At 36.7% G+C, this 71,128-nt stretch overlaps 6 protein-coding genes and 1 long non-coding RNA gene across 12 annotated transcripts; 5 read left to right on the forward strand and 2 right to left on the reverse strand.

Moving 5' to 3' along the window:
• Positions 1 to 8,585: 8,585 nt before the first annotated feature.
• Positions 8,586 to 10,061, reverse strand: LOC107627701 (uncharacterized). Its single transcript, XM_088493684.1, has 2 exons — positions 9,171 to 10,061; positions 8,586 to 9,050 (listed from the first exon to the last, which is right to left on the reverse strand). The coding sequence occupies exons 1-2, from the start codon at positions 10,059 to 10,061 to the stop codon at positions 8,586 to 8,588; spliced, it is 1,356 nt and encodes a 451-aa protein (XP_088349810.1).
• A 3,433-nt stretch (positions 10,062 to 13,494) lies between these two features.
• AAE17 (acyl-activating enzyme 17) lies at positions 13,495 to 21,487 on the forward strand. Of its 6 annotated transcripts, XM_088483401.1 has the most exons (16): positions 13,584 to 13,609; positions 13,696 to 14,032; positions 14,137 to 14,575; positions 14,801 to 14,930; positions 15,027 to 15,295; positions 15,839 to 16,043; positions 18,034 to 18,074; positions 18,166 to 18,291; positions 18,510 to 18,583; positions 18,859 to 19,079; positions 19,560 to 19,654; positions 19,758 to 19,974; positions 20,236 to 20,361; positions 20,440 to 20,538; positions 20,898 to 21,110; positions 21,216 to 21,487. In XM_088483401.1, the coding sequence occupies exons 5-16, from the start codon at positions 15,054 to 15,056 to the stop codon at positions 21,324 to 21,326; spliced, it is 1,770 nt and encodes a 589-aa protein (XP_088339527.1). In that variant the 5' UTR covers positions 13,584 to 13,609; positions 13,696 to 14,032; positions 14,137 to 14,575; positions 14,801 to 14,930; positions 15,027 to 15,053; the 3' UTR covers positions 21,327 to 21,487. The 6 variants fall into 6 exon arrangements, with proteins under 6 accessions (XP_016180186.1, XP_088339506.1, XP_016180187.1 ...); XM_016324700.3 differs by lacking the exon at positions 14,137 to 14,575 and having other exon boundaries at positions 13,495 to 13,609; XM_021114238.2 differs by having other exon boundaries at positions 13,584 to 14,032; positions 14,137 to 14,552.
• LOC148581779 (uncharacterized) lies at positions 16,967 to 17,523 on the forward strand. The gene is made up of 3 exons (XR_015880739.1): positions 16,967 to 17,099; positions 17,199 to 17,277; positions 17,385 to 17,523. It is a non-coding gene; the product is annotated as an uncharacterized LOC148581779 (long non-coding RNA).
• A 4,159-nt stretch (positions 21,488 to 25,646) lies between the features above and the next one.
• LOC110271615 (uncharacterized) lies at positions 25,647 to 28,029 on the reverse strand. The gene is made up of 5 exons (XM_088493685.1): positions 27,988 to 28,029; positions 26,653 to 26,886; positions 26,356 to 26,445; positions 26,165 to 26,263; positions 25,647 to 26,072 (listed from the first exon to the last, which is right to left on the reverse strand). The coding sequence occupies exons 1-5, from the start codon at positions 28,027 to 28,029 to the stop codon at positions 25,647 to 25,649; spliced, it is 891 nt and encodes a 296-aa protein (XP_088349811.1).
• A 12,408-nt stretch (positions 28,030 to 40,437) lies between these two features.
• On the forward strand, positions 40,438 to 41,569 carry LOC148581780 (uric acid degradation bifunctional protein TTL-like). The gene is made up of 4 exons (XM_088493687.1): positions 40,438 to 40,662; positions 40,778 to 40,879; positions 40,974 to 41,100; positions 41,247 to 41,569. Exons 1-4 carry the CDS (start codon positions 40,438 to 40,440, stop codon positions 41,567 to 41,569), a joined length of 777 nt encoding a protein of 258 aa, XP_088349813.1.
• Positions 41,570 to 54,914: 13,345 nt separating this feature from the next.
• On the forward strand, positions 54,915 to 58,473 carry LOC107623320 (uncharacterized). Its single transcript, XM_016325528.3, has 3 exons — positions 54,915 to 55,488; positions 56,767 to 57,025; positions 57,546 to 58,473. Exons 1-3 carry the CDS (start codon positions 55,165 to 55,167, stop codon positions 57,911 to 57,913), a joined length of 951 nt encoding a protein of 316 aa, XP_016181014.1. The 5' UTR covers positions 54,915 to 55,164; the 3' UTR covers positions 57,914 to 58,473.
• A 153-nt stretch (positions 58,474 to 58,626) lies between these two features.
• On the forward strand, positions 58,627 to 60,204 carry LOC107621149 (HXXXD-type acyl-transferase family protein). The gene has a single exon (XM_016323186.3). The coding sequence runs from the start codon at positions 58,751 to 58,753 to the stop codon at positions 60,173 to 60,175; it is 1,425 nt and encodes a 474-aa protein (XP_016178672.1). The 5' UTR covers positions 58,627 to 58,750; the 3' UTR covers positions 60,176 to 60,204.
• The last annotated feature ends 10,924 nt before the right edge of the window (positions 60,205 to 71,128 follow it).

Below are 71,128 nucleotides of genomic sequence, written 5' to 3' on the forward strand. Positions count from 1 at the left end.
CCACTCTCCACCACCTCTCCATCTCCTTCTCACCCTCCACCACTTGTTTCTGCAAGTCTCTATGCCACTATACTATTCCCTTCGATCTCATCTCTTCTTCCTCCACTTTCACTGCCACAGCACCTGCTGCCACTCCCATTCCCTCCAACGATGTTTTCTACCTCTTATTTCTTGATCTTGCATCACTTACGATTGCTCCCTCACCTTCTCACTAATTTCACTCCTAAACTATCTTCAATCTGCCCTAAAAATTCCGTTTGCTTCTCATTCTTAACTTCTTCAATAATGGCTTCAACCTCTCGAAAGGTAACAAAATAATTATAACAATCCAAACAAAACCTTATACTTACTCACTCTCTTTACTTACTCATGTGCTATTTAAAATTGAAATTGCTAGGTCTTAGTTTCGATTGCCAATGGCACCGAGCTTATGGAGGCTGTCATCACCGTCGACGTGCTATGGCACTTCGATACCGATATCACTGTTGCATCCATCGAAAATCAGCTCATCATTCAGCCTCTCCACGATGTTAAGATTGTAGCTAATGCTATCGTCTCCGATGTTGCTGACACCACCTTCGACCTCGTCACTCTACCAATAACTCTCTCTCTCTCTCTATTGAATTGGGAATTATTATGAGCTGTGATTGTCATATTTAGTGATCAAATTGGTGGATTAATTGTATTATTGGTGAATATATTTCGTACTATGTATCATTGTAACTAAAAATTTCTTTTTTAGTATGTGTGTGTGTATTTTGTGTGCAGGGAGGTGTTCCCAATCTACGGCGGTGGAAGTGGAGGAAGAGGGGAGGAGATTGGAGGGGATAGTGCATTGGCAGAGGGACTTGCAACAGGAGGTAGTGGAGGGTGGGAAGGAGAGAGAAAGGGAAAGAAGAGGGAGAAGGAACGGAGGGTGGGAAGAAGAGGAGTAAAAGACAAATAGGTCTCTGACCTTTTAAAACAAGGACATTTTCGTCCCTCAAGATTGGAAAATACATTTCAATCCCTCACGTTTTAAAATGGCTGACAATTATACCCCTCCGTCCATTTTGGGCAAAAAACGGCAACGGAGCCAGCTGACATGGAGGGGTAGAGAATGACGTGTCCGTTACACTTGTTGAAGTGGATTGAGACAAATTATTAGTGGACAAATTCGTCCCTTAAGGGCAAAACGACGTCGTTCTTCCGATGAATTCAATATTTCGACACTCTTCTTCTCCGCCGCGTTCAACTGCCGCCATTATCACCCTTCTTAAGGCCTGTAAGACCATTTATCACCTCTACCAAGTCCACGCCTCCATCATCCAATGAGATCTAGAGCAAGATCACCTCATCATCTCCCGCTTCATTTTCCTTTCCGCCTCCTTTGCCGCCAATGCTTCATATTACACCTCCGTCTTTGACTGCGTCCTTGGCCCTTCCCCTTTTCTCTGGAACTCCCTCATCGGAGCCCACACTAAAGGAAGTTACTCTTTCGATGCCCTCTCTGCTTTTATTCACATGAAGGAACATGGGTCTCTTCCCAATAGGTACACTTACTCTTCTATGATTAAGTTATGTTCAAACATGTGCAGATCCTGCAAAGGAAAATAGCTCCATGACTCGGCGTTGAGGTGTGGGGGTTGAAGGTAATATGTTTGTTGGAACCTGTTTGGTTGATATGTATGGGAAATGTGGAAAGATTGGTGACGCTCGCAAGGTGTTTGATGGAATGTCTGAGAAGAATGTAGTTTCATAGACGGCTATGGTGGTTGGCTATGTGAAGGTTGGGGATATGGTTGAGGCAAAGAGGCTGTTTGATGAAATGCCTTAGAGGAATGTGGCATCATAGAATGCGATGATATGGAATTTTGTGAAGGTGGGGGATTTGGGCAATGCTAGGGTAGTACTTGATGCTATGCCGGAAAAGAGTGTTGCTTCTTTTACGATCATGATTGATGGCTATGCAAAGGCTGGTGACATGGCTACCTCAAGGTTCTTGTTCGACCAAGCTCCGAAAAAGGATATTGGTTAGCTTGATGTTGGCTTCTTCTCAGTTGGTTGCCTTATATGTATGTGCCATGTTCGGATATACCACTACAACCAGACCAAGAAGGTGATGGCAAATTAACAATTTATGTATTTAGTGGTCCCAGTTTAGTGTGTTTGTGTGTATATTTCAAGGTCAATTTCAAGCATCTGGATGATGCTTTTGATATATCGAATGATCTCCAACATTTGTGCTCCCAGAAAATAGTGACTTAATTCTTGGAATGCAAATTTTTATGGTATTGCACAGGTGATACATACACGTATAAGGTTGCTGCTTCTCTCGAAAAAACCTTGCAGGTATTACTGTATGTGTTAGGATTAGAATTAGTTTAAAACTCTCAAATTTAGGCCTTCATTTTCGTGCTAGTGTTTATATATATAGTCTTACATAAATATGGTTAGGGAAGAAGTATTCTGTTCCTGTATTGCAAGGATTTGAGCATGTGTATGGTGACATTGTGAGTGGGGTCATAGATGTTAATGAATTAGAGTTCTTGGTTAAGCATATGGAAGGTATGGTGAGGAAGATAGATAGGTATGTTAGTAACACTAAGAATTTGTATAGTGAAATGGAGGTTTTGAATCAATAGAAGCAAGCTATGAACAAGTTTCAGAATAATCAAAATGAGGAGAGTAGGAGGGTCTTTGAGCAGAAACTCGCATGGCAGAGGCAAGATGTTAGGCATCAAGGACTAATTTGTCCATTAAAAATTTGTTCTCCATCTACATCAGCAACTAAAACAGACACCTAACACTCTACCCTTCCAGGTCAGCATGTTCCGTTGCCATTTTGAAGCCCAACTCGACGGAGGGATCTAATTGTCACGCGTTTTAAAACGTGAGGGATCGAAATGTATTTTCCAATCTTGAAGGATGAAAATGTCCTCGTTTTAAAAGTTCAAGGACCTATTTGTCTTTTACTCGAAGAAGAGGGAGAGAGGGATGAAAAAGAGGATGATGATGATGATGTGGGGTGAGTGATGATGCTACGTGGCAGTAGAGGTGCCATGTCAGCAGTTCAGTTGTTGACTCAAGCTGGAAATAGACTAAGGGATTAGTATGTTGTCCGGAGTTCAATCTGAAAGTTCAAATTAGTGCAATTGAAATTTCAATGGCCAAATTAGTGCACAGACCGAATTTGAAAGACCACCTTAAAAATTTAATTCCTACTCGATCGTCTAATATTTTAGTTCTACTCTTTTACCGAAAAAAAATTTGTTGTAAAGAGTAGAATTGAGTAAAAGATAAAAAAAAAATTAAAATAAATATTATATATAATAAATTTTTATTAGAAAATTTTTTTATTAATAAAAAATAATTTTTATATTTTATCAAAATTTCACTCTTTATCTTAGCATTATATTTTATCAAGGATACTAGATACACATACAAAGTTCATTCTTTTATTAGATGAGAATATCTTATATCATGAATGCTATAGTGGTTATTACGTAATTATAAACTTATGATAGTTATACGAGATAATATTTAAAAAATATAATTAAAATTATCTTTTTTAATATGTGAAATTTTTTAATTTAAAAATAAAAGTAAAAAGTGTTAGAAAATAATAAATTGTGATTTTAATTTTAATAATTTTTTTAAATATTGTCAAAATTATAAAGTTATTATAGATTTTCTATTTTTTTATATAAAAAATATAAACATGTTATAGATAAATTATAATTATATTTTAATATTTTATAAATATTTAAATACAAACTAATATTTTTAATTATATAAAATATTTAATATAAATTTTTACTAATATTTTATAATATACTATTTTTGAATTTATTTTAAAATATAGACTAAAAATAAAATAAAAGACATTGACACATAATCATATTTACGTATTTAAAAATATTTTTATTTTTTATTAAAATAAAAGTTAGATACAAAAAATATATCAAACAAGTGTAAAAGAAATTCATATTCAAATCTTTTGTATGATATTTGGATAGAATTTAATTTTTTCCTCGTCCTTTATTATTTTAGTTTTTTTTAGAGGGGTAGGGCTTGTAATTGAGGTTCTTTAAATAAGTCTATATATATAAAGATATGTGAATATATATATACTTTTGTGATTAAGTGATTTAAAATAAAGTCTCCTCTTATTTTCTTAATTAAAGTTTCAGTTCATATTCGCGAAAACTCAATAGTAAATAAAGATAGTATATAATAAAAGGGTTTAGAGGTAAGTAACGCATAAACTTTTGGTACAATCATGAAGTGCTAAAAGTTAGGGTGTTACAATAATTATTATAAAATTTTACTTTTAAATATTTTTCATTCTTTTTTCTATTTTTAATCATTTGTATAGAAATACCATCATAAAATATCAACAGGTACAAAATTATGGAAAAATGTTAGAGGATCATCAGAATTTATTATTTAGTCATTAATTAGTTATCAGTATTTAAAAGTGTGGACTAAAGTATGTTGTTGAATTACTAAACTAAAGGAATTAGGTTGATAATTAAAAATAATTGTTAAAAAAAATAAATTTTGATGGTCTTCTAACATTTCTTATTACCAAATTTAAAAATAAAAAATCTAATTTTTCTAAATCTGTTTAAAGAAAAAATTAGTAAAATTTTATCTCTAAATTTTTTAAAAAGTAATTATCCAAATCTGTCCTTGAGATTTTAAAGTTGGACATTTTAGTCTCTTAAATTTTAAAATATACAAAATAGTCACCAACGTTTGTTTTTAGGGTAAAAAACCCTAATAAGCCAAGCCAAAAATAGTGTAACGTAAATACGCCAAACTGAAAATCGTTTCAGCAATAAGTCAGAAGCTATTTTTATGTAATTCGAACCAGGGTGGTTCGAATTAGGAGGAGAGTAGCTTTGAATGTAATTCGAACCAATGTGGTTCGAACTACTAACCCAAGTAATTCGAACTGACCTAGTTCGAACTATAGCCAATTGTGCAACGTATGTAATTCGAACCAGGCTGGTTCGAATTACCCTTGGCGTGCTCCTTCATAAATCGAACCATGCTGGTTCGAATTAGGGGTGATTCGGCTATATAAGGAGTTCGAATCACCCTCATTCGAACTATTATTCCTTCCCCCTATCCCACCAAATCTCAGAGAAAACGACCCAGATTCTCTCCGAGGAAGACCTGAACGGAATACTCTGCTGATGGGGGACGATCCGGCACGGTTATATCGCTTGGACGGAGTCGCTCATATAGCCGGGGTCATCAACGACGAGGTTAGTACGGAAATATTTTTTATTCTAGCGGTATTTGTGACTTAGTGGTTTTGCATGTGGGTTAGATGGTGGTATATGTTAGTGGTTTATGTAGGTGGTTTATGTGAGGGGATTATGTTGGTGGTTTATGTTAGTGGTTTAAGTTAGCGGTTTAAGTTAGTGGTTTATGTTAGTGGTTTAGGTTGGTGGTTTAGGGTAGTGGTTTATGTTAGTGGTTTAAGTTAGTGGTTTCTGTTAGTGGTTTATGTTGGTAGTTTATGTTACCGGTTTTTGTGAGTGGTTTATGCAAGCGGTTTATGTGAGTGGTTTAGGGTAGGTGGTTTTCGTTAGTGGTTTTATGTTGGTGATTTGTTTGACTTGTTTGATTGTAGTTGTTTTACGCTAGATGTTTTATGTAAACCAGTTTAGTTAAGATTTTTCTTGTTAGTGGATCTCGTTAAGCCGGTTTATGTTAACGGTTTAGTTGTGCGGTATATGGGTTTGTTTTCCAGTTGCTTATCTTTCATGTAATGTTATGCGGTTTTATTTAGCAGAATGGTTTGTTGATGATTTATCGTGTTGCTTACGGTTGTGGTTGGTTTTTAAGCTGGTTTTAACTATGCGGTTCATTACTACTCGCAGCCCCAGCGATGCATTAGGAGCATGCGGCGGCAGCAGGGCATGCGACTTGATGACAGATACGTTCCGTACTTACAGATGGCAGGTCTATACCATCTTGCAAGGTTGAACGACCGATGGTTCCGGCTAGACGAGGCCCTTGTCAGTGCATTCGTGGAGCGATGGCGTCCCGAGACGCACACGTTTCATATGCCGTTCGGAGAGTGCACTATCACACTCCAGGACGTGGCATACCAGCTGGGTTTGCCAGTGGACGGGCGTTACGTGAGCGGGTGCCTGTCAGAGTTCCATATATACATCGAGGGTGGCCGTCCAGCCTGGGTCTGGTTCCAGGAGTTGTTCGGAGTTATACTTCCTCCTAGTCAGGTTCAGAAGTACGCCGTGAACTGCAGCTGGTTTCAGGAGACTTTTGGCGAGTGCCCGGAGGATGCAAATGAGGAGACTGTGCGCCGATATGCCCGTGCGTACATCATGATGTTGTTGGGCACGCAGCTGTTTGCGGACAAGTCCGGGAACCGGATTCACATCAGATGGCTTCCGTACGTAGCGAGGCTGGAGGAGCTGGGTACCTACAGCTGGGGTTCTGCAGCACTGGCTTGGTTGTACCGTTGCATGTGCCGAGTGGCGAACAGACATGTCGTCAAGTTAGCGGGCCCGCTTCAGCTACTTCAGTCTTGGATCTTTTGGCGCTTTCCTCGGTTTAGGCCTGCAGGATATGAGACGTTCAGCTGGTCGTTGGCCTCGAGGTACTAGAAACGGCCTTCTCTATTTCAATTTTACACACATCACTGCATTTCATTAATAGTCTATTGCATACTCTAAACACATATTTCAGTTGATGTAACACATGTGTATGTTGCAGATGGTTAGGTTACAACCCTTCCGGGAGCGAGAAGGGTCCTAGAGTGGCGATGTGGAGGCTCAGGATAGACCGGTTACAGGACAGGGAGGTGAGTATGCAAGTTAACAAGTGTCCTTTTATAAGCAAGCTTTTCTATTTGGTTCCAACAGTTGCCCTGACAAGAATGGCTTCCATGTGTTGTGCAGTTTATATGGATGCCGTACAGTAGCCCCGACGTACTTCAGGTTTTGCATCCGGAGGTTTTGGAGCCTCGGCATATGGCGTTGTGGCGCTCTGTGACTGCGCTGATCTACTTTGCTGTCATAGAGTGGCATCAGATAGATCGTGTTCTTCCGCAGTTTGGAGGGGTACAGCCCCCTCCGCTTCCAGCCCTGAACATCGACTTTCTGATGTCCAAGGACGGGAGATGTGGCGATCGGTGGTTCCCGTCTTATTTGCAGAAGTGGCATCTCTACTGGGACTATCGTCAGGAGAGTGTGCTGAGGTTCGACGTTGTTGCCGACCCCGAACCGTCACATGAGTTCCTTGAGTGGTGGAGTCAGCATGGGAAGAGGTTCTTGTCTCCGGACACACAGCTGGGGGATCCGAGAGCAGTTCCGGTTCCAGTTGAGGCATCACAGCGAGGTCCGGGGCGAGTTCCTGACATGGATCGTCCTGAGGACGTGCCGGACAGGCGTAGGGTTGAGAGGAGGATGGGTGTGGGGACACGGCGGAGCCAGCGTGAGTTTAGGTGGCCTGATCATGGTATGGACGATGATCACGACGCCGGTCCCGTTAGAGGCGGACGACGAGCCCAGGGAGGTAGGGCGAGGGGGCATGCTGACCGTGGGGACGACGACGATGATCAGCATGGGCACGTTGGCGGGGGTGGTTCAGGGGCTGTTGCAGCTGCGGGTACTAGTACACATGATGGCGGTCATGGGGGTGAGTGGTATGGTACAGGGATGGGTGACGGGGCTGACACGGGTGACGCTGGACTTGGATCGGGCCCTCTTGGACATTACTTCGTTGGTGTGCCAGCCGATGACCAGCCTGAGCAGGGGGTACACCTTGGGTTATCCCGGGATCACAGTGGTCAGACTTTATTGGGTCAGAGACGCTTGTTGGGGACTTCAGGAGTCCACGCTTCCTAGAGGAGATCACCGCCATCATGCAGGGCGACGTCACTCCCCGCAGTGGTGGTCAGACCTCTGGCACACAGGCCCCGTTAGATGTTGATCTGAACGAGCCTCCATCGTCATCCGGTGGTCAGCAGTTCTGTCTCGGAGGTACCCCTCCATCCGCCTTCACCGCTGCATCACAGTCTGTCGCAGGGGTGGCTGCGGCACCCCTGCATGTTGCGCCACTTGCACAGCCTGCCCCGCAGGAGGATGGGGATGACATCGAGGATGAGGAGCCGTTTATCCGCCGAGGTCAGAGGGCATGGGTAGCCCGTCGCTGTGGTACTGGATCGCATCTGTTTAGATGATGCACGTTTCATGTATTTTGTTCCCTATGGTTCAATCATGTATGATAATGATATGTACTTTCCTTGTTATGTTGTAGTCTATTTACCTATGTTATTTGTTATTTGTGTTGTGGGACATTGACTATTTATAATCATCGAATCATGAAACAGTTTAGTGTTTACCTTTGCATATTAAAATTTGCATCGACGGAACTTGTAGCAGTATTCATAATGAAAGACAACATATTCATTACTACTCGCAACAATCCAAGTACAATGTATAAAGATCAAACAGTTACATACGTGCTCAAACATTGCATCTAACAGGAAAACTAAAATGTAAATAATACTAACACTAACAACATGCCCACTAATGGCGTCCTGCCTGAGACGATCCTCCAACCTATGGGCAACAACGTCGTGTGTGTCCGGGTTGGCGACATAGGTCGCACCTCTTTGGCCGATTCGGATCTGCCTCGTCCATATTCGTCCGTATCCTTGTGGATCTAGGACGACCCTCTCTCGCACGCCTCCTGTCAGGGTCCGGAATCACCGTGGGCCCGTCGTAAGGTGGCCAGAAGCCCTCCGGGATCGGAGGTGTGAATCCCATCTGATACACACTGAACACCGAGCTAATCTGATAGACGCTGTGAACGTAAGAGGTCCAGGTGAGCCGTGAGTAGGCACAGCATGCAAGTGCATGCTGACACGGGAAATGAAGCGCCTGGAAGTACCCGCAGTCACATGTCCGCGATGCAAGCGATACTCTGTAGGTACCCAAGGAGAAAGAACCAGTCGGAGTGGTCTCTGCTACGGTGAACTTGGAGTTATCCCGGTCATACAACGTCACCGTGAAGCACCTGGCCGTCTTCAAGTTGGCCTCAATACACTTCACCAAATGCTGACTGAATTGTTGTCCGGTTCCCATCTGCGCCTCAGCCTCTCTCCCCTTGCGAACAAAGAGTTCCGCAAGCCTACAATATGTTGCCTTCACCAGGGATGATACAGGGAGATTTCTGACCCCCTTGAGGATTGAATTCACACACTCGGAGATGTTCGTCGTCATGTGACCGAATCTCCGACCCTCATCACGATGCTGAGTCCACAAGGAGTAGTCAATCCGGTTCGCCCAGTCACACATCGCCGGGTCTTCAGACCGAAGAATATCAAACCAGTAATCAAATTCAACCTCGGTCTTCGCATACGCCGCATTGACTAGTAGCCTCCTAGCGTCTTTGCCCTTGAAGGTAAGGGCAAAATTAGCCGCTACGTGTCGTATGCAGAATGCACGGTACGCAGATGGCGGTAACCAACCTTCGTCAAGGGCCTCAAGCGCAGCCTTGATGCCGTTGTGCCTGTCCGATATAACCAGCAGACCGGGCTGCGGGGTCACGTGCTCTCGAAGGTGCGAGAGAAAGAATGTCCAGGACTCTGCATTCTCACCTTCCACTAGGGCGAATGCGACTGGTAGAATGTTGGAGTTCCCGTCCTGTGCAATCGCGATGAGCAACGTTCCCCCATACTTCCCATACAGATGTGTGCCGTCAATGCTGACTAGCGGCTTGCAATGACGGAATGCCTCGATGCACGGAGGGAAAGTCCAGAAAAGTCTGTGGAAATACGCTTGAGACTCGTCCACCTGTCCTCCAACTCGAACCGGGCTCGTCCTGAGGACCGCAACACTTCCAGGCATCGTCAGCTGGACACCCAACACCCACCTAGGGATGTCGTTGTATGACTCATCCCAGTCACCGTAGATGAGGGCAATAGCCTTCTGCTTTGCCATCCATACCCTCCTGTAAGTCGGCCTAAAACCAAAGTGTGCTGCCGTGGCGTTTAGGAGCACCTTTATGCTCACGGATGCGTCAGCCCTAACCATTGGCATAATGAACGCCGAAATCACATAATAATCCAAACTCCTGTGGTCGCTCGAGATGGATGTGGCCAGGCAAGTGTGAGGTCCGTTGTACCGTTTGACCTCCCAAAGCCCCTTGCGCTTCCGGAGACTCAGTCGAATCAACCATGTGCACCCATTCCCAAACTCGGAACACTTGCCCACATACCTGCGGTGATCGGACTCCAGCACCTTGTACTGTACCCCTCGCCGGATGCTGTAACTCTTCACACTTAACAGGGCCTCGTCTTTATCCTGGAATTGCTGACCAACCTGGAACTCTGTCAGACCAGCAGTCCCTTCCGCATCTCTAGCTCCGAATCCAACAGCGTGCCCTAAAACCCCCTCATGCCTCATGGCGTCCAAGTCCAATGAGGAAAAATGTGGTGGATACTGCTGTGTGCCAGAGCTAGAACCACCGCCCGCCAATGCAGGACCAGTCGCTCCAACCTCGTCGCCGCTGTCATCCTCAATCGTATCCGGCTCGACGTCGTCCTCATCTGCATCACCCAAGACTCCGTCTCCGACGCCAACCGGTGGAACGCCCTCTAAAGCGTTCGGCAGAATATCAAAGGATCCTACCTCGTCGCCTACGCCGTCATTCAGATCAACAGCAAAAGACGGGGAGGCGACAAGTTGGACCGCTGGCTCGTACACTGGGACGGAGGAAGAAGCCACGGCAGCCCTGGAACTGGAGCCAGCTGCCGTGGCTACATTGGTGGTATTCCGGTTGGAACCCCCTGAGCTGGATACCACATCAATCAGCTTTGCGTGCAATTCTGGTGTCCTCACCTCCGGAAACTGCCTCCGACAAAGAAACATGACTTGCAGGTCCTCATCACTACCAATCGTGAGACAATCATACTTCACCGTATCGTGCAGGATCGTGACTGGAATGCGATAGAAAAACTTCTTAACCCGCTTCGCACCTTCCAGGCCAAGTTTCATCAGCACAGATCTAACAAGGTCATCATAGCTTGTCATTGGATTCACGACAATACAGAGAGGATCCTTATCTGTGAACTTCACTCCGGAACGAGTTTTCCTCTTAATGGATCCTCTGTGGTGAACCAGAACAACAAAACTCTCCTCACTAGCCATCTTACTGGTCTAATGAGACCAACTCACGCTTAGAACGGTTATATAGAGGTCTCTCTCCCACTAATTCGAACCGGCCCGGTTCGAATTATGGTTTGTGTAATTCGAACCAGCACGGTTCGAATTACTCAGGCCGGATCTCTCTCTATAATTCGAACCTCCCTGGTTCGAACTATGTGCAGCCAAGGTTCGAACCAACCTGGTTCGATTTATGAAGAAAATTTTGGTGGGAGTTCGAACCAGATTGGTTCGAATTACATTCAAAGCAACTCTCCTCCTAATTCGAACCACCCTGGTTCGAATTACTAAGGTTTGTAGTTCGAACCACCCTGGTTCAAATTACATAAAAATAGCTTCTGGCTTATTGCTGAAACGATTTTCAGTTTGGCGTATTTACGTTACACATTTCCAACGTTGGCTTATTAGGGTTTTTTACCCTTGTTTTTATTAGACAATATAGTCTTCTTCTGTTAGTCACTAACAGTGACTGCTAACGTAGAACGTTGACTCACATACGTCACTGTTAAATATCTATGTATGCAATTTAGACAAATTAGCCTTTATGGTAAAGTATTAAATAGTCCCTGAATAGTTTAAAAATTTTTAAAATGGTCTCTAAAAAATTTTAAAAATTTTAAAACAGTCCCTTCAAATTGTTTATATATAATTATTTTAAATTAATAAATTTTAATTTCTAGTTTTTTATATTTATTTTAAATTTCATTATTTATATATACAAAAACTTGCTATGTATTTTCAAACCCCAAATTATAAATTAATTTTAAAAAGACACTATTTTTTAAAAAAATTAAAATAAATAAATTTATATTTATTTTTTACCATCCAAGATAATAATTTAATTTAATTTGTAGGTATCATATTCTATGATCATTTTTTAATTATTTGAAGAGATAAGAGAACTCTAATTTAACCTAAATTTTTTCACATAAACAATTGAAAATATTTGTACAAGTGTTTATAAAGGTGACACTTGCATGCAATGCAAACCAAGTCATCTAAAAAAAAGTCAAATGTATTGGCAAATAAAGTGTTTTAGTTATGTCTTTTTAGAAAATTTTGAGATTCACTAATTGTAATGTTGTACAAAATAGAATTACAGTTAAATATATTTGTGCTACTACAGTTAATAATTATGCTAAAAAAAAATATATTTTTTTACTTATGAATATTTTTTAATATTTATTTGGTATCAATATTTTAGAAATTTAGATATATAAATAATGATTTTTATAATACAAAGATCTCTTAAATTTAGTAGATATTATTATGATTTATGCATCATATTGATATAAGGTAACATGGTATTATAAGTTAATGATTAAATAATGTTATTTTTTATGATATTTTAGTGTTAAAATAAAATCTTTTAATATATATTTTATTATTTTTTATATTATTTATTTATTAATTATTTTTAATAATATTTTATTATTCTAATTAATAAAAATATTATAACACGTTGGTTTTTAAAAAAAATAAAAATATTCGAAATGACTATTTTAAAATTTTTTAAAAACTATTTTGAGAATTTTAAATTTTTCGAGACTGCTTTATATAAATTTTAAAAAAATTAAAAAATTAATTATTTTTCAAAATAATTTTTTTACTTTATTTTTAAACTTTTTTTTTTTTTGAAAACTGGAGTAAGTTCCCCCACGCCATAAACGAAGTTGCAAATTTTGTTGAAGTTTGGTTAGTGTTAGTTTGGGCGCCATTATTTTGATAAAATAAGATCTTTTTTTAATGAAACTTCGTTTGGTAAATTTCTTATTTTTTAGCGGTAAATTTCTAGTAATAAAAGTAAAAGTATTAGAAAAATCAAAAAAATATCTTTTTTGAGAAGCTGTAATTTACATCTTTTTTTAAAAGATATTTTTTCTCTAAAAAAAGATGTTTTTCATGTAATAAATAAACAAAAAAGTACTTTTATATTGTTATATTCAAACATAATTAATAAATAAAAAGATCTTTTTGCATGAGATATCCAAACATAAAATTACTTTTATTTTTTCATAAGATCTTTTAAAAAAAGATAACATCTTTTCTTAAAAACTCACCCAAACAAACTTTTTCTATAACAGTGAACTTGATTAAAACTAACAAGTATGCTTATTAATGCCATAAATTTGTTCTTATTTTTGTTCAATTTGGATCATTCACATCAACAACAATTATCGTTAGTGACTAATAAAAAAAATTATATTATCTAATAAAAATACATGTGAAAAACTATTTTATGTATTTTAAATTAAACAAAATTGTCCAATTTTAAAAATGTTCGAACTGATGTCAATGATTTGGGTAATTAGTTTTTTTTTTTTTCCTTAATATATTTTCATTCAGGTGACCATGTTATGGGCAGAGTGGCGTGACGCGCTGCTGCTGAATGATAGCTATCCTATCGCTATCACTCAGTAAGAGATTTGATTCTTCCCATTACGTTTTGTCTACTTTCTTCTTCTTCTTCTTTTTCTAATAGCAAATCAGTTAAACCTTTCAGGGTTTCAACTTCAAAACTATGATAATTGCGTGTTCAAATTAGAGTCCAAGTTAGTCAGTGTGTGTTCGTGCTAATTAGTTCTTATGGCATACAAATCGCTGACTTCAATCACCGTCTCGGACATTGAATCCGTTGGGATTTCAACTGAGGTTGCTTCCGCCTTCCACCGCCGCCTCAAAGAAATCATTGCAACCCATGGAGCTGGCACTCCTGCCACGTGGCACAACATCACAAACACCATTCTCACCCCTGACCTTCCCTTCTCCTTCCACCAGATGCTCTACTATGCTTGCTACATCGATTTTGGACCTGACCCGCCCGCTTGGATACCCGACCCGTATGCTATGCACCTTCTCGCTTTTAAGTTTTAATTGCTTCATTTTATTCATGTTGTTGATTCATACTTACGCTTGTGATTCTATTAATATCTGTCATTTTCAGAGTAAATCCCCAAAGTGCTCCTGACATTCATGCCGTGCACCGATTTGGTCCTGAAGTTCCAATGGCATCATTGTCTTCTGTGAGATTGAGTTTCGGGTACCATAGTGTTCCTCAACCCATTTCCATAATTACGTCGTTTTGATAGTTGTGGGCATGTAAAACGATTTGCACACACACTTTGATTGGGCGCCAAAAGCAAAGGACCTCGTTTCACTATTGTCCAGCATGGCAATGGAGTGCTAGCTCATCACTCCGTTTGCTGACTCACTGTCACCAAGGGGTCGAGGGACCACCATAGTGCCCAGAGCTCAATTTCGGGAACGAGTGGATGCCAATAGTGCACTTGGAATCAGGGACCAAACCGGAGCACGTCATGAATCTCAGGACTACTATTTAGTCGTCATTTTGAAAATTTGGTAGATTTATAACTTGAACACTGGTACAAATCGTATCTAGATATATTGAATTGTTAACGTATCAAATTTTCATAGACTCTGGTTTTGATATGATATTTACTAAGGGCCTTGTTTGCTGTATTAATTATTATGTAAGATTTGGGATTACATGTCATAATCTGTGCATTGCAATGATTTATGTTAAGAAATTAAAGCTCCTGAACCTTTTTACTTTTTTTTTTTTAATTTCTCATTTCATGTGTAATTAGGGAATGTGCTCTTTCAACAAATGTTGGCCAGTTACTAGAGAGGAGGGGTAAAGAGTTTCTGGGTTCAGCATATAAGGATCCTATTTCGAGTTTTTCTGATTTCCAAAAATTCTCAGTATCAAACCCTGAGGTCCTAACCAGGATAATCTCAAGACTTTGTTTTGTACTTTAGTTAAATTTTCTTGTGAGTTGGCAGCGTTGTCATTGTTGATGTGTATGATTTCAGGTATTTTGGAAAAATGTGCTGGATGAAATGAACATATCATTTTCCACACCACCTGAATGCATCTTGCGAGAAAATCTCCTGGGAGAAAGCTCGCTATCACACCCGGGTGGTCAGTGGCTTCCTGGAGCATCAATTAATCCAGCAAAGAATTGCTTAGTTGAAAATGCCAAGAGAAGTTTGAATGATACAGCAATAATATGGCGGGATGAAAATCATGATGATCTCCCTGTGGAAAGGATGACATTTAAGGAATTGCAGGAAGAGGTTTGGTATGCTGTAAATAGTTTCTCCCTTCATGATTAGCTTCCTGTGCTTTTTGCTGTAGTTGTATTGTATAAACTTATCTTCAATCCATGACATTTTAAAACAGAGATTTTAAATTATACTACTGTGTTCTGAGCACCTCAAGTTGTTTAATTTCATCTTCAAATCTTTTGTCAAAATTCCTTTGGCGGCAGATGGCCATAAAAAACTTTTTGGTACCATGGTTCATAGCTTGTGTTGCAGTTTACAGCTTAGAAAATTGTCAGGATAGGCCTGCACTTGGAAAGTACAAAATTCAAGTTTCTGGTTTGTGTGTTTTGAATATTTAGGCTTGAACTAATGCTATCCAAACGAAAACCAAGTCTTGTATATGGGGTCAGCTACAAGGTTGGAACCAAATCTAACTGAAGAGATGTAGCTGGTAGCCTTATGCTGTAGCTTTTTCCAACCATTGTAGCATCCTAAAGGATAATTGTTTTAGATTCTTTAGCTTCATTGTTTTATTAGGGGGAGAAAATGAAAATCTTTTGCTTCTGTGAACTTTTCAGGTTGGTTGCATATGCTCTTGAAGCACTGGCTCTGGAGAAGGGATCTGCAATTGCAATTGATATGCCAATGCATGTCAAATCAGTGGTTATCTACCTGGCCATTGTTCTTGCAGGTTATGTTGTTGTATCAATTGCTGATAGTTTTGCAGCAGGTGAAATATCAACCAGGCTTAATATATCAAATGCTAAAGTCATATTTACCCAGGTTGACTCCCTCTTCCTTCTGGTCAATCTTGGCTTTTCAGGTGTTTGAGTGTTTTATTTATTGAGGTAATGCCCAGAATAGTCCCTGAAATTCCCAACACGCTCAGTTATGTCCCTAACTTTTTAAAATGACCAAATAAATCCCTCAAGTTGCAAAACGTGAATCTCCGTTAGTCCTTTTGTCAACTGACGTTAGTGATATGCTGATGTGGACTGTTAACTGCCACATTGGCTGTATGATATAGACTGTGATGTGGACACCACAATAATATGTTCAAAATGGTATTTCAAATTGTTTGTTTATACTCAATTCAAACCTATCACTAATTTTTAATCCCTAAAGCCCCAAATCTGAGAATCAGCTTCTCTTATCCTTCGTTCGAGAGGAACCAAGTTCTTTGTTATCTTCTCTCATGTTTCGAATTTTTTATGGTGTCTTATAATTTATTGGTTGAGTTATTACCTTGTACTGGCATGGGAAGTTAGTTAAAATATCCTAGTAGGGATTTATAGGACACGACTGACTCTTACTGAACCATTGCAGACAGACCAACTTGTTTTTTTGTTGTGAATTTTCTTTCACTCCCGTAAAGTTTGGCGACTAGACATTTTTTCCGATCCTTGTTCATTTTATGCATTTCCCCCTTCAAAGACTATTAGACATTAGTTAGGAGCTTTCCCATAAAACTCCCCCATCCTCCTCGCACTTTTTCTAAGATTATAATTTCAGGCATATGAAATTTTCAAGTTTTAATCACTTAGTTTGAAAGAAGGTACATTCAATGTTTTGCCATAGTCTTGAAATACTATGTTACAAAAAGGTAATATTATGTATGCATGTGTTAAGCATGGTGACTATGCATCTTATGCTAAATCCAACTGGAAAATGCATACTACATTGTCGGTCCAGCAGAGGAATAATTGGAGCGATTCTATGCTGTGCAAAGCGGTGCCTAGGGTTAGCCCATCAAGCATCTTGGTGAGGAAACAAAACCCGATCTGAGCTCTCACACCGAAGTGAACATCCTCTCTGCCACATTGAGCACAATGCTTGGTGGTATGCCTTTCCTTTGTTAGTCTCTCGAAAAATAATGTGTTCTAATTCATCCCGGTTATAGTTGACGTCGTTACAGCTCTGAACTACCTCGCATCGCAGAAGTACGATCCTCAAATTCATCTTGTACAGGGCTCTAGAAGAGGTTCGAATTCTCCAAAAGCACGAAGGGACAATGACGGTAATGAGAATGAGTCAGAGAAATCTGTAAACTAGGAAAGGTAGGTTAGATTGGTATATTTGTCTCTGTTCATAATGTGATTGTCGGAAAATCCTTGCACTTGACAGAGCCAAGGGTGCCAGAGTGGAGCCCCTGCTAGACGATCAAGACAGCAATGAAGGAGATGAATCCATGAGGAAGAAGGAAGAGGTTTTGTGGGGGACCAAAGAGGGGATATAATTTGACGAAGGTAGGAGGAATGCGACGTCGTCTTGATCTTTTTTAGCTTCCACCCCAAAACGATGTTGCATTCCATTGTGCCATGTAAGCACCTAACTGTACGTCAGCATTGTGTTAACAATCTTTCAACTAGGGACCAACGGAGATTCACATTTTGCAACTCGAGGAATGTATTTGGTCATTTTAAAAAATCGGGGACATAACAGAAGCGCGTTGAGAATTTCAAGGATCAATTTGGGCATTACCTCTTTATTTATTTAAAATAGGAAACAAATCTGTTTATTGCGATTTGCAAAATTGTCTAGTTTCCTTTCCTGCTTAGTATGTTACTACATTAAATAGCTCTATGTAAATCTATTCTATCTTTATGCCATCCATTTAAAATATGGTAAGTGGACCTAGAAGTCAGTTTTATTCATGATGTTTCAGTGTCGGCTATTATTGGTTGTAGCTGGATTCAGTTTTGTGGCCAATTGCATGTCACAGTTGTTGACTTTTTCCTGTTTGTTACTTCCATTTATCCTCGTTATTTTTCAGGATCTCATTATTCGTGGTGATAAAAGCATCCCTCTGTACAGGTTAAAATATGTGTTACTTTAGTAGAATTGAAGGATCTCTTTCTTGGTTCTCATATGTTTGGTGTCTCATATTGTTCTCTCACAAATGCAGTAGAGTTGTCGAAGCCAAGTCACCTTTGGCAGTAGTTATCCCTACCAGAGGCTCTGAGTTTAGCATGGAATTACGCAATGGTGACTTTTCTTGGCATGATTTTCTGGACAGAGCCAACAGTCTAAAGTATGCACTTAACGTTAGAATTTTTAAGAGATGTAAAATTCATTTGAAATGTTTAATAAAATTGTGGTATAGCTGAGATGTCTTTGTTTCTGTTACTGTATTTCATGTGAGCTGAATTATGCTGAGTCCATATTTTAAAGCTCTTCAGCATGAATAGTCTCAGTTGTTTATGATGATCTGTTGGAATTCTCAATCTTCTTTTCTGTCATGCAACACAGAGGCAAGGAATTCGTAGCTGTAGAACAACCAGGAGAAGCATTTACAAACATTCTCTTCTCTTCTGGAACAACAGGTTCGTTAAGTTTTGTATTTGGGCCTAAAAGAGGGCATATTTAGATGAAAAGATCTGGTACTAATAATGGAAATTTGATGGAAAGGATTAATATGCTGTTTACATTTAATTTTTTATTTCTTGGGGACAGCGTTCTCCTTGTCAAAAGTTATCTCAATAATATTTTGTATATAAGTTGTTTTGAACATGAAATGAGCTAATGAAAACACAAGTTAATTTCAAGACTAAATTCATCATGTGAAGTTAATACATTGTCATCTACTTGGGTGGTATAGGTGAACCAAAGGCCATTCCATGGACAAATATTACTCCTCTGAAAGCTGCTGAAGATGCATGGTGCCACTTGGACATTCGTAAAGGTGATGTAGTTTCCTGGCCCACTAATCTTGGATGGATGATGGGTCCATGGCTCGTATATGCATCATTGATCAATGGAGCTTCGATGGCCCTGTATAATGGATCCCCTCTTGGATCTGGTTTTGCCAAATTTGTACAGGTATAAAAGCTCACTCTGCTGTTTAAATTTTTAAGAGCCTTTGTTTTCTTGTTCATTATCCAGTCTCATTTTCAGAAGGTAGGATGCACAGGTAGAAAACACGGCACGGAAATTTATAGATGAACTACATGATATTCATCTTCTGTAACTATTCCTTTTACAGTTTTTGTTGATCTTTCTCTGCCTCTTGTTATTAGCTTACTCCCCATTTGATTTATTATTCTTATTACACCACATATGACCAAATCATACAACCTAAACTCCTGAATGTAACCATATGTTAGTTTTCCTTTACAGCAACTCTTATAATCCAAAAATTGGCATGCCACAAATTCAGTCAACCTTTTCTTGCACTTGATTTTCTTCTTTTCCAAAAGACAAAAGTAGAAAATACATAATATCTATCCTTTTATTTTTTAGGTCACTAGATTGTTTGTTTTATAGTTTCCTTCCAACTGAATGCTTATGTACCCTGTATAGGATGCCAAAGTAACTATGCTTGGCGTAATTCCAAGCATTGTTCGTAGTTGGAAAAGTGCAAATTCCACATCTGGCTATGATTGGTCTACTATCCGGTGAGTACTAGCTGAATCTACTTCCTTTATTAGTAGCATGTGAATGTGGATCTCATTTATGACTATTAAGTACTTTATCGAAACTACTATTTGAATGATATAGGTGCTTTGGTTCTACTGGAGAAGCATCTAATGTAGATGAATACCTTTGGCTGATGGGGAGAGCTCTTTACAAGCCTGTAATTGAATATTGTGGCGGTACAGAAATTGGAGGTGGATTCATTACTGGCTCATTACTACAACCTCAATCACTAGCTGCTTTCAGCACACCTGCTATGTGCTGCAGTTTGTTTATTTTGGATGAGGAAGGCCATCCTATTGTAAGTGCTACTCATTCAATTTTACTTTCTAGTTCATATATTATGTCTCTCACAAGTCAAAATTATCAGTCTTAGTATCATAGGCTTGTGAACAATACAGTTCTAACAGGCCTTTAAGTGTTGTTCCAATTCCTGAAGTTCTTTTCTTACCGAGTTCTCTGAAACTAAACAAAATTCAATGCTCACATTTCTTTTTTCTTGGGAAAACTAACGCTCATGATAAATAACTTGAGTTTATGTTCGATCTTCTTTATGTTGCAGCCACAAGATGTTCCAGGAATGGGTGAATTGGCTCTTGGTCCCATCATGTTTGGGGCTTCAATTACTCTGCTAAATGCTGACCATTATGATGTCTACTTTAAGGGAATGCCTGTTTATAATGGAAAGGTAGGATATTATTCTTTTCAGTGTGGCAACCATTATCTGTGATAGCTTTAACGCTTACAGCTGAATTTCTTCACTCAGGTTTTGCGGAGGCATGGAGATGTATTTGAGCGTACTGCGAAAGGATACTATCATGCGCACGGTCGTGCAGATGATACAATGAACCTTGGGGGAATAAAGGTAGTAAACTTAGTAGTTGTTCTTGTTATTTTTAGTAATACAAAGAATGTTAGATAAATATACATCTAAGCCAAATCTAAAACAGTTATCCTAATCCATATACAGTGTACCACTTTTATGAGCTTTGTTAATTTTGATGCCTTAAACATTTGATATCTACAGTGGGTAGAAATAGGAGAGAAACATGAATGCTTGATTTTCATATGAATCAAAATTGGATGGTTGCGTAATTGTTACAGAAACACTTCATATCCCATAAGGAGCAAAATTGATTTCCCCGGCTGATTTGAGGGCCACTTTGAGAGTATCTTTGTAATGTACAATTAAATTTGCTGAAAGATACCATCTTGTATGTATAGGTGAGTTCGGTTGAGATTGAACGCTTATGCAATGGGGTGGATAGCAGTATCTTGGAAACTGCTGCTATCGGGGTTCCGCCATCTGGAGGTGGCCCCGAGCAGTTGGTTGTAGCAGTTGTATTCAAGAATCCAAGCACCACAACGCAAGACTTGCACCAATTGAGGATCTCTTTCAATTCAGCTCTCCAAAAGAAACTGAACCCATTGTTCAGGGTACTGATTAATTATTTCTATTATTCATAATGTTCTTGTTCTTAATTACCATAGAAAGTGTTTACTTTTGGTGTTTCTTCAAAATGAATGCTCCTTTTTATGTAGGTTTCTCGGGTTGTGTCACTACCATCTCTTCCAAGGACGGCATCAAACAAGGTTATGAGAAGGGTTTTGCGGCAGCAACTTTCTGAAAATAACCAAAGTTCTAAAATATGACAAAAACTATGTTAGCTTTGGTAATAATGTCCCAAGATGTGGCGGGAAATTTGTCACCTATGGAATTCATGCTTAAATAAGCACTCCATGTACCATTCATTATAAATCATAAATCAATATTAATAAAAGAAAACAGTCATAGATTTGGTATGGGAAGAAAACAAGTAAATATATATACTTTGACTGATTCTCAAATCTAACTAATGAAAATGTTTTTTAATTTGTTTATTTTAAGGATTGTTTGAAAATATTGCAGACTTAAAATTAAGAAATTAAGGGGCAATATAGACATGTTAGACTTCTACATTAGGCTTGAGTCATACTTTTCTCATATCACCTATAACCAAAAGGTAAATAAGTATAAGTCCATGTCTCATCGACTACAAAATGTTATTGGTTTTTAGAAGTCCTTGTTTGAAACAAAGTGATAACAAGGTATCATATACATAAAACCGATCTGTCATAAAATTAACAAATGTATATATGTGGACAGACCTAAAAATACTGAAAATGAATGACACCAAAAGCTTATTTTTACTGCAATAAGTTATAGACACTAAAATTAAAGTTTTTTTTTTTTTCAAAGTCAGATAATTCCATTCATGAAAGGAAAGAAATATATAGGTGTCTATATATGGGACAAATAAAAAAAATGGGAGACTCCTAACGCTCTACTATAGAGGTAACATCATATAATAATATAATAAGAGATATAAAAAAGTAAAGTGCTCATCAATTAGGAAGTGGAAATTTGTTGAAACTCTTTCTGCAGCTTCAAAGTCGACGCCATTATCTCTTCCACACTAGTTGATAAATTATCAAAGATGAACCTGGTCCTAGCCTTCCATAAGAACAAGCTCAAAATCACCATCATCATTCTCTGAGAGGAGCTATTGGGTTGGGTACGTAAGGCTCTCATTCTCAAGTTTCACTCAACATAGAAATCAGAGTTTTCGGTGCTCTTTCTAGTAGCTGGTAAGCCCATTTTTGACCAAATTTTCTTTGATTTTACACAATGGAAGATGCAATAATTGATTGTTTTTGGAAATTGTAGGCATTTTCGCCAGATAGGTTGAATCAATGGGATGCGATGATGAAGCTTTTGCAGCACTGGAAGCTTTTTATGGAAACCCCTCCAGAGAAAAATCTTAATCTTCCCTGAGATTTTCAGCTTCCACAGTTTTCGCCACAAATTTCGTTGTCTCAATCTCTGGGCAAAATTCAATGGGAGGATGCGAGAACCCATAAGCCACACGGTACCCAGTACTCACTTCATACAAACTACATTTATTAAGGGCCCAATAAATTTTATCTTCTCCACCCCCAATTGTTGTTGCTAGCACACGCTGACTAGTGTCCTCAGAAAAAATACTTCTAATTAGAGTTTGATTCCACTGACCATTAGAAAGTATTAAGTCTTTGACCATCAATAGTGGTTGATTTTGTAGATTGGAAGTTTCAGATGAAGAAACAACATAAGGATGTGGAGGAGCAAGCCAATGATCACTGAAGATTCAGATACTGGATCTATCACCAATTCGCCAAACCAACCCCTTTTCAACAACCTTACGCCCTTCTAATATGCTACGCCACTCTCACGAAGGTACTGCTCCGATCTCTGCATTCATTATAGAACTGTATCGAAAATATTTACCTTTGAGGAGTCTAGATAGGAGTGATTGTGGCTGAGAGACTACTTTCCAACATTGTTTTGCTAATAGCGCCAAGTTCTGAGCCCCTAGGTCCTTAAAACCTAGTCCACCTTCCAATTTTGGTCTTGTCATAATATCCCAACTAACCCATGCCATTTTTCGCTCTGTACCTTTTTGACCCCACCAAAATTGGGAGAGTATATTGTGAATCTCCCTAATTAAAGTGTCAGCAAGATAAAAACATGATAATGAATAAATTGGGATAGCCTCCCCAATAGCTTTGATTAGAACATGCCTGCCTGCAGAGGAGAGAAATTTTCTTTTCCACCCTTGAACTCGCTTCTTCACCTTGTTCTTGATTTCTTCGAAGGTGGTCTTTTTTTATTTTTGGACTGTAGATGGAAGACCCAAATATTTATCCTGTGCACCAATATGATCAGTTTTCAATTTCCGAGCCAGTAGTAATTGAGCAGCGGGAGGAGTATTATTACTAAAAAATATAGCTGATTTATGCAAATTAACTTTTTGGCCACTAAATCCCTCGTATGACTGAAGAAGATTGAGAATATTTTCACAATTATTTTCTGACGCTTTGCAAAATAGATTGAGTCATCCGCAAACAATAAATGATTAACAGTAGGACATCTTCGGTTGATCTAAATACCTTCAATGAGACCGTTTTGCTCTGCCTTGTTTAGCAAAAAGGATAATTCTTCTGCACAGAAAAGAAAAAGGTATTGAGATAGAGGGTCTCCTTGACGGATACTTCTATTTAGTTTAAAAAAACCAAAAGGTTGACCTTCAACAACGACAGAGTAAAAAACTGTAGTCACCACCTCCTGTATCCAACCAATCCACCTAGATTCAAATCCTAACTTCTCCAAAATGAACCAAAGAAAATGCCACTCAACACAATCATAGGCTTTTCTCATATCCAATTTAACAGCTATTTCACTCAATAGGCTCCTTTTCTTTGTCTTTAGACAGTGCATACATTCATGAGCGACTAGAATATTGTCTGAAATCAATCTACCCTTAACGAAGGCACTTTGATTAGGGCTGATCAGCAAAGTCATAAGTTTCTATAGCCGATGGACTAGTCTTTAGAAATAATCTTATACACAACTGAGGAAAGGCTGATGGGTCTAACCTGTGGCATATCCTTTGCATCAGGAACATTAGGAATGAGACATATTTATGTATGGTTGAAGCTCTTTAGTAGTCTACCACTGACAAAGAAACTGCGGACAGCCTTAAAAACATCCTCCCGTACTAAACTCTAGTAGAATTGAAAGAATTTAGCTGTAAATCCATCATCACTAGGGGCGTCTAAGGATGAACACTAAAAATCGCACGTTTTACCTCATCAAAACTGACCGGTCTAATTAATTTTCTTTTCATGGTTGCTGAAACTTTGGTTTCAAAATTTTCGAATGCATGTACGGATTAGCTTGGTTAATCGATGTGAAGATATCCTTGAAGTATGTTTCAGCTATTTGTGCAATTCCCTCACGGGTGGTAGCATACGTACCATCATTCTTTTTCAGTTTCCAAATTTTATTTCTCCAAATTGAACTTAATATAGCCAGATTTAAACAGATATATCTATTATATTATATTATATTAAAATTTATTTTATTTTTTAAATTCATTAAATTCAATTAATTATAATAAATTAATTATATCAACTAATTAATTTAATAAACTATTTCTTAATTTATTTATTTTAATTCAATAAATCAAATTAATTATAATAATTATTTATATCAATTAATTAATTTGATTAATTGTAACTAATTAGTTATTTAATTTGATTAGGATAAATATCAAATTCTATTCATAATATAAAAAGACAAAATTTCATTCCTTCCAATTTTATTTTACCACTATAAAATGTCGTATGTACTAAAAAAGAATCTCATATTTTTACCAATTATTCTTTCTTTGAATAGTTTTTACAGCAACAATTTTTATTTTTTATTTTTTTCTATGATACATTATTTCTACTCTTTGATTTTTTGATAAATTATAAATCATGATTAAGTATTATTGAAGACTATCACTACACCACATCCGGCAAATAGCAGCGGTTGATATACCTGCTGAAAGATAGTGTGCGGCTAAACCGTTAGCAGCGGTTAATAGTAACCGCTGGTATAACCGCTGCTAAATGGTATTTTGCAGCGGCATAGTTTTGCGGCGGTTCTATCCGCTATGAAATTGTAAATAGGACTGCTTGGAGATGGCAGCGGTTGTTAACCGCTGCAAAATGTCATCCGTTGACAAATTCTGCTAAGATATAGCGGCGGATTGAAAAACCGCTGCCAAATGTAGAGTTACACTTTTTTTAAAAAAAAATCCGAATTCATAATAATATATGCCAATTATTTTATTCTTTATACGTTCTTCCACTCAGTTGCTTTAATTTATTAAAACAACCAATAGGCAATCAAACTAAAACTGTAAAACACACGAAACAGAACAAAAATATATATGCAAAAGTGAATCATTATAATAGTAATTTGAATTCAGTAGACAGTAAAACTGTAAACAGATAAAGTCACCAAAAAAAACTACAAATAAATATCTCAAAAGTCATTAAGACAGTGAACAATTAAAAAGTATTCAGATTCCAACATTGAACTACTAGATCATTAGTGCCCACACATCATCTTGCATGGGATGAGGTCGGTGCACTTCTCAAAGATTCCAGATCTGCAGTTATTTCAGGTGGCAAATTACCTCCTTGTTGCTGGATTATGTATCTTAACAAATTTCCCATTGTCTGCATTTTTGCCTTCTCCTCTACTGTTTCTGCATCCATTCTCTGTCTCTTTTCCCTTTCCTCTGCTACTGCTGCCTTGAGTTTTGCTGCCTCCGCCTTAAGTTTTACAATCTCCATCTGATACTCCTTAATCTGCACACCGTAGTCAGACTGCTGTGGAATGTTACGAAAACACTGAGAAGGACATGGACTGAAACCGAGTCCACGAACTCTTCCTGGGTGCTCCTTTCCAAGCACTTGTGCAAGGGAATCATTCTGTGAAAATTCCTTGCTAAAGGAGTCTTGGCTCTCAATATGTTCAATTGCTTCCTGCAGACATGTGAGATCCGGATTTACACTAATTTAAATTCAATGGTATTAATTACAAAAAGAAATTTGAAAAATTAAAGAACATGATTTACCCCAACAACACGCGCATCTTCATTCATATACGAACCATTCTTTTTTATGCTCATGGCCCATATCTCTCCTCTACCAATAGGCCTTCCCTGTCGTTGCTCCTATAAATATCATCAAGACACAATCATATAACAGACAACACTATATTACCAAAAACAAGTAAAAATTATGTAACTGAATTTAAATTAATTACTTCTTTGTGTCTCTTTCTTGCCATTGTTTTAGAACCTCCGGTATGTGTGTACAGTTGCTTTGAACGATTAATGGCATTTTTTCTACACTTCTCCGACGAACAACACGGCAAACATAAATGTTATCGGGATAAATTACTACAATGTTAATGGTCTATAAGTCAGCCATGTACAACTTCAAGAAACACAAAAAAGGATTAGGTGAAAAACTTTTGGGTAGTAATTTTTTCACTATCACAATAAATTCAGCATATTTAGTAGTAATTCATGACAATTTAAAATCAAATATAATGAAATACCAACTCAATATTTGTTACCTGTGTGTCCTCCTTCAACCGATATTCAATAAACCTTTTCCAGTGATTTGCATCTATTCCTGCTGGCTTACGCTTGAGGTTTTTCTCAAAAGTCAGTTCTTTGTCATAAACCTTATGGAACAAATGATTTCTTGTGTTCCTCCAGGATCTTCCTATTCTTTGTACAATTCCCCGCTTTATTCTCCCTCTTCCATCGTCCTCATAGTGAAAGACTCGCTACAAGTAGTTCAGAGCATAAGATAACACAATAAAGATGATAAAGATCTTGACATCAGTGCTTTTACACTGTCATTGTAACCATTAACTTTAACTCCACTTCCATTCTACATCACAGAACTTTATACAGGAGTGATCAAATCAACACACAAACAAATATGATTGAGAACTTCCCACCAAGAAAACTTTATCCTAAAGACTAAGTTCAAAATGCAAGTTTCACAACCAATATAACCATATAAAGAGCAAGAATCACATCCAATATAAGCATGCCTAATCACCTTCAAGATATGAATTGAATCCCCCTTGCTGGACCAGCTTAGTAGTGATCAAGTATATATCACTTCATTAAATAATATTTTAGTTACCAATACAATCTGTTAAAACTTTTTGGTAAAGGAACCCATCAAATCGTATTAAAGGAATCAGGATGAATCTCTTCTACAATAGCTTTCTACAGAAAGGGACAACAATAACAAAGTTGAAAGGTGAAGGGGTTTTTGGTCGGGAGGGTTGAGGAGGAGCAGACCAAAAAATAACATAAATAAAACATATAATAATTAACCACCTGAAACAGACTTACATATTATCAAAAGACAAATCATTAGACATGAACAATTCTCGACAACAAAATTCAAAGCAGTGAACAAAAAGAAACCCAACATGCACTATCCTTCTCTAATTCAATTTGTGCAAATGTGTTCCATATTTATTTTCTTCTGACATTTTCGTTTAACTGAAAGTCATAAATAACAGCTAGTCACTCTCTAATTGTTTACAATAGGAGCAACTTTAACATTCTCATGAGGTTTATAAGTTTTATCATTATTATTGTTATTATTATTACTATAATTATTAGTTACATTACTATACACGAAGGACCGGATTAATTGGGGACTAAGCTATATAATAACGTAGTGCAATTTACACTAAACAAAAAAGTCCTTAGATATTTATCGATATTCTATAAAAATTTGTATGGTCGATATCATGTGTGTGCGTCTTAATCTTTTCCTTGTACTGTTCATTTAATAGATAAAAATAAGCTTTTTACACCAAGCATTGGTAACGCCTTACTTTATCAATAAACTTAAACATTACCTTAACCTGGTCAAACGCATGCTCTGTGAAAGCCTTGTTCATTGTCTTCCAACTTTTTTCACAAATTGGTAACTGTTGAAAATCAGCTCCCAATGTCCCCAAGAACCCGCTCAATAGGCCCGCTGCCTGACCAACTTGTTGCAACTCTCTGTTATGTCAGAGTACGATCTTCTTTCCAGGAGGAAGTGCTAATGCCTCCTTAACAGTCAGCTCCATGCAAGAAGTCATGCCATTTTCTAACAGAGAGAACAAACTTTAAACGTTAGTTTACTAAGAGAATTTGAATGCACAGAGAAGAGTAATTACACTTTCTAAGAAACAAGCAACAAAAGAATACCTATGACATCAACAACCCAAAAACTGGTGTCCTTTTTTTGCTGTTGGCATTGCCTTGACGTTCAACTTCATGCGCGGCAAACAAGTCGTCGACATGGTCATCGAACGACTCGACCTCATCTGCCTCTGGGTCATAGTCTTCATCTTTTGAATATTCATCTACAACTTCATGTAAATCCGGATGCTCTGTGCGTGTTGCAGGAGCTCGAGTGTCCCCCATGTCACTTGACGGAGCCAGCCGTGTTTCATTGCGCGGTGGTTAAAACGGTACCGCATTAACCCGTGAATGTCGAGCACCGTTGCCGGAACGTGGAGGTGGAGGCGCTCTAGCACGTCGATGTGCACTTGAAGTATTTGCTCACGTATCATGCGTTCCATCCGTATGCTAAAAACAAAGTAGTTAGTACATCAACCAATTTTTTTCAATATTCCCACAAATTATACTGAATAAAAGTCTATCCTAAAAGGAAAATCAACATTTGAGATAAGTATCGCATTACTTAACTCACCAGAGTAGCGTGGGTTTGACTATCAAGGGCAGAAATAGTTCCAGCCACAGTACTAACGGTGTAGCGAGGTTTTCTAGGCATTTGATTAATCCTTTACACAACATAAGGTCATTAGACAATTAGCAAGAGAACGACGATGTAAAAATCAATAGTACGCAAAACTCACACCCTCACCAATAGAATTCTGTAACCAAAATAGTATTTAAAAAATTATCTTTTTGGTTATCAAAATCGAACCGGTCATTAAACCGTGTTAGTCACTAGTTTACTGGTTTAACTGGTTCTACCGAAGTTCAATTACCGAAAAAATGGGCTTACAATAACAAATAATTATAAATAAACACACCATACAATATAATTATTATCTAATATAAAATTTTAAATATCTTCAAAATTTAAACTATTAAATGTAAGAACATCAAGAATATTATTATTCACATATGCATTATTGTAACTGAGTCGATTGTTTTAAATCATAATATGTTTTAAAAATCTATAAGCTAATCAATTTAAATAGAAACTCATTAAACTAAAAGACTGATTAATTTAATTGAGCTACTTCAACTCATTTATTTCCTCATTGAACTACACGGCTGGTCATGATCAATTTTACTTCTTTATTGACAAAGTTTGATCATCATTCTACTAAATTTACAGCATAATTTCCTTCTTCCATAATAAACCTTTACCAAATTTTCAGCACAATTTTTTTAAAAATTAACAAAATTTCAGCTTAATTTTCACCAATATTGGATGTTAACAAAATTTTCATGACAATTTTAACAGCCATTCTCTAGGAAGCTAAAATCACCTAATCATTCAAATCAAACTTCGAATACAACGCATAGAACAATACAACATTTTGTGAGAGGGAGCAGGGTTTGGATAAAGAAAATTATACCGAGCAAAAAAAATTTTACTGAGGAAAAAAAATGAATAGAGAACGAACATTAAAAAAATGATGCCATTAACGTAATTTTCAGCACAATTTTAACAAAAATTAACACTTTTGCAGATCAATTTTAACCAGTATTTATCAACCGAACTAAAATCAAGTAATCATTAAAATCAATGATTCAGTGCAAAGCATATAACATGATCCGACATGAGCTTATTCAATAAAGAATTGAGACAACTTCAATTTCAGTAGCTCATTAGCACTAGTAATCCCTGAAAGGATAATGACAGCAACAGGTAAAGAAGAAAGTTATGCAGAAAAAACTAGAAGACATGAATATTGTGCAGAGGAATAATATCAGTAATCTTGAAAAAATTTTACTAAATAAGAATGATAAAGTTGCTTGTTTAAACCGCACTTGGCTAAAAAAGTCTTATAAATTCTCCTTAATTTATGAATCTAATCTGAAAGCACTAAATACGCCAACTATAACACAAGGCCGACTAATACAACTGATTACACTTCTTTCAATCTTGTAAAATGATCATCTTGACTCTTTAAAACAAAAGATTTATTCTCCTTTATACTCCATAAAAAATATTTTTGACAAAAAAATGAACCGCAAACAATAAATAAAAAATGAAGCCATTAACAAAATGAACTTCACAATTTTAACAGCCATTCACCAGAGAAATAAAATCACCTAATCATTCAAATAAATTGTTCAATTCAAAGCAGAGCACAATACATCATTTTGTGAGAGAGAGCAGGGTTTGGATAAAGAAAATTATTCCGAGCAAAAGTATTTTTACTGAGGAGTAAATTGAACAGAGAACGAACATTAAAAAAAATGATGCCATTAACGTAATTTTCAGCACAATTTTAACAAAAATTAACACTTTTGCATATCAATTTTAACCAGTATTTATCAACCGAACTAAAATCAAGTAATCATTAAAATCAATGATTCAATGCAAAGCATATAACATGATGCGACATGAGCTTATTCAATCAAGAATTGAGACAACTTCAATGTCAGTAGCTCATTAGCACTAGTAATCCTTGAAAGGATAATGACAGCAACAGGTAAAGAAAAAGGTTATGCAGAAAAAACTAGAAGACATGAGTATTGTGCAGAGGAATAATATCAGTACTCTTGAAAAAATTTTACTAAATAGGAATTATAAAGTTACTCGTTTAAATCGCACTTGGCTAAAAAAGCCTTATAAATTCTCCTTAATTTACGAATCTAATCTGAAAGCATTAAATAAGCCAACTATAACACAAGGCCAACTAATACAACTGATTACACTTCTTTCAATCTTGTAAAATGATCATCTTGACTCTTTAAAACAAAAGATTTATTCTCCTTTATACTCCATAAAAAAATTTTCTGACAAAAAAAATGAACCGCGAACAATAAATTTAAAATGAAGCCATTAACAAAATGAACTTCACAATTTTAACAGCCATTCACTAGGGAAATAAAATCACCTAATCATTCAAATCAATTATTCAATCCAAAGCAGAGCACAATACATCATTTTGTGAGAGGAAGTAGGGTTTGGATAAAGAAAATTATTCCGAGCAAAAGTATTTTTACTGAGGAGTAAATTGAACAGAGAACGAACATTAAAAAAATGATGCCATTAACGTAATTTTCAGCACAATTTTAACAAAAATTAACACTTTTACATATCAATTTTAACCAGTATTTATCAACCGAACTAAAATCAAGTAATCATTAAAATAAATGATTCAGTGCAAAGCATATAACATGATCTGACATGAGCTTATTCAATAAAAAATTGAGACAAACTTCAATTTCAGTAGCTCATTAGCACTAGTAATCCCTGAAAGGATAATGACAGCAACAGGTAAAGAAGAAGGTTATGCAGAAAAAACTAGAAGGCATGAGTATTGTGCAGAGGAATAATATCAGTACTCTTGAAAAAATTTTACTAAATAAGAGTTATAAAGTTACTCGTTTAAACCGCACTTGGCTAAAAAAGTCTTATAAATTCTCCTTAATTTACGAATCTAATCCAAAAGCATTAAATAAGCTAACTATAACACAAGGCCAACTAATACAACTGATTACACTTCTTTCAATCTTGTTCTTGATCATCTTGACTCTTTAAACAAAAGATTTATTCTCCTTTATAATCCGTAAAAAAATTTTCTGACAAAAAAATGAACTGAGAACAATAAATAAAAAAATGAAGCCATTAACAAAATGCACTTCACAATTTTAACAGCCATTCACTAGGGAAATAAAATCACCTAATCATTCAAATCAACTATTCAATCCAAACCAGAGCATAATACAACATTTTGTGAGAGGAAACAGGGTTTGGAGAGAAGAAATTGTTTCGAGCAAACAATTTGTAGTGAGCAAAAAAGTGAACAGAAAATGAAAATTAAAAAAAATGACCAGGTTAACATAATTTTCAGCACAATTTTAAAAGACTTTCATCAGGAACCAAAAATCGCATAATAATTCAATTCAGTGATTCAAACCAAAGTAGAGAAGAATACATGATTAGGTGAGAGGGAACAGGGTTTCCAGAACGAAACTTGTTTATGGAGCAAAAAAATTGTTCTGAGGGAAAAAATAATCTGAAGAGAAGACGAAAATTTAAAAAATATAAGCCATGAATATTACTACGGAGGCTGCTACGCCAATCTCTCCAGGACTTCTAAAAGACGAAGATGGGGCGACCTTCCAAGGAGCAAGGGCTGACGACACGTACAATGTGCAGCGACGGCAACAGAAGGCAGTCCGGCGTTAATGAGTGGTGGTGCTCTGGAGGATGAAGCTTACTTGAGGCTATACGTTACACTTAGAAGGGTTTGTGATCTGAGGTTTAAGCTGTCTCAGGTTTTTTTCGTTTGGGGGGAAGGAGGCGCAGAGTAGGTTAAGAAGACGGGAGACAGTGACTGCTAAAAATATTGGGTGATTTTTTGAAATCCTAACAACTTAATCACAATCAGATTTTCTGCCGTTTAGTTAACTAGCTTATGGATTTCAAATTTAAGAATCTAAGTTATCGGATTTGAGTAGCCCGTTTCTCCTTCTAATTAATTTATCCTTTTATATAATTAATTTATCCTTTTATTTAATTAATTGTAACTGAAGAAATGTTGTCTGTTCAAAAAGTGACTGTAAATGCGGTAAAGGATGGCAAATTCGTTTTTTTTCTTATCTTCAAAACAAACTTGATTATTAGTTATATTTTAAAGGTGTTTGGTAGTCTATATAATAACATATTTCTCCTCAAATAATTGTAAACTCAATATCTCAACTCTTCTTCTTTTCAAATGCTAGGAGCCAACAACAATCTTCTGTGATTTTCGTTTATATCATTTTCCAACTACACATTCATCCAGGTACCACCATTTTCAGTGTTAGATGCTAATCTTTTTTCCAATGTATACACTCAAATATTCGTTGTTCATAATTTTTCAAGTAAGTAAAAATCTCCGTAATAGAGTTTTTAAACTGCTTTTTTTTATTTGTATGACCATTTTGGTTGTTTTATTCTATATTTTCCGTTTTCCTTTTTTTCTTGATTATTTCTGTTCTATTTAAGGAGAGACTATTAATTGAGGTTAAAACTGTTTTATATCCCTGATCCTCTTAAGTTTTTTTTTTTAAAGGTGTTTACGATATATTTTATTATTATTATTATTATTTTCCTCCATTATTGTCATGAATACAATATTTTTAACTTATGTTTGAATGTAAAATTTTTGAGAATGTTTCCTTGAAGATGTAAATTTTTAGAAGATTATTTTTTTTCTTTTTAATTTATTAACCCTCTTGCTCATTTTTTATATGTTTCACCTACATGAATTAAGTGAATACTGAGTTATTAGTACATTTTAGAATCTTTTGTATGTTATCAATTTTGTTGGTTTATCATAATAATGAACCACATGTTATCCAAAATTATTCAAAATTATTCAATATTATTCCCAATTATTCAACAAACAACAAAATTTAGTTACGTAAACAATGAAAAATTAGCTCAGTAAACAAACATTATTTTAAAACAAAGTCCACAATTCAGTTGAGTAATTTCTAGTTCAATCAGTTCACACTTCACAGCTCAGAAAATTAACATATTAGTAAATCACATTTCAGTATATTAGAGACAAGCAACATAGCTTCACACACTTCACAGCATAGAGCTTCACATAATAAATTTTTTTTCAATAATACTCATTATGGATACAGAGACATGCAACACTGCAACAGTTATTCAATAAGTTAATCAAACCTTCATATCTTAAAAAAATACCTAGAAGCTCGAAGATTCCGTCAACGTTGATGGAGGGGAGATAGAGCCACTGAGTGACCAAGGCAAGAAGCAGTGGTGGAGCACCTTCGGACCGAGTAACGAACAGAGCTAGCAGCTGCGTGGGTGCGCGAGGGAGGTTTCGAGGTTTCCACGGTGGCTGCTTAATGGAAGGGAAGGAGGGTTGCGACGGAGGGAAGGGAGCGACCTGAGGGACGCGGCGGCGGCACGCGGAGGTGGCTGGACGGAGGTGAGGGACAACGCGCTGGAGGAGATTGGGAGGAGCCCTTCACGTGAGAGCGGCACTCTGACCTATGGAATCTGGATCTCTTCATCTGGATGGAGTGAGATGTAATTAGGGCTAACTGAAGGCTGAAACGGCAACGTTTTGATGTTCCTTTAAAAAACCGGCCGTGTTACGGTTCAATTTTTCCGACCGGTTCTTGGCCGGTTCACTGGTTCAATTCCGATTTTTAAAAATATCCAATTTTTGTTTTATACCGAGTATGTTTAAAAATACAAGAAAAAAGAAAATATGTCATCTTGATTATGCCGAAACTAATTAGTAGTTAATTACCTAATGTTTATAAATATCTTTTACTAAAAATTTTAATGATGGCTTCAATTTTATTTTTTCGATTATTTAAGTTCTATATAAGGAGAAACAATAAATTGGTTTTGTGGACGTTTTATGTTGACGAACTTTTTTATTTATTTTTATGTTTGTTGTATGTGAAATGTGTTATTTAAGTTTAATTATTCCTAAATTATTGTTTCATGATAAAACTTGTTGGAAATGTTTTGATGAAGAGATAAATTTTTCGGAAGTAATTTTTTGTTTACTAACTCTTTACTTCTTCTTTATACACATTTCAGACTATTATTTTGACATCTTTGACCTATGAATATAAGGTGAGTAATGAGTTATGTGTATATTTTGTATTATTTAGAGTATCTTAGCTTTATTAGTTCCCTTTTTGGTTTGTCATAATAATATTCCCCATGTTTGTCCTTATTATTTTTTTTTAATGAAATGGTCAGTTATTAATGAACATCAATATTGTTGACATATTGAATTAATATTTAATCTATTTATTTTCTAATTAAAAATATTAATCCTAGATTATAAATATTTTAATACTTAATTAAATAGTTTATCTCAAATTTTTATGTCTTTGCTATGTTCCTTCACTGAGTACAAATTAGTAGTCACTCTGTTGATGAGTTGTAAGTTGTAACCAACAAACTGAATAAATAAATAAATAACGCCAAATTTATCTTGGAAAAAATTTATGGTGAATTACATTATTTTCATTATTATACAATGCATACAAACTACAAAATCACATAATTTCATTTAGAATAGAAGTTAAAAATTAAAGTTAGCTGATATTAGTACTTTTTTACTTAACAAAATTAAATTAAAGTTAACAATTAAAGACGAAAACTAAAAAAATAAATAGCCTTAGAAAATAAAAAAGTTAAATTTTGTGTTACTATATATGGAAACAATGATTTTTTTTGTTATATTTATTTTTGTACCAAATAACAAGAAGGTTAAATCTTATGTCCAATTTTTATTACTAATTTTACTTATGAACAGTTGTTTAAATTAGACTTTATAGTTTTCGAGTCATGTTTTCATCCAACAAAAAAAATTGTTATGAAGTCATTTTCAATTTTTTAACAGGAGTACATCTATTATATCATGATTTTAATAATTATTATAAAAATTAAAAAATTAAATAAATATATATTTACTTTGCTTACATTCAAGATTGAATTATCTGTATTTCTATGGTCAAGAAATAGACTTAATTTCTTCTATAATAAAATTATTTTTTAATCTTCTAATTTATAAAAAAGTCTCATTTTTTATTTACTTTTCCTAAAAGTAAAATATTAAAACTAATGTTTAAAATTTTTTATTAACATAAGTCAAATAAAATATAAAAATAAACCTTGAATAAAATTAAAAGTAGAAATTTTGAATCCTAACTTATAAAAAGGTTCTAAGAGGAGTGTTTTACGTAGATAAAAATTTTGTATGGTACTCCATGAATGAATTTAGATAAATGACTATTATATATGTAAAATGAATCTTGATATTTTGTGACAGAAATTAATTTGTGTAAATTTTAGAGTCGTTTTTATAACTGTAATTATGTGGCGTCTTTTTTTTATATTAGTTTTATATTCTACAGTTTACTACACATTTTAGTATAAATTTTAATGTATTTAGTTGCACACGTATTTTACCATACATCTTACATTTGTAGAACGATATTTGTTATATCATGCGGATAAAATACACTAAGATACTTAACATTATTTTAGTGATGAAAAAGTTGTATAACATTAATTATTAAACCATATTTTTGGTGTATAATAGATATGGACAAAATCTGGATTCTTAAGCCACGAGATAGCATAGAATATAGACGAGGACTTAATAAGTTCCTAGACTTTGTATTTGCAAATGCATCATCTGATGGCATGATAAAGTGTCCATGCCCTTAATGTGGGTTTCAATTTATGCAAACAAGAGAAGATGCGTACGGCCACCTGTTGATAAAGCCCTTTCCACCTGGATATACTTTGTGGTTGCGTCATGGTGAGCGGCCAGCTGAGGAGAGCTCTATTTGCCCACCGATAGTTGAGAAACTTACAACCGAGGTGAATCCATATTTTCAAATGGTTCATGAGGCATTTAACTTCACAACGCCTCCTAGAAGTGAGGAGACCACAACAGGCGATCCTGTAGAAGACGATGATCTGGAGTTGTCGTACTTGTACGATGGTCCAAGTCGTAAGGCACAGGATTTTACTGATCTTCTTGCGGATGGAGCGGAGGAATTATATCCCGGCTGCTTGAAATACTCAAAGTTGTCTTTCCTAATTAAGCTTTATCACATTAAGTGTATGTGCGGTGTGAGTGACAAGGCTATGTCGATGATTCTGGACTTATTGCGGGATGCATTTGAGCAAGCCAAACTCCCGTCCACTTTGTATGAAGCCAAAAAAAACTTTTCGAAAGTTAGGGATTGAATACAAAAAGATAGATGCATTCCCGAATGATTGCATGTTATATCGGGGTGATGATGAGGACGCGACCAAATGCAAGCAGTGTGGGACTTCACGATGGAAGCAAAAGACGCGAAAGGGTTCCGTTACGAAACTCAAAATACCTGTAAGAAAAAATGGAAAGCCTCTCCCAGCAAAGACTCTCCGTTACTTTCCTCTTATACCACGGCTGCAACGGTTATTCATGTGTTGCAAAACTTCAACTGACATGTTATGTTATAAAGAGGCTAATAATAATGATGGGTACTTGAGGCATCCAACGGACACTGAAGCATGGAAAGATTTTGATGCAAAGTATCCTTTTTTTTTTCTAACGATCCGCGCAGTGTTCGTTTATCTTTAGCTAGTGACGGATTTAATCCTTTCGGAAATATGAGTATGAAGTATTCCATTTGGCCTGTCATTCTTTTTTCGTACAATCTTCCTCCTTGGCTTTGCATGAAACAGGCATCTTTTATACTATCTATGATTATTTCCAGTCCTAAAATACCGGGTAATGACATAGATGTTTATTTGGAGCCCTTGGTGGATGAGTTAAAGCAACTCTGGGATGGCGTTGAAACTTATGATGCTAATAAGGGGACCACTTTCAAGATGCATGCGACGCTAATGTGGACTATTAGTAAATTTATCTGGATGGAACACGTATAGTGGGTTAGCATGTCCAACGTGTAACATGGACGCTAAGGCTCAGCGACTAACATTCAGTCGAAAATGGTGTTACATGGGCCATCGACGCTTCTTGACTCAGGGCCATAAATATAGACTAGACCGAAGTAGATTTGACGGACAAGGTGAAAGCAAAGATCCACCGAAGAAGTATTCTGAGACAGATGTCTTAAGGCAGCAGTGTAACATGCAAGTATCATTTGGGAAGAACTCAACTTTGACTGCAAAAAGAAGACGCATTGGTGAAGATGCAGATCAAGATGACTCGTATTGGAAAAAGATGAGTGTGTTCTTTGAACTCCCGTACTGGAAGGATCACATGTTGCGTCATAACCTTGACGTGATGCATATAGAGAAAAATATTTGTGACAATGTGGTCTTCACTATCTTAAACGATAGCGTCAAATCAAAAAACAATCTTAAAGCTCGCAAAGATTTACAAAGCATGGGCATAAGGCCTGAATTGTGGCCGGACGAAGGTGGTAAATATCCTTCAGCAATCTTCACAATGTCGAATCCACAGAAGAATGTATTTCTGAAGATTCCACAGAACGTGGTCTTTCCAGATGATTACTCGAGGAATATTGCTCGTTGTGTTGACATCCGACAACGCAAGTTGTATGGGTTGAAAAGTCACGACTGCCATATTCTAATAGAACAATTACATCTGATTTTGGTGAAGAATGCATTGCCGAGTCCGATGTTGACTGTGATTGTGAATCTGTCTTCATTTTTTTGAGAACTATGTGGGAAAGCTGTAAACCCTATGCAGCTTGGTGGCCTTCAGAATCATGTTGTGCAAACTCTGTGTTAGATGGAAATGATTTTTCCTCTATCCTTCTTCGCTGTTAAGGTTCACCTTACAGTGCATCTCGTTGATGAACTAAAACTTGGTGGCCCGATACATTATCGGTGGATGTATCCAATAGAAATGTTAGCTTGCTACTAAACACCTTTAAAACATTTATTTTGTCTCGTTACGTATATACTAAGCGTTATGTCGTATTTATATAAAAGGTACTTAGGACGATTGAAGCAATACGTGCGTAACAGGGCACAAGTAGAAGGCTCAATTGCGGAGGGCTATTTATCCGAGGAGATTTTGACATTCTGCTCCAGATATTTGGATAATATTGAGACTAGAATCAACCGACCAGCGCGAGTTGATGATCAACCTGTTGATATTACAAACAATACAAGAAAAACTATGTTCCTAGAAATTGGAAAAGCTTCAGGGGCTGTTTCACATTTTGGACTGACCCCGATGGAAAAAGATCAGGCACATCGTCATGGAAAAAGATCATGTGCCTGTCAATTGCGAGGCCGTCGTTCCATTTATTGAGTAAGTATGAACATGTAATCATTAAGCATGATTATAACCCATTTAAAACCTTCAGTCGTTGGACTAATTTCTTGTTATGTCGTAAAGTACATTTAGGGTAGAAACGAAGCGAAAATTATGGCATCAAACAAGGTCGCAATCTAAGATAGACCGTGTTGTGCATGCAGAATTTTCTCGCTGGTTCAAGCGTGAGGTTCGTAGAAATTTAATCTCAACAACTTATTTGTGCCCTAGAATTATAAATTACGAATTCCAATGTTTTATACGAACAAACTCTAATTTATGGTGCCAGGTTCCAATGGACAGTACTATACATTTGAAAGAAATGAAGTTGATGGCATGTGGTCCCATGCTTCAGGCAAGACGTTTTGGGGCATACAACGTCAATGAGTACAAGTTTAGAACTATCACAAAGGAAGATGGGCTGAAAATCCAAAATAGTGGAGTTTATGTCTCATCCAATACAAGAAGTTATGCAAGCATGCGTGACAATAGAGTGGTTGTTGGTAGTGTTCCATATTATGGAAAAATTGTGGACATAATCGAATTGAACTACAGCTGCCATTTCACAGTGGTTTTGTTCAGATGTATTTGGGCTGATACAACTACGATCAGAGGCAACAAACAAGACCATCTGAGCCTTACCGGCGTTAATTTCACTCGTCCAATTCACACCGGTGATCGAGAAGAGGATGAACCGTACATATTGGCATCAGAAGCTTATCTCGTGTACTATGTACGTGATGAAGTAGATCAAGAATGGATTGAAGTGGTTCATGTAAAACCACGAGACTTGTATGACATGGGAGGAGAGAATGAAGAATTTGAAGCTGGTTTTTCTCTACAGCCCGGATTGAACATGTCAGCAGCAGGTGACATCAGTGATTTACAGTTGATAAGGGATGATGATATAGAAGACCCAATAGAAGATGTTTCTGATAACATTGATGATGTGGCATAGTGAAAATATGGAAAATATGTACATCATTTATAGAGTATCTGTGTGTGTTTAATAAGTTTAACAGTGTTTATGATGTATGCAGTTTGCTGGTTACATTACTATTTGTGTTTTCATATTTGAATTAAGTTTTCATTTATTGTTGATTTTCATGAATACCACTAGTTCCTCATTTCTTCCAACGATTTTTGCTAGCAAAAGTTAGTTTTCAAGGCTTTGTTATTATCATCATCATTGTTGTTGTTCTTAATTTCTAACAAAGAAAATTATGATATCGAGTAAATTGCATTGAATTACAATATTGTTATCGTTGACCAATATAGTTAACATAAAATGGTGTTGTAACAGGAGAAATGAAAACGAAGGATTTCTCATCATGCTATGCAAGCACAACATTTGCTAACGAAATGGCTATGGCCTCTCCATTCTTTTCATTGGAACATGCAATTACGGTTGCCAGAGACATATGGTCCCGTAAGTTGAATGTTAGGTCTTGGTTGGAGGCTATATCAGGACGATCTTGTTCTAATGAATACTTAGAAACGGCGAACGAAGCTACTATGCAGTTCTGTTCATTAGCCATACCCTTAAAAACTTGAGTTAAACATTATTTGAGTAATAAGTATTTTAAGTTGATATATGCTTACAACATTTAACCAATGATAATTGTAACGTTCATGCTAAAATTTTTAGGAACTTCATGAATGGGGATCAATGTACGAGGAGAAATTTGGATATGTTTTTGTGACATTTGTAGCTGGTAGGACCTCTGAAGACATACTTGCTGATTTAAAGGTTAGAAATAAATTTCTAGCATAGAAAGTGAATCACAGAGACACAATATACTTTACAAAAAAGACCATCAAATATACATTTTATTATGATACAGACGCACTTTAATAACTCGCATGTTGTTGAGTTGGAGATTGCTTCAAAAGAGGAATTAAAGTATATAAAACGTGCTATTAGAGAGCTTCTTTCCAAGAAATCTATCCAAACTACCGACGAAGGAGATGGTAATAGTTAATTTTGTATTTGTTAATTTTGAAAGTCATCTTCCCATAATTCTGCAATTTTTTTCTTAATAACTAGGTAATGACCTGGAAGTTATCATTTTCTTTTAAGTAGATTTATGTTGTTGGTTGCATGTTCATATATTCAGTGTCAGCTGAATATTCAGACGAAATAGTTGATGACACTCTAGATGGAGCAGACACTGATTCAGAAGACGATTTAGATGCTATCTCCTCCGGTGGATATGACATCTCCAGGAATGTTGAGCTCAATAAGGTTCTAGAAGAAGACAATGAAACTTTAAAAACCCAACATAGAGAAGATGACGTACATGCTGTAAAAAGGGGTTTCGATCTGAATAAGTTGCCATGGTTTGGAGATGACTTATCAGATCCGTTATCACGTGACTGCAGTAGATTTTTGACAGAGTATTTCTGGCCAGGTCAATATGATGTTGATGAGAAATTTTGACTCAATACTTGTTTGTCTACTTTAGTAATTCTGATTTTTATGCTCTATTGAACTTTGTTTTGACTTTATGAATTCGGACGTTCACTTGATTTTTTTGTTACCATTTATGCTTGAATACAAACTCAAAATGCACTGATAATACAAGAGAAAACCTGATTCGTAAATTTCTTTTTTGTTATTCATTTATAAATATTTTTTTAATTAATGAATTATTTTTTATGTAACACAAAATTAAAAATTTATTTAATGCATTAAGTTGCAGTGTTTGAAACATGTTTTTCAGTAAAAAAAATAGTGAGGACTAGAATAGTTTTAACAAGGCAATGTTTAAACAAAAAAAATTAAAGTTAAAAATAATATTGTAGCGGTTAGTAGAAAACCGCTGCAAAACAAGTATATAAGTATTCACCAACTCCACATTTTGCGGCGGTTACAAAAATACCGCTGCAAAATGAGATCATTTGGTAGCCTCCTCTAAATCCGCCACAAGAACCGCTGCAAAACGAGTATCTAAGTATTCACCTGCTCGACATTTTGCGGCGGTTACAGCAAAACCGCTGCAAAATGAGATCATTTGTAACCCTCTCCAAATTCGCCACAAGAACCACTGGCAAACTCTATTTAGCAGCGGTTGAACAAAACCGCTGCTAAATATCCATTCATATTGCTTTGTTTTTTATTCTTTATATTTTATATTCTTTGATTAATTTTTTATTTTTATTTTTTAATCACAGGTCTACTTCATCCATTGTTCTAAATGTTATAATTTATAGGTAACATTCTTTTCATATTTCCTATTTATTTTTTCATCTCTAAATGTGTTTATTTATTGTGGTTTTATTTTTACTTTTGAGCTAAGTAGATTAAAAGGATCTCTTTGTTTGTATTATTACTAATAATGCCTTTTGTTTTAGCTTTATGATCATCACGAATTCATCATAAATATTATAGTGTGGCATATTTTTTATTAATTTTTCTAGGCATATATCTTCTAATTTATTTATGGTTTGGAATTATCATTTATTATAACATTAAATCAATTAAAGCATGCATACTATAAATTTAGTGATATATATCAAATATATATAATGATGTAAATTATAATTTTTATGGAGAAAATAATAAAAAATAAAATAGAAAAGATTCTATCAAAAGAGTTCTAAAACATTAATTATATATAATTCAAAATAGAGTGAAACAATATCCTTTTTTTGAACAGAAAATAATATTAAATTAAATATAAGTTAATCCTAAATTAAAAATATTATGTTGATTAGTCCAAGTATTACAAGGATTAATTTAGTTTTACTTGGTTATAATATTAATATAGTTGATGGAAAACATATAAACGATAAATAAGATAATAAAATAATTAAAAAAATAAAAGGTTAGTAATTATTAAAATAAGTAACGAAATAAGTTATAGAATATTATTTTATTTAAATTGTTAATACTTAGTAGAATAGAAAGTTAGTCATTATTTTCAAATAGGCATGAAATTTAATTTTACGGTAAAATTTGTTAGAATTATTAATATTGTCTTATAAATAACAATTTTGTAAATGAGATTGTCAATAAAATTTTATTATTTTAAAATTTATATCCGCTCAATTTATATATATATATATTATTCTACTTTATCTAGAAGATTGAGACGGTCTTTTTTAATTATTTATTTAGAGAAAATAGTGAAATGAGTTACAAAATTATAATTATTTATAATTAATTATATCAGTTAATTGATTAGATTAATTTGTAAGAAAAATAACACATAATTGATGTTGTGAAGTCAATTATAATAAATTAATAATTAATAAATAAAAAGATTAAAATGACTTTTTTTCTTTTTTGATGGTTATATTTTTTTATCCATTCACTTTTTTTTATTTTTTTTATTTTTTTAATTTATGAAATTAAATTAATTATACTAATTATTTGTATTAACTAATTAATTTAATTAATTTTTGAAAATATTTTGTATTTAATTTATTTAATTCATTTAAATACATTGATTATAACTAATCAATTATTTACTTTTATTTGATTTGGATAATATAAAATTATTTAATATTTTGTTTGATTCATTAATCATATTAATTATAACTAATCAATTATTTGATTTGACAAAGATAAATATTAAATTATTTAATAAATAATATATAAGACAACGAAATACATGAATTAATTTAATTTACTTTATTCTCTTATTATTTTTTAGGGTAATTTACACTAACATATTGAATGAAATTTAAAATTATGCAGATGTCCTAAATCAATTTTCGTTACACGCTTGTCCTAGAATATCTTTATGTAACCGTCTCTAATAACGCGATGATAGTACAAAATGTTGGCACTCTCATGTTGTCATTTTTGCACCTCCTCATTGATCAGCAACTACGTTGTTGGGTCATCAGCATCATCAAGCACTTGAATAACAAGTTATGCTTTGGCCAATCTAAATTGCACATGGCGGCAATAGACTGCTGGTAAACATAAACAAACAAAAAAGAAACCACACATTTAACACAAGTAATTCTTTATATGATAAATGTTCAAACACATGGTGCGCGTGTTAAGAGTGTTACCTGTTTCTCATTGTACACGTGGATCTAAACGAGCACCATGGAAAAATAAACGAGCACCATCTTTAGGTTTAGGTTGTTGAGGATAAATAAAGATAAGAGATGAAACTAGTTGTAGTGTGGGGCATGTGATTAGGAGTTAGTTATGCTCAGTTGTCAAGTTTGTTAGAAGGGTAATTACTTGTTAGAAAAATCTGTTTCAGCTGTGACTACAAATACAAGAGTACTCTGTAAAGAAGTTTTTTAGAATCAATGAACTCAGTTTCTCGTTCTCTTCTCTTCTCTCTGCTCTCTACTCCCTTTCTCTCTCTCTCTTATCTCTCTCTTTCAGATCTAACAGAGTTTTCTGATACCTTCTCATGGTATCAGAGCTCTAGGTTCTGATCCATGGCGCTACCAAGTGAGATTCCAGCTTCCGCAATTGTGAAACCTAGAACAACGATCAACACCATCGCATTCAAGCTCGATAAAAATAACTTCGTTCCATGGAGATGTCAAGCATTGGCCTTCATAAAATCGAATAAACTCAAGGAGCATCTCGATCCAAGAAAAGTACCGAGGAGATATGGATCTGAACAAGATGGATTGACAAACACTAAAACGAAGGAGTTTGAAGCTTGGGAGCAAGAGGATCAATTCTTAGTCTTGTGGTTTTTTGCCTCAATGGATCCAGAATTTACTCATCAGTTGGATGAGTGTGAATTTTCTTACTGGAAGATTATTTTACAAAAAGGATGAAATCAAAAGTAAAACAGCTGAAAACACAAATTAAGACCATCAAACTTCAAGGATCTGTAACTGAATATATGTCCAGGATAAAAAAGGTAACAAACTCACTTTCTGCATTAGGTGCACATCTTACTAGTGAGGAATTTGTCGAAACAGTAACTTAAGGCTTAAATGAGGATTATAATGTTTTTATTACTATGATAAATTCAAAGGCTGATGAAATAACTGAGAGTGAGGTGGAGGCATTATTAGTAGGACAAGAAGAATTAGTTGAGAGATTTAAGAAGAATGTACTTGGCATTATGCATGTAAATTTGGCTCAAGGTTCAGAATCAAAACTACAAGAACACCACCACAATTACTCTACATATTCAGAAAATCAACAACATAACTCTCAAGGAACAGGTTAGGAGTTTCGAGGACGAGCTTGTGATCGAGGATTTAGAGGTGGCAGATCCTTCCATTATGGCAATTCAAGGCCGCAATGTCAGCTATGTGGAAGGATTGGACACATTGTATGGGATTGTTATCACAGGTTTAATCAGAACTATCAAAGACCTTATGAAGCAGCATCAAATCCACCAGCTCCACCGTCTTCAGCCTTTCATCAACCACAGTCACAAACAGACTCACAACCACGAGCATTGGTTGTAGTTGTGCCGTCAACCATACCTTTGATAGATAGAGCGTGGTATCTGGACACAGAAGCATCACATCACCTTACATTTGATGGCAACAATCTAGTTACAGGCTCAGAGTATGAAGGCTCAGAGCAGGTGTTCACAGGTAATGGTCAAGGTATGTGCATTAATAATATTGGTAGAACTATATTATTTCCTATATCTAACCCACCTTATCAGCCCAACACACACTACTTTAAACTACTAAACCTACTACATGTTCCCTCAATCACAAAGAACCTCATTAGTGTAGCAAAATTTGTGCAAGATAATCACATGTTCTATGAATTCCATCCTTTTGATTGTTTTGTTAAGGCTCAGGAGACCAACGAACTGCTTCTCAGAGGGTCTCTTAGAGGAGGACTTTATCAATTTGACAACATTGATATATTGGCCATGGCAGCACCATCAAGTGGTTTACCTTCATTCGAAGGAAGAAGAGAAGCTTTGCAAGCAATAAAAGCCACTGCATCTGCTAGTAGTGACCAGGAATCTCATTTTAGTGTACAAGAGTCTAGAACAGGTAGTGTCGAGCATGAACAGAAAAGCAAAGAAAAAGAAAAAAAATGAGCAAGACCAAGAAGAAAAAGAAAATGAAAAAGAAAAAGAAAGTGAACAAAAATAGAAAAGAAAAGAAGAAGGAAATGCACATTGTAAAGTTGCGTCTGTGTCGCAGTTTGAAGTATGGCATAGAAGGTTAGGACATCCAGCTGCAAAAACAGTAGCAAAAGTAATGCAGCGTTGTAAAATTGTGGATGATGATAAGAATAAAAGAGACACAACAGCTATTACTCCTTTGTGCAATGCATATTGTCAAGGAAAACATCATAATTTGCCTTTTTCTGACTCACTTACTGACTATAACACAACCCTAGAGTTAGTCTACTCTGACATTTGGAGGCCAGCACCAATCATCAGTAGTTCAAGTTTTAGATATTATATAATTTTCATTGATGCGAAAACCAGATACACATGTCTATACCTGCTGCAAAACAAAGCTCAAACTCTCCAAGCCTTTACCCAAAACAAATTGCTACTTAAAAATAAGACTGGACACAAGATTAAAAGTCTTCAAACTGACAATGGAGGTGAATTCCTCTCTCATAGTTTCACAGAATTCCTCATTCAGCATGGCATTACTCATAGGCTTAGTTGTCCTCACACTCACCAACAAAACGGTAGAGTTGAACGAAAACACCAACACATAACTAAAATGGGCCTAACACTACTCTCTCAAGCCTCCTTGCCCCTAAGGTTTTGGGATCAAGCCTTCTTGACAGCCACTCATCTCATTAATCTACTACCCTCATACACCACAGATAAGAAAACACCATTTGAGCTCCTCAATCACAAAGAACCAGACTATTTGTTTCTCAAAACCTTCGGATGTGCATGTTATCCACAACTTAAACCCTACAACACTCATAAATTTGATTTTAAAACTCACAAATGTCTCTTTTTAGGTTACTCCTCTCATCATAAAGGATACAAATGTTTCTCACCTTCTGGCAAACTCTACATTTCCAAACATGTCTTATTTGATGAATCTGAGTTTCCTTATCAATCTTTCTTCTTCAATCAAACTCCAAAACTGAAATCTGTTGTCCCACACCTCCAAACTATCACATCTGCACTATTGCACCTCATTCCAGTCCACACCATTGTCCAACAAAACCATCTCAACACACAAGCCACATCTTCAGTTAGTACTTCCAACACCACTAGCATGAAACACCTGTCCCTAACTCAGACGCCACTCTACACCGACAAATACTAGACCCTGCACAACAATCCCTTTCCCAACCATCTCCACCGTCCTCCACACCCTTAGCTCAACCTGAGTCTTCTGCCAATATTAGTGCTGCTCATAACTATCCATTAACTCATGATACTGCTATGACTACTTCTACTTCAGTGTTTTCCTCAAGTAATGCAGGGTTAGCTGAGTAGCTAGAAAGAGGACACGCAGCTCTGCCCACTACAGCGCTTACTTGAATGCATTAGGGGTGTAAGTTACCGAACCGGACCGAAAATTATCGCAGAACCGAACCGAATTCTACAACAACCGATTGAAAAACCGAAAAAACCAGTTTTTTTTGTTTTTTTCGAACTAAACCGATCGGTTCGGTTCGGTTTTTGGTTGCCTTTACTAAAACCGAACCGAACCGGACCGAACCAAAGAATGAGGGTTCAGTGGAGTGTGATTTTACTAAGTTGCCCTTTAACCTAGGTATAAAAGGGCAACTCAGCCACATAACCTAGCTTTCTTCTTCCCCTTTTACGCCGCGAACCCTATACCCACTACCCGGTACCCAGTCTGCCAGTCACCCACACTTCTCTCCCCCATTCTTCAAAGGTTCCACCTCCGACCTACATGCTTGAGAGAAGGAGAGGCTGAGGGAGACAGAGAACTCGCCAGTCGTCGCTCGAAGTCGTTCATTCATCGCCGTCGCAGGGTCGCCGTCGCAGGGTCGCCCACAACAAAGCCAAAGCCGAGCAGCACTCCAACGTCCAATCAGTCCGTCGCCGAGCAGAAAACGATTCGCCGAGCAGCAGTCCGTCGTCGAGCAGCAATCTAGTTGCCGAGCAAGACTCCAGTGCCCGAGCCACCGAACAACCAGTCCCTCTCCTGCAAAAACCCAAAACGCAACAGAACGATGTCTTCCTCGGAGGTTAGATTTTGTGCTTGGTTATAATTTTTTTTACAGTAATTAAGTAATTAATGTATATATTGTCAACAAAATCCTAGTCTGCAATATTTTCAGTGATATTGGTACTTGATTTAGTGGGACTTTTAGTGATATTTGTACTGTTATGTGAGTTTCTGATTGTATGTTAAGTGAATTGGAAGACTTATTTAAAAATATACAGAGTTAATGAACAGAAAAAATGAAGTTCTAGAGTTGTTAGATATGAGAAAAACTTTGCAACTTTTGTTTTTTAGTTAATGTTGCTGTGTTGTTTTTGTTAACTACTAATGAGTCTCTTTGATTACTCTTTCTTGTTCTTGTGATACTGATCATTGCTGAAGCCTTAGAAAAATTTATGTAATAGTAACTCCTTGCTAAACAACACAAATATTACTTCGAATCCTCAATTTTTTTAATAAAAAATACTTCCAATCCCCTGGTTAAGGCATTTTTTTACTACTTTGAACTTCCTAGGGATCCCATAAAAAGAATTTCAACTTTACAAGTCAACAGCAGCCAATCACAGAGAAAGGATATGGACAATTAAGCTATGAAACACCATGAAATTTAATATGCACATGTACTAAGCCAATTAAATCTAATTCTGTACAGACATCAACAGCCATTAATCAAATTGGTTTTGCCTTACTTTACAAGCTTTGCACTAAATGCATATGATAATTCAAACTGATGGCCATTCAATGTTCAATATATCAGTGTTTACTGTATGCTTGGACAGGAATTAGGATAGAAAATTCTTGTTCTGGTGGAAGGTATTGGTTTATTTTATATAGAGATTGTCTGCACCTTTTTTATAGAAGTCTAGTTTCATTTTTGTTTATTAATGAACATGCTTACTTTGACTTCAGTATTGTTATCAACCAAATTTATTTTCTTTGTTAATATATAATTAATTGTTGATTGGCTGCTTATGAGCTATTGTGGTTATGTATGCAGCCAACAAGTAATGAGGTGCCCAATGAACGGACGCCTGAAGTTGGGGGTGAAAATGTCGAGTCCGTGGTACGTTCTTCAACGGACAGCGGCGCGCTTACCAAACCCCCGCCCCATCCTAGATCAAAGAAGAGGAAGGTTGATTCAACTAATGTGGGTGCAACTTCGGGAGCAACTCCTACAAATCCAGCTCCAAGCAATGTGGACACCGATGAAGAGGATGGCAAGGATGAAGCTAATGAAGGTAACAGAAAACCTTCTAGACCTAGATCTTGGACTTGGGAACACTTTACAAAGGATCCTAAGTCCAAGCCATCACATCCTAGGGCTAAATGTAATTGGTGTGGTGCATCATATGCATGTGACTCTCATAGAAATGGTACAACTAATATGCGTTATCATAAGTTGAGGCATTGATATGCACACAAAATTGGCTTCGTGCTTCTCCAATGACAACTGATTTTGAGGAGCTTATTGGAGAGTTTGAGAAACTTGAATTAGGTATGCAAAAAAGAAATTTGTAGTTCCTTTCATGGTTTATGTTTATAATTTATAATCTATATTATGTTTATAATCTATATTGATTTTCTTGTTTTATTTTTGTAGAAATTGCACCAACCGGAGAAGATGAGGATGAGTCTGGTGTGGATTCAGATTAAACATGGTGGCTGTTTGGTTTTTATTTGTTTTAAAGTGAATGTTTTGGTTTAAACTGTGTTTATTTTTGTTGTTTTGCTAGACATTTTTAATTGTCTTTGTTTTATGTTTAATTAAGTTGAATTTGTATTGGATTTGGATGTGATATACTCTTGTTATTCTAGTTTATTGAAGGTTTTAAATTTTATTTTATGGCATTTTAAATTCTGATAATTAGGTGTAAAAAAACTGAAAAAACCGACCAAACTAAACCGCTGTTGGTTCGGTTCAGTTCGGTTCGGTTGCTCAAACAGCAGCTAACCGAATGGTTGGCCTCTTTGTAGAACCGATCAAATCGGTTCGGTTGGTTTTCGGTCCAAAACCAAACCGAATCGAGCCGATTACACCCCTAGAATGCATCCTATGGTTACTAGAAATCAGGCTGGAATTTGTAAGCCGAAACTGTTCACTACACTGGTTTCGGATAATGTTTTAGACCTCACACAAGTTGAACCTTCTTCAGTGGTACAAGCACTAACCTCTCCGCATTAGAAAGCCGCAATGGATGAGGAGTATGCAGCACTTTTGAAGTGCAAGACATGGAACTTGGTTGAAGAGTCACCAACAGTTGAACCAATTGGATGTCGTTGGGTATTTCGCATCAAAAGACAGCTAGACGGAACAATTCAGAAGTACAAAGTGAGGTTGGTCGCAAAGGAATTTCATCAGCGAGAAGGTTTGGACTATGATCAAGTCTTTAGTCTGGTTGCCAAGCCTACAACAGTATGCACATTGCTGTCTATTGTTGTTTCAAAAGGATGGAGAGTGAGGCAGTTTGATTTCAACAACGCATTTTTCAATGGGAATTTACATGAGAAAGTGTACATGGTGCAACCTGAGGGTTAAGCACTTGGTTCTGGCCTTGTGTGAAAATTGGAGAAGGCCTTATATGGCTTAAAACAGGCTCCAAGAGTCTGGTTTTTGAAGCTAAGCAGCACACTTAGAGGCTTTGGTTTTGCAAGTACAACCTCAGATCCTTGTCTCTTTGTTCGACACAGTAAAGCTTCAACAATCTATTTTCTAGTATATGTCGATAACATGCTGATGACTGGCACTAATAAAACTGAAGTTGATGGTCTGATCCAACAATTAAATAAAGTGTTCACTCTAAAGGACTTGGGGGAAATGAATTTTTTTCTTGGAATTGAAGTTAAAAGACCTAAAGCTGGTACTCTAGTGCTGAAACAGTCTAAATATGTCAAGGATCTGTTGAAGAGAGCTGAAATGTTAGAGGCTAGACCCGTTACCACACCAATGGCTAGTACCTTAAAGCTTGATACAATAGGTACAACATTTGATAAGCCTTTTTTGTACAGATCCATAGTGGGTAGGCTGCAATACGCCACCATCACTAGGCCTGATATTGCCTTCTCTGTGAACAAAAGTGTCCCAATTTATGCATGCTCCCCTGGAACAGCACTGGAAGGCAGTAAAGAGAATCCTTCGCTACCTGGCTGGGACAATTGATTTTGGGCTTGAAATTCACAGAAGCAGTAACTTCAGAATCTTAGCATTTTGTAACTCAAATTGGGCAGCAGATACTGTGGATAGACGGTCAACAACAGGGTATTGCATATTCTTTGGGGGTGAATCTCATAAATTGATCAAGTATAAAGCAAACGGCTATAGCCAGATCAAGCGCCGAACCTGAGTTTAGATTCCTGGCTAATGCCATGACAGACACTATGTGGCTGCAGAAACTCCTCCATGAAATGCACATACAGACTGGACTTCCTCCAACATTGTTTTGTGACAATTAAAGCACAGTGCTCATGAGACAGAATCCAATTCTGCACAGTCGATCCAAACATTTTGAAATTGATCTCCACTTTGTTTGACATAGAGTTGAGGACAAGCAGGCATATGTAGTCCATATTCCATCTCAAGATCAAATTGCAGATGTTCTTACCAAGCCAGTGAGTCATGATGCCTTCTTGAAGATTAGATGCAAACTAAGACTAGTTGACCAACCCAAGCTCAAGTTGAGGATAAATAGAGATAAGAGATGAAACTAGCCGTAGTGTGAGGCATGTGATTAGGAGTTAGTTATGCTGAGTTGTCAAGTTTGTTAGAAGGGTAATTAGTTGTTAGAAAAATCTGTTTCAGCTGTGACTAAAAATATAAGAGTAAACCTACTCTGTAAAAAAGTTTTTTAGAATCAATGAACTCAGTTTCTCGTCCTCTTCTCTTCTCTCTGTTCTCTACTCCTTTTCTCTCTCGCTCTTAGCTCTCTTTTTTAGATCTAACAGAGTTTTCTGATACCTTCTCATAGGTATAGGTTTGATCCTCTTAAATCGGATCTAGAAACAAAGCAAATGAGAAGCTTATCCAAACCCTGAATGATAAAGAGAATAATACACGTATTGACACGAAACTGAAAAAGTGGAGCAAAGTAATTCACATGAACTAAAACCCACTAAGAATTAACCCAATTGAAGACATCCTTTACCCCAAAGTAAGGTGTCTAAAGCAAATAAAATTCCAACAGAAGATTGGAGAGCCCAAATGCCATCCTTTTAAGTAAGTGGCAATTTCAAAACACAACAGTGCCACCAAAAGCTATAGAAAAACCTTGATGGAAGAGTAAAATCTGTTCTTCATCGTTGGGTTCTCGTTCTCCCTGCTGTTGGAGTCTGCGTCCTCGTCCATTCTTTCGGAGGCCATGCGCCATTTCACAGCAGAGTTCAGACCATACAATGCGAGGACTATGGAAGTTAAACAATTGACGACTTTGTGTGCTTTAAGAAGAAGAATCCAGGTGAGTTGCTTTATATTTTTACCCTTTTTTTTTTCCTCTAGACGACTCAAATGGTCACCATTACCGCTATCACCACCACCAATGATTAACAAAGAAGTAGAAAACGAAAAAAAAAAGAAGCTTTAAGGTTTATAAATGGGAACAGAGATTAAATTATGGAATTATACACTCCTAGCTATATTAACTAGTTGTTATAATTGACAACGTGATAATAACTGTACTACATCCATAGTTCGTTTCCTGACACATTGAAAATAGGCTAAATGATTTATATATAGTCTGAAACTCAATTTGTAAGATCAAATTAATATAATTGGAATTTTAAAGATAAAATTAATACAAATGTCCAATTTGGAGTATCACTTCAGAGATTTGGTCCATCTTAACAACATACCTGATATTTTTAAGGAATAACATGGCACTGGATTCGATGGTTGCAGAACGTTTGGACCATTAAATGGTCCCATAACAAAATATGTTTTTGAAGTTTTTTAATAACTGCTAAATAGTCCTTATCTAGTTTTAATTATAAATTAGTCCCCTATATATTATTTAATTATAAAATTTATTTTTTTATTTTATAAATCATCATTTTATTATTCATCTATCATGTTTATTAATAATCAAAAACTAAAACAATAACAAATTAGATCTTCCATTAATCGTAATAAATATTTACAATCTTAATCGATCATAATTTTATCATTGATCCGTTACATACGTATTGGATTGAAAAAATCGTGTTTGTTAGAAATTCAATCAATTGGAATTGATACACAATCGATTGAATTTTGCAAGGCATGTGAGATTTTTCTTATTCAATCGATTGATCATATTACCCAATCGATTGAAATCATCAAAGCAATATGGGTTTAGTTCATTCAATCGATTGGTTCTGTTACCCAATCGATTGACTTACGCTATTAGAATGATATATGAAAGTTTAATCGATTGGTATGATAATACAATCGATTGAAGTTTGTAGGTGACTAATGGTATTTTCCAATTCAATCGATTGGTATGAGCATTCAATTGATTTAAAAGTGACGTGAATAAGGTTTTTTTCTGCATTCAATCGATTGGTACGATAATACAATCGATTGAATTTTGATATGCGCTATATATTAAGCATGATAACCATCCGTGTTCAGCCTCCCTCTCCTTTTTAAATTTTACAACTCCGTTTTTGCATAACCTCTCTCCTCTCTTTAAATCCAGAAAATTTCTCTCTTCTTCTTCTCCGATTTCATCAACATCCACTCCAAACTACATACATATTATTAATCCTCATCCAAATTCTTACAAAACCTACCGAACCAATATCCCCAAAATGGCTAGAACTAAAAACACAAAAAGAGCTAGGGTTGAGGGTGAAAGTTCTACATTCACCAATTTATAATCTTAATATTAAAGAAGAGATAAGATTAGAGTATCTAAATCAAAATAAAAACTTAAAAATTGAAGATAGAATTTTAAAGATAAGATAGATGGATAATAAAATAATAATTTATAAACACGAGTAGAAAAATTGAGAACGGTGTAACACATAACATAGTGCACAATTCAATCGATTGGATAACACAACCAATTGATTGAATTGTGAAATTCATATTGCTTTGAAGACTTAAATTGATTGGGTAACATGAACAATTGACTGAATTAGAAAAAACCCACATGCTAATCATCGTTCAATCGATTGTGTAAAAGTTACAATCGATTTATTTTTGAGAAAACCATACTATCGTCCAACATTCAATCAATTGTTTTGTGGAAACATGAATTCCAATCGATTGAATTATGGAAAATCTGAAATTCAATCGATTGTTTTATTAATCCAATCAATTAATTTTATAAGAAACATGCTTTACAACCCTATATGGATGTAACGGATTAAAAATAAAATTTTAATCGATTAGAATTGTCAAAAGATTATTACGATTAATGGAAGATCTAATTCGTTATTATTTTTGTTTTTGATTATGATAGATAAATGATAAAATAATGACTTATAAAATAAAAAATAGATTTTATAATTAAATAATATATAAAGAATTAATTTGTAATTAAAATTAGATAAAGACTATTTAGCCGTTATTAAAAAACTTAAAAGATATGTCTCGTTATGTAGCCATTTAATGGTCCAAACGTTTTAGGATCGAATCCTTTGCCGAATAACATACATAATTAAAAATATTATTATGTCGCATAAATAAATTTTATTTGATAAAAGATTCAGCTATTTTCAGCAACGTTTCCGTTTACTCACCTAACACTCTCTTTAGTGACTTAAAAGTTTTAAACGCTCCGTTTTGGGACCGTAACTTCTCCGTTCCCAAACCCTTCCCTGCACTGCACATCGGTTTGTATCCTTTTCTTTCATTCCGCCTCTGAAAACCCTAGATTCCTTTCTCCCAATTCTCAAACTCCCAATTTCGCCCCCTAATCCCGCAATCGATAACAAAAAATTGGAATTAAGAGAGGGGAGTATAACCTTGAAGCTCCGAAAATGGTGGGAGCAGGAGGGAGCAGGAGGGAGGATGCACCACCATCACTGAACAGCACCAACGTCTTCGCCGCCCTTAGTAGCTTGAAGAAGAAGAAGAGCACAAGCAGCAGCAAGATCAAGGAGCAGAGAAGAGGAGGAGGCGAAGTGACGCCGGAGAAGAAGGAAGTATTCTGGGCTCCGGCTCCTCTGACGGCGAAGTCATGGGCGGACGTTGACGATGAAGATGACGACGATTACTACGCCACCACGGCTCCTCCTGACTCATCTTGGGGCGCCGCCGTGAGTTCCGAGAAAGCCAATGACAGTGATGCTGCCGCAGATGTGGTGGGAACTCGCAATATTCTGCATTCTTGGTTCAATTTTTTTTATTTTTTAAATTGAATTGAATGGTGATATATTGATGTTGATTACCAGAGTAGAGTTCTGTTTGATTTTACTTTCTACGAAAATCAATTTGATTTTTCTTTTAGGGATGGTAGGTAAGTTCATGAGGATGTGGGTGTTGGTTGGTGTTGGTGTTTTTCAGACATAAAACCGGTTAAAACCATCTCTGATATATTGGAAGGATTCTACGGGATGGATTTTTTGCCCCCTCTAATAAGAATCTTCCATAAATAGTGTGCTTATATATAGTATGGCTACTCCTAATCTCTTATCATGACAGTGAAAGTGAACTACTAATAGTTTTTCATTTGATTCTCGATATGATTGGCTATTGCCTTTGTTAATTTCAGTGAACTACTAAGAGTATCTGCTTTTTATGTTGTCTAGCTACATGGGAATAATTTATCATTATTAATACTTCCAAGTTAACAAAAATTGTGATACCACGTCTTGATACTGTTCTATGTAATATCCATAGTATTATCTTTCCTAGTTATTGTTTATAGTTTATACTTTATACAACTAATGTTAGTCTTCTCTTTTCTTGGTACTCCATTTGGTCTGCATGAATATAATGGCCTTAGGTTCGTTTGCTTGCTGTGTTCTATATAATATCACTGGTGCCGGGGATATATCTACCTTTATTCTTCTATCTGAGTCATGTTTGTGTCGTTCCAATGAACTTAACTAACATAAATACAAGGCACAAGGAAGTCGTGTGCTCTGTAATCATCAAGGAACGGTCTTGTATGTGACATGAGCATTTAAAAATTATTATCATCAAGATGTCAAATATGAAACAAAATGGGGCATAATAAAGTTAATTTGCAAAAATTGCATCAAGCATTGCATATTGATGGTATCAATTAAATGTAAATATGAAGCTTGTGCTTAAGCCAGATGGGTTTCTACTTTTGGAAAATGTGCTGCTAATCAAAAGAAGTTATATTCATGGAATTGTTTATGTAAAAAAATAGTGGTTAAGTGAAATATATCACTGAACAAAATCTGACATTTGGATGAAAAGTTTGTTGTTGCATGCTCATATAGATCAAAATTCTTAATACTATGATCCATTTTTATAGTCAATTAACTAACCAATGTATACTACAGTTTGATTGATCTGAATGTCTGGTGTCTCTCATGATGTTGATTATCATTCTATTAAATCATGATTGCTTTGCACTTCAACTAACTTGTAGACTTGGTGAATATCAGGAAAGTGAGAGTGATGAAGAAGAAGGTATCTATAACGTGGAAGATGATGCAGAAGAGGAACACAAAAATGATGCAGAAGTACCAACAGAAGCTGAAGCCGTTGTTAAGAAGCTTCCTGAACCCTCATTGGCTACCAAAGAAACAGAAAGACAGCTTTCTAAAAAGGAATTAAAGAAAAAAGGGCTTGAAGAGCTTGAAGCTGTTCTGGCTGAGCTAGGATATACACCAAGAGAGTCCACTGGCCAGGATGATTCCCACGGTAATATAATGCTATTAATCATGCATATGACCATTTTTTGGTCAAGCGGATAAGACTATGTCTAATGTTTAGTTCTTTCAAATGGAGTATAATATGTAATGAATTTTGATTACTGATTCCTTGTAAACGATTCCCTGATAGAAAATTAGTTGGTTATTGTATGAAAGTGAACAAGTTTTATGTCTATATTTGTTGCTTAGCTGTCATACTGTCACACAATATATGTATATGGAAGCTCTATTTGTCTCATTTTCATTAACAATGACTTCTATCATCCTTAAAAATGTCATGAATAGATTGCTGCTCGCATTGTTGTATCCTGATTGCCGGATAATAGATTGCTGTATCTTATTATTTTGATTTTTCAACCATTGGATAGTAGCCCTAAAAGCTCGAGTAAACATATCTACACTTAAACCTCATACATACAACCTGTATCATCGAAGTCTTGCAGAAGTAACTGGTTATTTGTTCAGGTTTTACTTGGATTTTTGTTTCACATGGCCCTCTTAAAATGCAGGTGCAGAGAAGAAAGAGGACTACAATGGTGCCTTGGAAAAGAAGGAGAATGCTACTGGGGAAAGCAAAAGTGCAAGAAAGAAGAAGAAGAAGGAGAAATCTTCAAAGGAGCAGAAAGAATTGGAAGATCAAACGGATGCTGGAAATACAACATCTGAAACTACTGGCCCAGAAAAGGTAGAAGATGCAAATGCAGGTGATGTTAAAGAGCGGCTCAAGAAAGTTGCTTCCATGAAGAAGAAAAAGTCAAGTAAGGAGATGGATGCTGCTGCACGCGCTGCTGCAAGCGAGGCTGCTGCAAGAAATGCAAAGCTTACTGCGGCCAAGAAAAAAGAGAAGGCTCATTACAATCAGCAGCCAGTGCGGTAAACAGAGTAGTGGCAAAGTATTGTATCTTTTCTCTTGTTGTAAACTTTTGTCTTCTTCTATTCATTCTCTTTTCTGGTTAAATGCAAATCACCCACCACCACAACTTTAGACTTTTGGGCAAATCACTCCTTAAAGTTTTGATCTTTGTAATTTACTCTGATTGAGCTTTAAACACTCAACAATTTTCAAAAGTTTTATAACTAATTTACACTGCATGGTTTGGAAACTAAAATCTGAACATCATGGCATGTGTACTGTTAAAAACTTAAAATTTAAATATATTGAAAAATGTTTAAAGCTGAAGCAGGTAAAATTGCAAGAATAAAGGGGCTAGTTTGCCTTAAAGTCCAACTTCTGCTATTTGCAATTATTTGACCCTTTTTAATCACATATAACTTTATGGTCTTTTCATTTACTTTATTTTATTTTTACTTTTCTGCAAGTTTAAAATAAACTTTTTCATATTTGGCTTACATGGTGTCATTGTGTCCATAATGCCATTTGTTGTGTCATCACATTTTTTTATATGTTAAGAAATGGCAATGTTGATATTTAAACTCCATATCAAAAAGGTTGATGCACCAACGACTGCATCATATAATAATAACCAGCTTATGTTTTCAGTCATACAAAGATGACAAGTCATTAAGGAAGATTAATCTATTACTTCTTCACCAGATTCATACCTGCGAATCTTTGTGATCCATCCCTCTTCTCTTTCCCCTTTATTATTACCTTCTCCCATTGAAGCCAGAACCCCAATCTTTGCATGCTTCAGTAAATCACATCCCTACAAATGCCTCACTCTTCTATATCTCTACTCTCAGCACTTCCCTCATGGCTCCTCCGTGGGTCCAAGAGCTCCATCTGCCTCATCTCACCGTTCCCGTTACCATCGACGCCATGTACCCTGTCATGCCATCGCACCCTATACCCGTCCAATATGGAGACACCCTCTACCTCTCCAACCTCGACGACATGATCGGAGCTCGTGTCTTCACACCCACCGTGTACTTTTACCAACAAACCACCGCCAACAGTTGTGCCAATTCACAAAAACCCATAGTCAAAACACTTCAAGATGCCCTTGCTGATGTCTTGGTCCCTTACTACCCTCTCTCAGGGAGGCTAAGGGAAACCAGCAATGGGAAATTAGAAGTGTTCTTTGGTCCAAGCCAAGGTGCACTCATGGTTGAGGCACATTCCGATGTGGCTTTATCCGAATTAGGAGACCTCACTGCACCAAACCCAACTTGGGAGCCATTAATCTTCAAGTTCCCTGATGAAGAGCCATACAAAGTCCTTGATATGCCGCTTGTAATAGCACAAATCACAATCTTCCGCTGCGGCGGATTTAGCCTTGGGTTGCGACTCTGTCATTGCATCTGTGACGGCCTAGGAGCCATGCAGTTTCTAGGCGCATGGGCTGCAACTGCAAAGGCTAGGACTTTGGTAACAAATCCAAGGCCAATTTGGGATAGAGAGGTTTTCAAACCCCGTGACCCTCCTCATATACAATTTCCCCACATGGAGTTTATGAAAATTCAAGAAGGCTCAAATCTCACAATGTCGTTATGGGAAACTAAACCGTTACAAAAGTGCTATCGCATCACGCGCGAGTTCCAAAACCTTATAAAATCCCTTGCCATGCCACGTGACGGTTATGGCTGCACAACATTCGACGCAATGGCTGCACATGTGTGGAGGTCGTGGGTCAACGCCCTCGATGTGAGACCATTGACCTACGACTTAAGGTTGACATTTTCTGTCAATGCAAGACAAAAGCTCCGGAACCCACCCTTGAAGGAAGGGTTCTACGGCAATGTAGTGTGTGTACCTTGCACAACAAGCAAAGTTTCAGAGCTTGTGAACCCTGAACGGCTTTCAGAGACAACGAGGTTGGTTCGAGAAGCAAGGCTAAGCGTGTCGGAGGAATATTTGAGGTCAACGGTGGATTTCGTTGACTTGGAGAGGCCAAAGCAACTAGAGTTTGGAGGGAAGCTAACAATAACTCAGTGGACAAGGTTTTCAATATACAGGTGTGCAGATTTCGGGTGGGGAAGGCCACTATATGCTGGTCCTATAGACTTGACTCCTACGCCTCAAGTTTGTGTTTTTTTGCCCGAAGGACAAGATGGTAGTGGTGGTGATTCTTGTTCCGGTGGTGGTTCTATGATTGTGTGTATATGTTTGCCAGAATCTGCTGCTCATAAGTTTACTCAAGCATTCATGTTGTTGGATGACTCAAAATTCACACATTAGCTTGGTTACTTAATGGCTGTTGGATTTAGTTGATTAAAGGTGTTTTCAATAAAACATTGGCTTTGATGTGTTTTGGTTACGTATGAAGAGTAATTATTTTCTTGAAAAGTATTCAAAACACTAAACGAATAAATAAATAAAATTTAGAGATATAGTTAGAACACATATGAGATTTTAAATTTAATTAATGGGTTATACTAGGTAATCAATAATTTTTTTGAACAACTTGAACAACCACCAATCAAATTAAAATACATTACACCTCCAAATTACCCACCTAAATCTTAATATTAGAATAACCATCCGCATACCTAATAAAATGAACATTCGATGTATCCATTATTCACATTGTTTAGTATTTTCATTGTCTACCTATACTTTTCCTTAATTTTATTGTCCTTATGTAACATATAAATGATAGATCTTATATGACTAATATGTCAACAAAAAAAAAAAATCTTATATGACTAATATGAGACATTCATACTTTCTGATTCTAGTAAATTCTAAACATCGCTAAAATTAATTAATGTCCAATTAAGTAGAAAAGTTAACCGTTATCTTCTAATTAATTTAGATTAATTTGAAAATCAATTAGTTAGGCTAAACTCATGTTAATTCAAAATTCTCATAATTTAATTATACAATCAATTTGAGTTGGTCTAATAGTTGATTTACTAATTTATTTAAGCAAGTGTATGCAGCAATTCATTGGTCAGTGACATTCTTAAATAAAAAAAATTTTTTTGATAAGATTCTTAAATAAAACTTAAATCTATGGTGAATTAATTCTTCACTTATTGAAATAAAGATACCATAAGAAAAAAAACTTGATCCAATTATACATAAAAGAGATGTCTATCTTAACATTAGATCTTCAACTTATGCAAGAAAACTTAAATTAATAAGTACCATATAAGACACCAATCTTCTTTTTATTTTTATTTTTATTTCTAAATGAGTTTTAGCCTTTTGCTAATGGAGCCGGTTGGAGGAGGGGAAAAAAAAAAGAGAGAAAATGAGAAGTTTGTGAAAATTAAACCACCTGATTAAATTCAAAAGCTCTATAATAAGTAAGAGCTTACCCCATCATTAGTAAATATTTCATAATAGCCTCGTTAGACCATATATCTTTTTTGGTAAATTCAAAGAGTAGATAGAAGTATAGACTAAAATATTTTGAAGCCACAAAAATAGTTATTAAATTGTTACGACCATATAAAAATATTTTATCTAGAGTAATTATTAATACGAATAACTATGTTAGAGCCATTTTAATTGTGTACATTCAATGTACTCACAATTAGAGAAATACATATTGCTGAACATAATAAATTAAAAATTTTTGTTGAAATTGTTAATTTAATTTTTTTTAAAAAATAATTTTAGATTTTTCTTTCTATCAGAGCACTAAAATCTTATGCTTATTACCAAATTTGTTGAAGAGATTAAATAGAATTAAGATAAAATCGTCGTGAACCCTTAAAATCAAGTAGTAATACAAGGGTTCTCATAAACAATAAATTAAACATATATAATTAATTTAAATTTTGTTACGTGGTTTATTTTTATTTTTATTTTTTTTCTTTTTTGAGGGGAAAAGAGAGAGGGAGGAGAGGGGAGGGTGTACTATTTTTTATTAAAAAGAATTTTAAAAAAATCCGATAAAATGGCTTCAATCTTGTTAATTGAAAATGAAACTGGCATAAAAATGAAAATCAAAATAAATAATTTTTGCGGATCAAAAATTAAAAAATAATACAAGTTTGGTATATTAAAAATCTTTCCAAAAAAAATTATCAATTCTACAATAAAACTGATGCCAAAGAAGCCATTGCTAAGAATAAGATAATAAAAACACTGAATATTTTGGAGATTGGAATAACCATTCATGGATTTGGTCAAGATAAAGAAGACTAAGTCTATTCCGGACAAGAAATTAGCATCAATCAATTCTTGAATAAGATAAGGTACCACTTTAAACATAACTCATTGATTGCAAAACCAACCTCCATTTACAAGTCAGTGAATCCCCACCTTCTAATAACTTTCCCTTTCCCATTAATGATGCCGAATTCATAGATGATGTTGCTTAGAAGCCTAATTATGTACCAATAAATGTCACTAATTAAGAAAATAGATTAATAGATGCAAATTTCAGTAGTCTACCAAAATATCTTTATGTTGGCATCCATCAAAATAAATAGAATTTAGCACATTTGTCTAAGGGTATAGCAATAAATTGTTTCTATTTATTTTTTTTATATATATTTCATATATTTGAAATATAAAAATAATAATTTCAATCACTTCTGGTATATCTATAATCATGATTAGATTTCAGACATAAGTTTCGAACGTTTTATTTTTAAAAAAAAAAAAAACTTTGCTAAGTAAGTAATAGTTTTTGTGAATAATTTGAATAATGAGTTCTAAAATTGACTCAATAAAATAAAAACACACTACATCTTCAGATTATCCACTTAGATTTTAATATTAGAATAATCATCTACACAACTAATAAATTAAATATCTAATATATTTATTATTCATATTATTTAGTATTTTCATTATTTACGTATACTTTTCCAAAAAAATTTCTTACTACTCATTACTCAATGGGTATGCTATCTGATGTGATGAACTCTTTGATCATATAAACTAGCTCAAGCTCCTCTTCCAAGATTACCCACCCTAATAACACTAAACATGGGCTATGACTATGATCTTTAATTAAGTTAATCATATTTAGGCCACACTTTTTCTTGTGTATTAACATTGAAAAATGAAAATGCCAACAATGATGAAAGTTGATTCAGTAAATAGTTGATTGGATCACTTCCACCAATCCATATATGTGTTCCTCATGTTCTTAGAAACGTAATATAATAATTAGAGATATTACAAAAATATTATGTGTATTTAAAAAATTAATTAGTTACTAAATAATTATATATTTGTATATAAATATATATTATTTAATTTATTTTTAATATATATTTTATATTTTAATATATATTTTATATAAATAGTTAATTTAGTGACTAATTTTTTTATACATATATTACGGTGGGTAACCGGAGATTAATGGGCTGGACTCGTTGGGTTGGCCCAATCGTCTGAGGAAGGAAGTCTCCGAGCAAGTTTGCGTTCCAGGGTCTCCGTTCGATTTGTGTGTGTGAGGGAATGGGGGTGGTACCTGCAAAGACACTCCGATGCCTAAGTCAGCAAGGGTTAGAGAGTATTGGGATTTAGTAATACCTGAGAGATGCCAGTGTATTTATAGTGGAGAGCCAATAATCACCGTTGAGGTAGTTCCACCTTTAAAGGAGGATAACCGTCCCTTTATATTAGGGAAGTTGGGATATGACTCTTAAAAGTGGGTTGAGAGATTTTAGGGGCAGTTACTTATTTGAATGAGTGCTATCTACCAGCTAATCTTCGTCCCCGACTTCTTTAGAGCAAGTCGTGGTAAGAACCGACTTCTTTAGGGGAAGGTCGGTGCAGAGTGAGGGTCAATCCTTTGGATTGGGCCTCTCGTTGGGTCCTGGGCCTTAGCGTTGGGTCAGGGTATGAACAGTGCCCCTACTCGAGCCCAATTTCTTTTAAGAGTTGGGGTCGAGTATTTTAACTCGGGATCGTAGCTGACCTGATAAGAAATTGACGTGATTTTTCAGAACCGACGTGTTTTAAAAATTCTCAACAGTCGCGTCTAATCAAAACGTCGCGTCCGTTAGAAATTTGCGTATTCATACGCGGGGATCAGTTACATTGGGAACGGTGCACCTCTTTAAATGACGGCCTCCGTTTTTACCATTATGCCCCTAACGTATTTATAAATACTTTCCTTCTTTTTCTTTGTTTCGTTTCTGAAAACTTTCGTACTTCGTCTCCTCTTATTCGAAAGAAGCTCTTGTTGGAAGGGATTCCTCCTTTCTCTGAGCCTTTTACTGCCCTATCCTTTTTTCAAGCAAATGTTAGTTCTTTTCTCTACTCTCTTTTTACGAAATGTTTTCGTTTGCATGTTTTTATTTTGAGAGGAGGGTTGACTTATAGGCTTCTAGTGACTCTGTTTTGTTTGAGGATTTGGTCCCAGGCTTCTTTAGAGACCCTGTTTTTGATCCTTTTTCTTTTTCCTTTGTAGGTTTCGCTATCCCCCTTTTTTTCTAGAAATATGTCTTCTATAGAACTTCTCGCTTAGTGGGTGGATGTCACAGTTCTGGGGGAAGAACCTTTTGTAGATACTGACTTTATCACCAATCTTCGCACTCATCATAAAATTTGTGCTTCTGATGAGGATGAGTCAAAATACGAACTGGTTGCCCCGGGTCTGGAAGACCGGGTTTGTTTTGGAAGGGTTTCTGACGAGGACCCTCATTTCTTTTTTTATGTATGAGAGTCTCTTCACTCGACTAGGAGTTTTTCTACCCTTTTCTTCTTTTGAAATTTCTGTTTTACACCACTGCCGTGTCGCTCCTACTCAGCTTCATCCCAATTCTTGGAGTTTTTTGAAGGTTTACCAACTTATTAGCCAGACTTTAGATTTTTCGACCTCTTTGAGGATTTTTTTTATCTTTTCCATATGACTAAGCCCTTTAGTGGGTAAAATAATAAACAACAGTGGATATCTTTCTGGGCTATTCAAGGTCGGAGAGTCTTTAATCTTTTTGACGAATCCTTCCATGATTTCAAAATTTTTTTTTTTTAAAGTTCAAGCTGTAGAGGGTCACCACCCCTTTTTCTTGGATGAAAATTATGTTCCTCGCTTTCCTTTATACTGGCTAGAGGCTTCTCCTGTGGAGAAGTATGGTTTGGACGACCTAGATGAGGTCGAGGAGGCTGTCGTGGGATTCCTCTGAGAAGTTTGGGGGAGGGCCCTTTATTTGGATACAAAGAAATTTCTCCAAGGGTCCCCGAGTTATGTTCGGGCCCAGATAGGTAGATAAAATTGTTCCTTAATTATTCCGACTTGTTTTTGACTTTCTAATTCTGGGATTCTAACTTCTTTGTGAATTGATCATTTGTCTTTTTCTTTTTCAGAAATGGTGAAGAAAGCTTCTGCCTCCTCTTATCAGAAAGTCCAGGATGCTAAGAAAAGATCTCGGGCGCAGGTGGACGCGGCAAGGGCCTCTGGCGATCTTCCTCCTCCTCCTCCTCCTCATAATTTGGGAACTTCCTCCCTTCCTATTAGGGTATCCTCCTCCTCTACTTCTTCTCTTCCTTCTCCTCCCCCTCCACCCCGACCTTTCCCTGAACCTGAGAAGAAGAAACGGAAGACCTATGGTTCTTCTTCCCGGGCTGCGTTTGATGGTCCTCAATTTGTCCGAACCCACCTTTTTTCTCATTCAACCATTAGTATGGATTATGCTATGGTTTGGAACCATCTAAACCTCATAGTTCAGGGAAGCGTACGGGCGGCTGGGATTTGTATCAAACTCCTGGATATTTTTGAACATACTCCCCTCAGTTCTTTGGGTTCCACCCCAAGAGTCGAGGAACTTGAGGGGAGGATTTCTTTATATCAGGAGGAGGAGAAGAGGTTGAGGAAGGAGATTACCAAGTTAAAGGAGGAGAAGGATAAGGTTTGGGAGAGGGAAAAGAAACTGATGGGCCAGTGTGCCATGGCGGAGGGCCTTAAGGAGAAAGCGGAGCAGAATTACATCAGGCTTTTTATAGAGAACTTGGACCTGAAAAAGGATCTCTCTGGGTGTCGGGACGCCTATCAGGACTTGGAGGATTCGATTGCTGAGGGATCAGAGGAGGCATGGAGGATCTTTAGGGAGCAAGTCGGAGTCATTGCTCCCGACTTGGATCTCTCTCCTTTGGATCCCGACAAGATTGTGGTGGATGGTGCAATTGTCTCCCCTTCCCGACCTGAGATGGACTTCGAGTTAAAGACTCAAGGGCAGAGGATAATTGAGCCTCCTCATCGGGGTGATATTCTGAGTTCTTCGGGGGTCCCTCCTGAGGTCCTTGTTCAACCTGCTCCGACTTCTGCTGACGCCGCTCCTACTGATGCCGCTCCGACTCCCGGTGGTGACCTTCCTTCTTCAAGTTAAATTATTCTGGCTATATGGGGGCCCGGCCTGTGGGTCCCCCCTTTTTTTTAAACAATTTATCTTTATGTTTAGTTTGTGGTGGTTACTCTCTGACAATTTTATGGCCTTCTTTGGCCATAAACAAAATCAAAAATACCCTTTTTTGGATAAAGGTTTTAGGTTATCTTTTTATGCTGGTGTGCATGCCTTTTTGCTTCGGTTCTTTTGGGAACCTCTTTCGATCTTTCTTATTTCCAAAAACCTTTTGCCATTTTAAAAAGGCTCTGACCTAGGCTGACCATCCTTTGTTTAAATTTGCTTGAACTTTTTCCAAAATTTTTGGGATAGTATTCGGCCTTTGGTTTTTGGTGTATTTTCTTATCTCTTTTTGGATTGTTCCTTATACCCAATTTTGGGTTTCATTGAGTTTCATAACTTAGGTTATTTTTGTGATGCATTTCATTCGTTCACGATTTTCTGACTTTGAGGTCAATTAATATCCGTGTTCTTTTTATGATCTGCTTATATAACCTCTTTACGCCGACTTGTACCTCGTCGTTTTATCCTAACGACCATCTAGGTCGGTTCATGAGATTTTCACGCTTTGTCGAGCTTAAGTCGGCGCGTTTCGTAGAAAGAGTAAAAAGCAAAAAGGAACTTATAAGAGATATTATAAAAGATCTTTGTTTATTTGCAAAGGTACTTTATTGCTACTAAGGGTTTTTTGACAGTTTGTAGACCCTTAGCCTCTACTTTGATGCCTCGTTAAAAACTCCCCTCCAGGAAAAACCCTTTCTTTTGGGAGAAAACCATGAAGTTGGGAAAAGAGTACATCAGGGAGTAGAGTTCGCTTTTAACTGTAGTACCTTTTCATATTACAAGCATGCCACGACCTAGGTAGCTCGGTGCCGTTCAAGTCGGTCACCTTATAATAACCTTTTCCTAAGACCTCACTAATTTTGTATGGTCCCTTCCAATTAGCAGTGAGCTTTCCCTCCTCAGATTTGTTGACTCCAATGTCGTTTCTGATTAGAACCAAGTCGTCTGGGGTGAAACTCTTTCGAATAACTTTTTTGTTATTTTTGGTGGTCATTCTTTGTTTCAATGCTGCTTCCCTTATCTGGGCTTGCTCTCGGATCTCAAGGAGCAGTTCAAGTTCCTCTTTGTGCTCCTGTATGTTTCCGACCTCATCATAGATGATCACCCTTGGACTTTGCTCGCCGATTTCTACTGGTATCATGGCTTCCACACCATAGGCAAGTCGGAAAGGTGTTTTCCCTGTGGCAGATTGTGGTGTCGTCCGATAAGCCCATAATACTTGTGGGAGCTCTTCAGCCCAAGCTCCTTTTGCATCTTGCAACCTTTTCTTCAATCCTGCCAGTATGACCTTGTTAGCTACCTCAGCTTGTCCATTTGCATGTGGATGTTCCACCGAGGTGAACTGGTGTTTAATCTTCATACTGGCTACCAGGCTTCTGAAGGTTGAGTCGGTGAACTGAGTTTCATTATCCGTGGTGATGGAATGAGGTATCCCATACCTTGTGATAATGTTTTTGTATAGGAACTTCCGACTTCTCTGGGCAGTGATGGTGGCTAATGGTTCCGCTTCTATCCACTTTGTGAAGTAGTCTATTCCCACTATTAGGTATTTTACTTGTCCTAGGGCTTGGGGAAAAGGTCCTAACAGATCCATCCCCCACTTTGCGAAAGGCCATGGAGAAGTTATGCTAATGAGCTCCTCGGGGGGAGCCACGTGGAAGTTCGCATGCATTTGGCATGGCTGACACTTCTTCACAAATTCTGTTGTATCCTTTTGTAAGGTCGGCCAGTAGAACCCAGCTCGGATTACCTTTCTGGCTAGCGACCTAGCTCCGAGATGATTTTCGCAGATTCCATTATAAACCTCCTTTAACACTTCAGTTGTCCTTGAGGTAGGGACGCACTTTAGCAATGGTGTTGATATTCCTCTTTTATAGAAGATATTTTTTACCAGAGTGTAGTGTTGTGCTTCCCTTCGGATTTTCTTGGCCTCTTTTTCCTCTTTGGGGAGGATGTCGAATTTTAAGTATTCGACCAAGGGATTCATCCATCCAAGGTTTAGCCCGGTTACTTCAAGGGCATCTTGTTTGGCCTCTGTTTTAACTACAGAGGGTTCTTGGAGAGTTTCCTAGATCAAGCTTCTATTATTTCTCCCTGGTTTGGTACTTGCTAATTTAGAGAGGGCGTCTGCTCTGCTGTTAAGATCCTGAGTTATATGTCTGATCTCGGTTTCTGTAAAGTGCCTGAGGTACTCCAAAGTTTTGTCCAAGTATCTCTTCATATTTGGGTCTTTGGCCTGATATTCTCCATTTATTTGGGAGGTCACCACTTGAAAGTCGCTGAATATTATCACTTTTGTTACACCGAGTTCTTCAGCTAACCTTAAACCTGCGATCAGGGCTTCATATTCTGCCTGATTGTTGGAAGCTGGAAATTCAAATTTGAGGGAAACCTCTATTTGTGTTCCCCCTTCATTGACCAGTATTATGCCCGTACCGCTTCCTGTCTTGTTTGAGGATCCATCTACGTATAGTTCCCATGTAGTTGGTTTTTCCTCTTGATCTCCTGCATATTCTGCTATGAAGTCGGTGAGGCATTGGGCTTTAATTGCCGTCTGGGTTTCGTACTTCAAGTCAAACTCGGAGAGCTCTATCGCCCACTGAACCATTCTTCCCGCAACATCTGTCTTTTGGAGGATCTGCTTCATGGGTTGGTTCGTTCGAACTTTTATTGTGTGAGCTTGGAAGTAAGGTCGTAACCTTCGTGAGGCTATTACTAAGGAGTAAGCGAACTTCTCTAGTTTATGGTACCTTAGTTCAGGGCCTTGTAGAACTTTGCTGGTGAAGTACACAGGATGCTGCCCGACTTCATCTTCTCGTATTAGGGCTGATGCCACAGCTTTGTCTGCCACAGATAAATATAGGATGAGTTCTTCCCCAACTAGAGGTCGGGTCAAGATTGGAGGTTGGCTCAAGAACCTTTTGAACTCTTGGAATGCTTCTTCGCATTTTGGAGTCCATTCGAACTGACATCCTTTTCTTAGTAGAGAGAACAATGGAAGGGATCTTAATGCTGATCCTGCCAAGAACTTGGAGAGGGCTGCAAGTCGGCCATTCAATTATTGAACCTCTCTTAAGCAAGTTGGGCTTTTCATTTCTAGGATGGCTTTGCACTTGTCAGAATTTGCTTCGATCCCCCTTTGGGTTAGCATAAACCCTAGAAATTTTCTAGCCTCTACCGCGAAGGTGCATTTTGCGGGATTTAGTCTCATCCCGTGTACCCTTATGGTGTTGAAAACTTGTGATAGGTCTGTCAAGAGGTCAGTTTCATCCTTGGTTTTCACCAGCATGTCGTCTACATAGACTTCCATTAAGTTCCCGAGATGGGGAGCAAACACCTTATTCATCAGCCTTTGGTATGTGGCCCCAGCATTCTTTAATCCGAACGGCATGACCACATAGCAGTAGTTCACTCTTGGCGTGATGAATGATATTTTTTCTTGGTCCGACTTGTACATCGGGATTTGGTTGTATCCCGAGTAAGCATCCATAAACGATAAGTATTGATACCCCGAGCTGGAGTCTACTAGAGTATCAATACTCGGAAGCGGATATGGGTCTTTAGGACATGCCTTGTTCAGGTCGGTATAGTCAACACATATCCTCCACTTGCCGTTTTGCTTTTTGACTAGTACTATGTTTGCTAGCCATGTCGGATACTTGACCTCCCTGATGAAGCCGGCCTCTAGGAGTGCTTGTACCTGTTCTTCCACCGCTTGAGCCCTTTCTGGACCGAGCTTACGCCTTCGCTGCTGTACAGGTCGCGATCCGGGATGTACTGAGAGCCTGTGGGACATAAGCTCGGGGTTTATCCCTGGCATGTCGGAAGCTTTCCAAGCAAAGAGGTCGGAATTATCTCGCAAGAGCTTTGTCAACCTTTGTTTTAGGTTTTTATCTAGGCTGGCTCCTATGTTGGTATTTTTCCTTCCTCCTTGCCGACCTGTATTTCTTCAGTTTTTCCCCCTGGTTGCGGCCATAGCTCTTTTTTGGCTCTTGCTCCGCCGAGCTCTATGGTGTGAACTTTCTTGCCTTTTCCTCTCAGGTTCAGGTTTTCGTTGTAGCAGTTTCTTGCCAATTTCTGGTCTCCCCGTACCGTTGCTATCCCCGCATATGTTGGGAATTTCATGCAAAGGTGAGGGGTGGACACCACCGCCCCGAGCCAATTTAGGGTAGTTCTGCCAATCAAGGCATTATATGCTGACCCGACATTGATGACTATAAAGTCTATGCTCAGAGTTTTGGATTTTTCTCCCTTTCCAAAGGTAGTGTGGAGGGGTAGGAATCCTAGTGGTTTTATTGGCGTGTCGCCTAACCCGTACAGTGTATCAGGGTAAGCCCTCAACTCCTTTTCATCCAATCCCAACTTGTCGAACGCGGGTTTGAAAAGAATGTCGGCCGAACTCCCCTGGTCTACTAAAGTTCTGTGGAGATGGGCGTTTGCCAGGATCATGGTTACTCCTTGCCCATCTTCTTTTGTAAATGAGATGGTGGGGAGGTTGGGTGCTTCGCTCCCGACCTGGTAAACTCGCTTGAGGTGTCTCTTGCGAGATGACTTAGTAAGTCCCCCTCCCGCAAATCCTCCTGAGATCATATGTATGTGTCTCTCGGGGGTTTGTGGTGGTGGGTCACTTCTGTCCCCGTCATCTCATTTTATTTTCCCACGATTGTCCGACCTTTCCATGAGATATCTGTCAAGTCAGCCTTCCCTGGCCAACTTTCCTATCACATTTTTGAGGTCGTAGCAATCATTTGTTGAGTGACCATACATCTTATAGTACTCACAGTAATCACTGCGGCTTCCTCCCTTTTTGTTTTTG

This window comes from Arachis ipaensis, chromosome B10 (assembly GCF_059453495.1).
Source record: "Arachis ipaensis isolate K30076 ecotype BB chromosome B10, ASM5945349v1, whole genome shotgun sequence".
NCBI lineage: Eukaryota > Viridiplantae > Streptophyta > Magnoliopsida > Fabales > Fabaceae > Arachis > Arachis ipaensis.

What these genes read in the sequence shown, in the direction of transcription:
- LOC107627701 (XM_088493684.1), bottom strand. Translation starts at nt 10,061, where the DNA reads ATGGTTAGGGCTGACGCATCCGTGAGCATAAAGGTGCTCCTAAACGCC. An exon ending in CTGTATCATCCCTGGTGAAG is followed by an intron (nt 9,051 to 9,170) that starts GCAACATATTGT and finishes GCCAACTTGAAG; the next exon opens with ACGGCCAGGTGCTTCACGGT.
- AAE17 (XM_088483380.1), top strand. Translation starts at nt 13,779, where the DNA reads ATGGCATACAAATCGCTGACTTCAATCACCGTCTCGGACATTGAATCC. An exon ending in GACAGAGCCAACAGTCTAAA is followed by an intron (nt 18,292 to 18,509) that starts GTATGCACTTAA and finishes CATGCAACACAG; the next exon opens with AGGCAAGGAATTCGTAGCTG. An exon ending in TGAACCTTGGGGGAATAAAG is followed by an intron (nt 20,539 to 20,897) that starts GTAGTAAACTTA and finishes TTGTATGTATAG; the next exon opens with GTGAGTTCGGTTGAGATTGA.
- LOC110271615 (XM_088493685.1), bottom strand. Translation starts at nt 28,029, where the DNA reads ATGAACAAGGCTTTCACAGAGCATGCGTTTGACCAGGTTAAG. An exon ending in ATGCGTTTGACCAGGTTAAG is followed by an intron (nt 26,887 to 27,987) that starts GTAATGTTTAAG and finishes AACTACTTGTAG; the next exon opens with CGAGTCTTTCACTATGAGGA. An exon ending in AAGATGCGCGTGTTGTTGGG is followed by an intron (nt 26,073 to 26,164) that starts GTAAATCATGTT and finishes ACATGTCTGCAG; the next exon opens with GAAGCAATTGAACATATTGA.
- LOC148581780 (XM_088493687.1), top strand. Translation starts at nt 40,438, where the DNA reads ATGAAAACGAAGGATTTCTCATCATGCTATGCAAGCACAACATTTGCT. An exon ending in CTATGCAGTTCTGTTCATTA is followed by an intron (nt 40,663 to 40,777) that starts GCCATACCCTTA and finishes TAAAATTTTTAG; the next exon opens with GAACTTCATGAATGGGGATC. An exon ending in AACTACCGACGAAGGAGATG is followed by an intron (nt 41,101 to 41,246) that starts GTAATAGTTAAT and finishes TCATATATTCAG; the next exon opens with TGTCAGCTGAATATTCAGAC.
- LOC107623320 (XM_016325528.3), top strand. Translation starts at nt 55,165, where the DNA reads ATGGTGGGAGCAGGAGGGAGCAGGAGGGAGGATGCACCACCATCACTG. An exon ending in GTGATGCTGCCGCAGATGTG is followed by an intron (nt 55,489 to 56,766) that starts GTGGGAACTCGC and finishes GGTGAATATCAG; the next exon opens with GAAAGTGAGAGTGATGAAGA. An exon ending in TGGCCAGGATGATTCCCACG is followed by an intron (nt 57,026 to 57,545) that starts GTAATATAATGC and finishes CTTAAAATGCAG; the next exon opens with GTGCAGAGAAGAAAGAGGAC.
- LOC107621149 (XM_016323186.3), top strand. Translation starts at nt 58,751, where the DNA reads ATGGCTCCTCCGTGGGTCCAAGAGCTCCATCTGCCTCATCTCACCGTT.